Genomic DNA, 57,500 nt, shown 5'->3' with positions numbered 1-57,500 from the left:
TTTGTTATTTCTCAACCATTGAGTATATATGTTGATATTTGAAAAGTTTTCTTAGATCTCTAAGGTATTTTTCATCTTATCATACCCTTAATTATACATTTATTTTTCTTTGTGCGATTTCTTTCAATCGTCTTTCAAATTGTTTCTAAGATACACATTTGTTAAATTTTTAATATTTTTATTTGTTGTTTGTTTTTATCATGTAAAATACTATAACAATATATTTTATCTAATTATTTTTTTATTTTCTAACTTATTATCAATCATACTATGTAATTTTTTCACTATAATTATATAAATAACTTTTATCTACTACAATATAAAAATTTAATGTAATTGCCATGAATATGTTTTATCATCATCCAACATATATTGAAGTTCAAAAGATACAATATCTATGTCAAAATTTTATTATTAAGTTTATTATTTGTTTTTTGCGTCATTTTGATCAAGTGATGTATTACAACTTTTAGGTTAAAATACCTTTTTGGTCCCAATTTTTGTCAAGTTTTTTCAAATAAGTCCTAATTTTGGTTTTGTGTTCAAATAGGTCCCAATTTTCGTTAATTTTGTTCAATTGGGTCCTTTTTTGCTAATACCGTTTAAATCATTAACGGCCATGAACAGTGACTGTCATGTGTCACTTCGTGGTTTTTTTGAATTTTTTTATTTTTATTTTTATTAATTTTAATTTTTTTTTAAAAAATTAATATTTTTTAAATGTACACGTGTCAACCCAAGAGCGTGCCACGTGTCACTTCATGGTTTTTTTGAATTTTTTATTTCAATTTTTTTGAATTTTTTGAATTTTTTTGAATTTTTTTTAAATTTCCACGTGTCAACCCAATAGTGTGCCACGTGTCAAAGTCAATATTCTATATTCAATTTGGTCCCTATATTGTTATTTTTGTTCAATTAGGTCCCAATTTTTGTTAACATTAACCAATTTGGTCCCTATCGAAGATTAGACCAAATTTAATTTTTATATCAAAGTTACAATGATGTGAATTTTAATATATTATATAAAAATATTTAATAAAAAATGTGAATTTTAATATAAAAATTAAATTTGGTTTTAATTTGGAGAGGACCAAATTGATTAATGTTAACAAAAATTGGGACCTAATTGAACAAAAATAACAAATATAGGGACCAAATTGAATTTAGAACATTGACTTTGACACGTGGCACGCTATTGGGTTGACACGTGGACATTTAAAAAAAATTTTAAAAAATTTAAAAAAAAATTCAAAAAAACCACGAAGTGACACGTGGCACACTTCTGGGTTGACACGTGTACATTTAAAAAAATTTTAAAAAATAAAATAAAAAATAAAAAAAATAAAATAAAATTCAAAAAAACCACGAAGTGATACGTGGCAGACACTGTTCATGGCCGTTAATGATTTAAATAGTGTTAGCAAAAAAGGACCCAATTGAACAAAATTGACGAAAATTGGGACCTATTTGAACACAAAACCAAAATTAGGACTTATTTGAAAAACTTGACGAAAATTGGGACCAAAAATGTATTTTAACCTAACTTTTATTACTGTATAAAAAATAAATTCATTAGAATTGAAAAAATTGAAGTAAACAAACATTTAAAACATTTTTTAATTTGAATATTCTTTTTTCCTTTTATAGTTTTTTAAAATATTTTTAAATTTTATCAACTAGGTTTCACTAATGTTTGCAAATTTAATAAATGTTTTAGTTCTCATGAAATTTTATTTGGTATTCGAATCTAAAATGTAAACAATTATAATTTATTTCAAAGTATTTGATATCGAATAAACAATCATCCTAATATTGAATATTCAATAATATTATGTTTCTTTTACAGTAATTTTTTATTATTTTATAAAATTTAATTAAAATTAATATTGAAGTAGAACAAAAACGGTACGGGTATGTGTACAAGATTATACACGTTACCCGGTGGGAATGGGGATTGAACAAAAGTTTGATACCCGTTACATTTGGGTATGAAAATGTGTATGAATTTCTTTTACGAAGATGGGTATGGGATGACGAAACCCGTCTCTACTTTACTCCGTTGTCCTCCTGTACAGTTATGTGCACAACACATAAATAATGAGCATACATAAAAGTAATTATGTGCAATAATAATAATAATAATAATAATAATAATAATAATAATAAATTATTATTATTATTATTATTATTATTATTATTATTATTATTATTATTTCAAACAAGTTTGATAATGACAGATAATACTATTATGTTAAACATAAATTTAGATCAAACTCATCTGAATTAAGTTATTTGAATCATTATACAATTGTTATTTATTAAACCACTCCTAACTATTTAGTTTCACTTTCTAACATATTTTTTTCATGTAAGGTATTCTAAAAAATATAAAATAATAATAAATATATATTAATTATAAATATAGTCTTTATAATACTAAAAGTGATCTTAAGAGTTTGATTGAGATGCATGTAAACTTGTTATAAAGATTACACTTGGATTTTTTAGTTAAAGTATTAGTTATGAAAGTGAACAAACACATAAGTTTCACAAGTATTCCTCATCTAAAATAATACTTTATTTATTTATTTTTGTTAAATTACTTTGTAAGTTATGAATTATTTATCAAATTTTAGACATGTTTCCAAAATAATCATTATATCTTAAAATTTGATTTTTTTTATCCAATTGACATTACAAAAAGTTAACTACAGGCACTAAATCATGAAAAAAAATTAATTAGAACTTTATGTTTTTGAATGTGCAGTAGGTATAACAAAGTTCAAGCTACTAAAACATACTTCAATAGAGTTTGATTAAAAAATTGCAGAAATTATCTTGTGATTGGATTTACAAAAGTTCAATTAATTTACTTGAATTTGAAATTTAAAACAATAGAGATAGATATAAAACTAATTCATTACTCAATGTACAACTTCGTTCAAGTAATTTTATTGTATTTAAATATTATTTATACATATATATATATATATATATATATATATATATATATATTAATATTTGATAGTATTATATATTATTATACAACACATATATAATATAACTTATGTACTTATGTAATACAATAACTATTAACTATTATTAATATACATGTATAATATTACGTATTTTATAATAACTACTATTAATACATTATGTATAATAAGTAGTATAATAATATAAATCATTAATAGTAATAATTAATATTCATGTGTATATTATATATGTATTATATTATTAATTACTAATATATATATATATATATATATAATATAAAAATACTTTTAAAGTAATACAAATTATAATTAATATACTATTTTTAAAATAAACTTAATAAAATAGTCTCACTCTTTGCATAAATAATTAGTTTGAGGGCATATTGAAAAACAAAATAAATCCTTCATTCAAGATGAAAACATAACTGAATTTGGAACTTTCTACACAGTTAGAATTTCAGATATTTTAGAACAGAATAAAATAATATTTCTGATGTATATTACATAAAACATTATCTGATCTCTTTCACATGATTATCATATTTAATATATTTTTGACACTTTTTTATAAATAATTATAAAAAAAATTATACACACGCAAAACCATAAAAACGAAGCGCACTGACGCACTAGCAAAGTGGGTGTAATAACGCTCTTTAATATTAATATAATATAATATAATATAGTAACTTTAATGTTATTAAGATAGTAGTTAACAAGGTAAAGTCAATCTTACGTGAGTCTTCCAACGAATACATTGACTTTTTACAAATTAATTTTTTTGAAATATTATACAAAATAGTTAGCCAAATAAAATAATATTGAAAAAAATTAAAAAATATATAAAAATAATTATAAAAAAAATAGATTTATTCCTCTTCTTTTATAAGATAGGATCATCATCGGTTATATAAAAATTATTATTAAATCTAAATTAATTATTGTTGTAGACTTGCAAATAAATCAATGTAAAGTTTCAATTAATCTGTCGGCATTTTCACATTTAATCAAAATATAATCTCAATTAAAAGTGAGAACTTTTAAATTATCCACAGTAAATTTAACCAAAATACAGTCTCAATCAAATTTTACTATGTTTAATCATGTCTATTCTTTTATCTCCTCACTAAATAAAGAACTTAATCAAAGTAAAGTCTTTACTAATTTTAGCTAGAGTAATTAAATTTAATCAAAGTAAAGTCTCAATTATTAGTAAAAACTTATTTAATCACACGAAAGTTTCTAAATAAAATCAAAGTAAAGTCTCAATTAAATCTAAAAACCTTTTAACTCATATAGATTTAAACACTTCGTTATAATGTTCTCGTTGACGCGATCAAATTAATACTACTTATCTATAACAACTTTAGTATTGTTAAGAAAGTAGTCAACAAAATAGAAAGGGTAGAGTAATCCAAAGTCATCTTCCAATAAACTCGAGATTGATTTCTAACAAATTAGTTCGTATAAAAACTACATAAAAGGGGTTTGTCAAATAATAAAAGTAACAAAAGAAATAAAATAGGTGAAAGATAAAAAGATATAATACTATTTAGGGTTAATTATATTTTTAGTCTATGTACTATTATCCTATTTTGGAAATGGTCCCTCCTAGAAACCTTAAACCATTTTAGTCTTCATGCTTTCAAAACTCATGGTTTCAATCCCTATTTTTGAACGGCGTTAACTGTGTGACTTCGTGTCAAATAGGCTATAATTTGGCGACACATGTACATGAGGATGTTGACACATGTTAAATTAACTTATTTTATTGATTATTTATTTAATATATTTAATGTTAAAAATTAAATTTAACATGGGTTTTAAACATAGGAAGTGATCATTCAAACTTGCGTTTTAAATGAGAGAGGTGAGAGTGGTGTTTGAGAAAGTGGTGTTTCCAGATTTCGTTCTTTTGCATGGTGAAAATGAAGGACGAAGGCGATAGACGAGGACAAAACTCTACATTGGCGTTGTTTGCATCGTGAGCAGCGTGTGATTGTTGTCGTGGTCGAGATTAAAAGGCTCATATTGTAAGGAAATAAAGGTAAGGGCTTTCTTTCGTTTTTTTTTATTTAGGGTTTTGATGGGGTTGATTTAAGGGAACAATAATTTTGTGTTTCCATTTTTTGTGTTAGTGTTTTTTAGATTTATTGTTGAATTTTATGGGTTTATGGTTCTGTGTTCGTTGTTGCACAGATGGGTTTCTCAATCGTGTTCCATCACATGTGTAACATCCCGATAGAATATTACTTAAATTAAATAATTAAACAAGGCAAAATTAAAATACCTCATTTATTAAATAGTTCATTTCCCAAAAACACGGGAAATTTTTAAAACTTTAAAACATTAATAGTCTACATATTCTAAAATTCGTCTATACAACTTTAATATTAATATCCAAAACCATAAAAACCGTAATCAAATTACATGGAAATTAAATAAAAACAGTGATAAAATCCTCTCATACGTTGAGCCCACTCTCCGCCACTAAGCGTCTCCTGGCTCACCTGAAACATCATCTGCTCCCGGATAATAAATTACCCGATCATTGTCACACACAAACAGATAGGGTGAGCTATGCACATAAACATAAGTAAGTATGAAATAATTTTCCAGCCCATTCATAGATATTTATTGGTTTCCAAAAACACCCCACTCCCACACCCATAACCAATATGAGTTCATGCATATACTCTAAATCTGGGATTTCATGTGCTTCCACGACCCTCCTCGCTCGTGGTCTGACCTACAAGCCTATCCCGCTTATAGTCCTGCTTCACAGATTCCCTCGCTCGTCATCCGAACTCCTCGCTCGGACCCGGACACGCATACCCGCCTTTCCTACTATGAACTCCCTCGCTCATAGCATTCTCAAGTTGAGCATGAAATGAACTCCCTAGCTCATTCATCCCAACAAGAGTACCTCCAGTGAACTAACAGTTCACGTTCCGCATGCGGTCCACCCATCACGAACTCCTCGTTCGCGACCCATTCCAAGCACATCCCAGAATCCTATGGACTTAGTCCTTCAAGCCCAATCACCACAAACACATGCATATAACTTCCTATAAGTTAGGAAATACCAAGCAAACAGTCCAAACAGTGCATAAGAACATGTCTCCTCGCCATTCTCGCTTAAGCCATGCCCGTTCGCCCAAGCTAGAACATCGGTCTCGCTTAGGCTAAACTACCTCGCCTGAGCGAGTATGAACCAGTGACTGCTCCACAACATCTCGCTTAGGCGGACCCTGCTCGCCTGAGCGAGACTGCGTTCACTCAACACACAAAACTCCTCGCCTGGACGAGGATTCAACGCAACCAGCACCAATGTCTCATCGCGACTATTCTCGCCTAAGCGAGAGTATCAGTCGCTCAACACCTCAAAACCCCTCGCCTGGACGAGAAGTCGCGCTCAACACGCACAGGATTCATCGCGACCTCGCTTAGGCAAGCCTCTCTCGCCCAAGCGAGAGTACTGGTCGCTCAACCCTGACACAAGTCGCCTAGGCGAGAAACACGAACCACAACCTAAAAACGAGACTCTACAACTCTCGCTTAGGCGAGATGGACTCGTTTGGGCAAAACTTGCAGAGTTTCGCCTTTGTTCACGCACACAATTCACCAAAACCAATACCAAAACACCACTCAATCATTACCAACACAATGCAAGCAAACCTCATAATCATGCCTTATATCCAATTAAACTACCAAAACATAAGATTTAGGCTTCCACAACCATTCCATACCAAAAACCCTCATTCCTAAAACATATAATGCATAAAAGGGTTTTCCAACGTAAAACCACCCAGCCAATTCATTACTTTGATCACACATACACGAATTCACCAGACTCCCATTATAATTGAGAAGGCAAACACATAGAACCATCATACATATCATGAAATTTACAAGCACAAAAGACAACTCCCCTAACCTGTAATTCTGGAATGATTTTATTTATCTATGTCTTTTATCTTTGAATCATATAAAAGTAATGATTTTAAATCTATATGCATATTGATCATATGAGTTCAAGGGTTTTAAATCTAATTGAGACTTTACTTTGATTTTATTTAGAAACTTTCATGTGATTAAACGAGATTTTACCAATAATTGAGACTTTACTTTGGTTAAAGGTATTTACTCTAACGAAAATTAATTGAGACTTTACTTTGATTAATTAAGCTTTTTATTTGGTGAGGAGATAAAAGAATAGACATGATTAGGCATAGTAAATTTGATTGAGATTGTACTTTGGTTGAATTTACTGTGGATAATCTAAAAGTTCTCACTTTTAATTGAGACTGTACTTTGGTTAAAAGTGAGAACGCCAACAAATTAATTGAGACTTTACATTGATTAATTTGTAAACTATAACAATAATTAATTGAGCAATAATCTTTAGATAACCGATGATGAATCTATTTTGAAAAAGCAATGGAATCAATCTATTTTCTTTACTATTGTTTTTATTTCTTTTTATCTTTTAAATTTTATTTCTATCTTTGTTTATCTTAATCCCCTATATTTTTTATTTATTTGACTAACTCATTTGTATAGTTTTATAAGAACTAATTTGTTAAAAATCAATTTCGTGTTCGTTAGGAGACGACTTAGGGTTACTTTACCCTTTCTATTTTCTTGACTACTATCTTAGCAATACTGAAGTTGCTATAATTTATTAGTATTAATTTGATCGCGTCAACGACAGCATTATCAAATTTGGCGTTGTTGCCGGGGAACACGGTTAGAATTTGTATCATTTTAGTCCTTATTTTAATTTTTTTATTTCTTTTGATTTTATTTTTTTATTTTTTATCACTAACATTTTGTTCTCTCAATTTTTTTCCTAACATTTTTTTTTTGTTTAGTTATTTTATTTTATTTTCTTTAGTTTTTTTAAGCATAATTTTTGTTTGAGGATTTTTGTTGAGAAATTTGTGAAACTAATGGGAAACACTTTGGCTAAGGAAAGACAAGGTACTTAAGTTGTCCATTGAGACACACCTCTCTTTCCTGGAAGTCTACTCAACAAGCTTTCAACTTTTTTCTTTTCAGAAAACCTCTTTCAAAAATGCAAAATAATTTTTCATACGAAAGTAATCAACAATGTAGTTTTCAAATGGATTACAATCGCTATCCACAGCAACCACGTGATTTTCAGCAACAAATTGTCACACCTACTTCTGCACCTGATATAAGTGGGTTAACTTTACAACAATTTAATGATCTATATCCTAGATCATCTTTTTTGGGATATGAGCAACAACCATATTCTGAGTGTCCACCTCAGCAACCATATGTTCCAAATAGTTTTCAACAACAATATGTACCACCACAGCAAGTTGAAGCAACCAATGGACCATCCTACAGGGAAGTTATGATATTAATGGCTTAAGTTATAGAGAAATTAGAGTCCATGGATGAAAGGTTGCGAGTTGATCAAAGATTGAGAAATATTGAGCAAGAGTGGTACGAAAATAAGCAAATATTGTCTGATATGTTGAGGGATGCAAGTAAGAACAACTTCATAGAATTACTTGTAACTGTTAATACCACCCCTCAACCCCATCAGAGATTTCCTGAAAATCCAAATTTTACGAACTTCGTCATGAAATCAAAGATATGCTTCTGAAGTTGGCAATCAAAGCTGAACAAATGTCTGAAGATTTGAGTCAGCTAATGAATGATACAGTTAGAAAGGTCACTTTAGAAGATATGATGAATATGATGACTGAAATGATGAAGATGAATCAGACAGATCAGAAAGAGATGATGAATGCCGCCACACAAAGCTTGCAAAATCAGTCTGAAAAACCAATAGCGGAATCACATCACATTGATATATCTACTGATGGATATAATGATTGTCATAGTAATATGTCTACTGATAGACATATTAAGGATGTTGCTGAAGTTGATGAAGAAATTAAAGATTCTCACACAAACATATCTATTGATGGATATGTTGACGATGCTCAATGTGAATATAAAGTTGTACCCATTGATGAGGATATGAGTACAAATGATCATTTTCAAGAGCAAAGTTGTGAGGATAATACAATAGAGGAACCAAGTGCAGTTGAAGAGCCAACAATATTCGAAGATGCAGCTGAAGCATCTACTATTGCAACTGACTTGGTTAATGATGAAGCAGTAGAGTCAACAACACCAGGTGAAAATTTTTGCTCAGAAGATGAGATTATGAGGATTACTAATGATCCACTTAACCATTTGAATGCACCTGATGATGCTCAAGTTAAGTTGAAGCCACACACTCCACACATCAAGTTTGTTGATGTGAATGATGCAAATACGTTTTCAGTGGTTATCTTTGTTGACATGGCTGCAGAAAAAGAAGAAAGGTTGCTACAACAGGTAAAAAGCTTAGATTCAAATTCTTTTGTTGATAAAAAAGTTAATTTGCATGCATCTTTGTTTTTTTTTTCTGTTTTTAATTTTAAAAATATTAAAAATATTTCAAAATATGGGTTTTTGTTTTCTTTAATAAAATGGTACAAGCTGATTTGTACTTTGTAAAATTAAAGAAATAAATTTTGACATATGGCCAGATTGAGCCAAAAGTCATAAAATTTTTCGTTTCCTCCCCAAAATAAGTCCATCAAGGACATTTTTGTTTTGAAATAAGTGTGGGGGAGACAAACTGTAGGTAGGATTTTTCTTTTTGTTTTTCAATTTTTTTGTTTTTATTTTCATTTTAAAAGAAAAAAAAATTGTGATTTCTTTTTGAGAAAAATTGTGAAAGTATTAACTTTTTACTAAGTGAAACTTTTAAACAATGTCTTTCATAAGAAATCCACCAAAAATATTTCCTTGCTTTCAATAAACATATTGACATCGGATTTTGGGATTTGATTCAATAATTGGGATGATCATAATTATGGAAAAATAAAAGTCATGTTGATATGAGTGAATTGTTTCTATGATTTGCTAATTGAGTTGATTTGAGAATTTCTTAATTAAATCTTTGTGAAAGAGTTTGACCCTGTGAGTCTTGAGCCTTAATGTAAAGAATGAACTGCTATGTGTCATTCCTATTTTTTCTTGAGTGACTTGCTCATGTTTGTTTATACTCAAATGTTTAGCTTGACTCTTTTGTTTTACATCTTAGGTGAATATGCATGATTTGATATGACTGAGGCATTTTTTGTTTTTAGCTACTTGGCCAAATAAGCCCACCTTGATATTAATCCATTGGTATCCCTTTTAAGCTTTAAACCTCTTTTTCTTGTTTTAAGCCTATTGCATAACCTTGGAAAGAAAAAGACCATATTCTACCTTAGGAAGAAGGAAAGAGCTAATGGATTGTGTTCAAGAATGGTTGAGAAATAAAGTGTGTGGGTGAGTACCTCACCCACAAATTAATAAAAATGGAAAAAGGAAAAATTGTTGATGAAAAAGTGTTGAAATAATTGCTTTCTAAAAAAAGAGAAAGCAACAAAGCAATAAACGAAAAAGAGTTGTTTTTGAAATTATGCTCCATTATTCTTCCTACATTACTATTTCAAAAACCCAAGAGTCCTAAAACTTTTCCTACCTTTGCCTTGGCCCCATTATAACTTGTGAAAAGTCCTAATGATCTTGAATGCATATTTTTCTGAAAGTTTGTGAATATTAGATACTTGTTAACTATTATGAGTGTTTACTTGCATGAGTATTTTGAGTGAAAACACAAGCCAAAACACTCGAGCAAATTTGGTGATAAAATACACATTTAACGTGAGTGTTTTCTTTCATAATTGATTGTCTTGTGAATTCAAAGATTAACTCATGTGTGAAAATAGAATCTTTTTGTTTGTTTATGCATGGTAACTTAATTTCTAGAATATTGATTTGTCTCAAGTAAGGTTATTTCCTTTAATCCAGTGTTGATGTGAAATAAAATACCTCAGAACAAGTTTTAGAATTGCTCAATTTTGCCCCAGGAGTGCAAAAGGATAAGTGTGTGGTTATGATGAGTGTGTATTTTTGCACTCATTTAGTGTTTAATTCTGGGTATTTAATTGAATTTGTATGCTTAAAGAGTGATTTAATTGACAGTTCTGGTAATTAGGCTATTTGAGCTTATGTGATAAAAATGTCTTAAAAAGTGATATTTAGCTGCATAAATTATTCTTGGATATTTTAACGTTTGTTGATGCAGCTGAAATTAAGATTAAGCTCATTCAAGGTGAGAATATAAATTGATTGAAGTTACAATCCACCTTTAAATAAGGCTGAAATTAGCAAGTTCTGGAAAAATCACTTACCCCCAGTTTTTACTTGTACACTTCCTTCTTTCTAAATGGGTCCCAACAAAAACCTATTATGCACCCCTTAATATGTCTATTTGCATCCCTCCTACCACTTAAACACAACTCAATCAGATCATGCCATGTGGCAATCTTCCACTTATTAAATTAACCATCAGATAACGACACGTGTCATGACCTAGCAACTCAAAATTCAGCCAATAGCATGTTGCCACGTCATCACCTTCAACCTCCCAAACCCTAGCCTTCATCTCCATGTCGTCAGCCATGTCACGAACCACCACCGTGAGTCCCTGCAGAAAGAACCGCAAGCTAAATCGGAGTTGCGCAATGCCTCGCGCCACCGTGACCATCACAAATCTGCACCACGAACTGCAACGCACCATCTTCTCTCCACGCACCTGCAACAGCTGCAGCTGCACCTCCATCATCTTCAAGTTGCGCAAATCTGCAGCAGAGCCGCAACACCTCGCGCCACGTGAGCCGCCATCGTCACTGTCTGGACCTGCAACCACCATGGCAACCTTCACGAACCAGAAGCGGCTTACATCTCCATCTTATGCACGACCACGCCGTGAATGAAATGCAGCAGCAAACACCATCTTCATCACTTCAACGTTCCACCATTCAACCTCACATACAGGACCGTCACCGCGCCACCGTTCTCCACCACTGCGCGCATCTGAACCAGAAACGCAGTCCCTCTAGTAGCCACAACGAATCAGATCTTCACACACCACGCGCAGCTTCATCCCTGCCGGAAAACGCAAAACCAGCAATCACCAGATGCAGCGAAACGAAGCAGCCACCGTGACGCCAATACTGCACCGCTCACCATGACGCCGGAGGACCACCAAAAGCCTGCACGAGTAAGCCGTAAATGGAGAACGCATAAACCACCAGTGCAAAACCTTCGTCGGAGCAGAACCTCCATGCCTACGCCATTCACTACCACGAGCACCTACAACGCACAGCAGCAACAACGTTTCTGCAACCTCCTTCACGCAGCAGCACCCATCTTCAACCTTCATGTTTAGCCATTGACGCCGAAGTCCACCTGGAAGCATGGCAACCGTCATTCACAACCACAAGCATCTACGAACCCTAATTTAGAGAGAAGGAGAAGGCTGTCACGTGTCAGCGTCTCAATGGACACTGAAATGGTCATATTTGGTCAAATCTGGTCAAAAAGTCAAGACTGGTCAAAGGAGAGGGTTTAATTGCAAATATTGATATTTTTGGATATCTCTGCAAATTTGGACTATAGGATTAAAAATAGCTTATTAAGAAAATTAATGCAAATATTATTTGTTAATAATTTATTAGATATCTTAAATAATTTATTTATTTAATTATATCATAAATTATTACCAAACTATATTTGTAAATTAGTTTAGATCTCTCCAAATATCTTTGAATATTTATCTTTATCTTTATTTTTAAAGATATTTGAGAGGTTTTAACAACCAAAAAGTCTAGTCCAATTCTTATATAAAGAGACCAGGGAGAAGCAGAAGAACAAGTTCGGGACTTCGGAGTTTTGGAACCCTTAGGGGGCCTAATTTCGTTTCCTTTCTCTCTCTCCATTCTTATATTTTTATTCTGTATTCCATGAATTGCTAAATTTCTTAGGTTGATTCCATTGTAATTTCATTATGGATTCTGAGGTTAGAATGAAATAATTTCTTTGTTCTTTTTATTATTGTTGAGGTTTTTATTATCTATGTCTTTTATCTTTGAATCATATAAAAAGTATGATTTAAATCTATATGCATGTTGATCATATGAGTTCAAGGGTTTTTAAATCTAATTGAGACTTTACTTTGATTTTATTTAGAAACTTTCATGTGATTAACGAGTTTTTACCAATAATTGAGACTTTACTTTGGTTAAAGGTATTTACTCTAATGAAAATTAATTGAGACTTTACTTTGATTAATTAAGCTTTTTATTTGATGAGGAGATAAAAGAATAGACATGATTAGGCATAGTAAATTTGATTGAGACTGTACTTTGGTTGAATTTACTGTGGATAATCTAAAGTTCTCACTTTTAATTAAGACTGTGCTTGGTTAAAAGTGAGAACGCCAACAAATTAATTAAGACTTTACATTGATTAATTTGTAAAACTATAACAATAATTAATTGAGCAATAATCTTTAGATAACCGATGATGAATCTATTTTGAAAAACAATGGAATCAATCTATTTTCTTTACTATTGTTTTATTTCTTTTTAGCTTTTAAATTTTATTTCTATCTTTGTTTATCTTAATCCCTATATTTTTTATTTTATTTGACTAACTCATTTGTATAGTTTTATAAGAACTAATTTGTTAAAAATCAATTCCGTGTTCGTTGGGAGACGACTTAGGGTTACTTTACCCTTTCTATTTTCTTGACTACTATCTTAGCAATACTGAAGTTGCTATAGTTTAGTAGTATTAATTTGATCACGTCAACGACAACGTTATCACTTCCAAGGTGATGCACTCGGTCGAATGAATTTCTTCTCCAAGCAAATCCTCGATCTGCTTCTTCAACTCAGCTAATTCTGTCGACGCCATCCTGTATGGTGCCATTAAGACTGGACTTGCTCCAGGGATGAGATCAATAGTGAAATCCACATCCCTACTCAGTGGCAATTCTGGGATTTCATCTGGGAAGACATATGTGTATTCATCTACCACTGGAATGATACTAATCTTCTTTGTGGTGCTCTTCTTCTCCATCTGAACTACTATCATAAGCAAGTAGCTCAATCTTCAATCTCCTTCTCTGCCTGGTTCGATATATCAATTCCAGCCCTTCTACATTTGGAAATACCACTATGTGTTGCTCGCAATCGATCACCACGTGGTTACTGGCCAACCAATCCATACCTAGAATCACATCCACCCTTCCATTGGTAAGTAGATGAGATTCACCTTGAACCTGCCACCTCCATAGGGCACCCCACGCCACAGAAGTGGTGGATACCTCGCCAGAAGTTGGGGTCGCAACTATCAGCTCGAACCCCAACTATCGCATCACTGATTTGAGCCTCCTCACGCATTCATTAGACACGAATGAATGGGTGGCTCCTGAATCAAACAACACCACAATCTCATGATTAAATAAAAAGCAAGTAGACTACACCAGATTACTTGACTGAGTAGCCTTAGTGGTCATCAAAGCAAAAACATGCCCCAGTGCTCTAGGTCTCTCTGTTCCAGAGGCTGGTGATTTCCTCGGGGCACTAGTCTTCTTATCTGGGCATTGATTAGCAAAATTCCCGGGTTGATCACATATGAAACATTTGCAGCTGCTTCCCTATCTGCTGGGTAAACTCTTCAATTGTGGACAGTTCCTCTTCAAGTGCGTTCCCCCACATTGGAAACACTTAAAGTCTCCAGAGGTGGTAGAGGGACGGTTGTAAGGCTTCTTCATTTGTCTCGCCTCTGCGACATTCCTCTGATGTCGGACAACTGGACTAGGGCCCTTCTCTAGGTGCTCAACGCTCTTGGCCTGTTCCACCAAGACCGAGAATCTCCTTTCTCTCAAAGGTGTTACCACCTTCTTCAGTTCATGTTTGAGTCCCCGCTCAAACTTCAGGCACCTCCATTCCTCTTAAATGTCATGTGAATAGTATCTCGCCAGATGCTCAAATTTGTTCACAAACTCATGCACTGTCATCTCGCCCTGTTGTAGTGCGAGGAACTCAGCCTCCCTGTCCTGCCTGGCTGTGTCAGGGAAATACTTCTCCAGGAAACGAGTCCTGAAGTTAGTCCAGTCTACATGTTCCTCTCAGGTCTACATTTGTTGTTGCATTCCCGCCCACCAATACTCTGCATCCTCATTCAGCAAATATGTGGCACACAGTAGCTTCGGCTCATCTTCACAATTCATCACCTTGAAGATCTTCTCACATTTGCGGAGCCACGCATCCGCCTCATCGGGAGAGGATTTGCCAGTGAACTCAGTTGGCTTGTGACATAAGAAATCCTCCACAGTTGGCACCCTAATTGGTACAATCGTCGTTCTAGGATGCGCTGCTACAGGTGGCTGCATCGCATCCACCATCCGGTGAATAGCCTCCACGATGTCATCAACACCATTTCCGCTCCTTCTCCTCCTATTAGCAGCCATAGCCTAAATACGCCACATCTCAACTGTTAAAAATTAGTCATTTAGTCAAACAAAACCACTCACACCTCTTAAACTTTCAACACAAACACACAACAAACAACCACATCAATAAGCTCACTCCCCACTAGCCCAAAAATATTTAAAAATATTTTCAAAACTTTTCCTCTGATACCAATTGTAACATCCTGATAGGATATTACTTAAAATAAATAATTAAACAAGGCATAATTAAAATACCTCATTTATTAAATAGTCCATTTCCCAAAAACACGGGAAATTTTTAAAACTTTAAAACATTAATAGTCTACATATTCTAAACTTCGTCTGTACAACTTTAATATTAATATCCAAAACCATAAAAACCGTAATCAAATTACATGGAAATTAAATAAAAATAGTGATAAAATCCCCTCGTACGCTGAGCCCACTCTCCGCCACTAAGCGTCTCTTGGCTCACCTGAAACATCATCTGCTCCCGGATAACAAATTACCCGATCATCGCCACACACAAACAGATAGGGTGAACTATGCACATAAACATAAGTATGAAATAATTTTCCAGCCCATTCATAGATATTTATTGGTTTCCAAAAACACCCCACTCCCACACCCATAACCAATATGAGTTCATGCATATACTCTAAATCTGGGATTTCATGTGCTTCCACGACCCTCCTCGCTCGTGGTCTGACCTACAAGCCTATCCCGCTTATAGTCCTGCTTCACGGATTCCCTCGCTCGTCATCCGAACTCCTCGCTCGGACCCGGACACGCATACCCGCCTTTCCTACTATGAACTCCCTCGCTCATAGCATTCTCAAGTTGAGCATGAAATGAACTCCCTAGCTCATTCATCCCAACAAGAGTACCTCCAGTGAACTAACAGTTCACGTTCCGCATGCGGTCCACCCATCACGAACTCCTCGTTCGCGACCCATTCCAAGCACATCCCAGAATCCTATGGACTTAGTCCTTCAAGCCCAATCACCACAAACACATGCATATAACTTCCTATAAGTTAGGAAATACCAAGCAAATAGTCCAAACAGTGCATAAGAACATGTCTCCTCGCCATTCTCGCTTAAGCCATGCCCGTTCGCCCAAGCTAGAACATCGGTCTCGCTTAGGCTAAACTACCTCGCCTGAGCGAGTATCAACCAGCGACTGCTCCACAACATCTCGCTTAGGCGGACCCTGCTCGCCTGAGCGAGACTGCGTTCACTCAACACACAAAACTCCTCGCCTGGATGAGGATTCAACGCAACCAGCACCAATGTCTCATCGCGACCTTGCTTAGGCGAGCCATTCTCGCCTAAGCGAGAGTATCAGTCGCTCAACACCTTAAAACCCCTCACCTGGACGAGAAGTCGTGCTCAACGCGCACAGGATTCATCACGACCTCGCTTAGGCGAGCCTCTCTCGCCCAAGCGAGAGTACTGGTCACTCAACCCTGACACAAGTCGCCTAGGCGAGAAACGCGAACCACAACCCAAAAACGAGACTCTACAACTCTCGCTTAGGGAAGATGGACTCGCTTGGGCGAAACTTGTAGAGTTTCGTCTCTATTCACGCACACAATTCACCAAAACACCACTCAATCATTACCAACACAATGTAATGGCAAGCAAACCTCAGAATCATGCCTTATATCCAATTAAACTACTAAAACACTAGATTTAGGCTTCCACAACCATTCCATACCAAAAACCTTCATTCCCAAAACATATAATGCATAAAAGGGTTTTGCAACGTAAAACCACCCAACCAATTCATTACTTTGATCATATATACACGAATTCACCACACTCCCATTATAATTGGGAAAGTAAACACACAGAATCATCATACATATCATGAAATTTACAAGCACAAAGGACAGCTCCCCTAACCTGTAATTCTGGAATGACATTGAGAAAAAGGAGAAAGTTCTTGGTTCATCATACTTTGCTTTCAAAAGAATTAAAGTCTATTTCATATCTAAAAAGGTTTGAACCTGTGACCCTCTACTCATAAGGTCAAAGCACAACTATTATGCCAATTCATCTTTAGTGATAACTATTATAATTCTATAATTATAATATCACTCGTTATTCAAAACTATATTATCAAAAATACTAATAAATCAAATAATACACAACAGGCATATATAGGACTCGAACTCAAGTCCTCTCAAACAATCAAAGTACTCTCAACCACTTGAGCTAGTACTTTTCCACGTCACATCAAACAATATTTAATGCCATAAAGGCTCTTCTTACCCGCATTTATTAATTAATTAATTAATTTTCACAGGTCTTACAACATGGGCAAGTTTGAAAGATTTAGGGGAAGGGTGTTGCGTTACGAAGGTGGAGAAAAGCATGTAGTGTAAGGAGTGGATCCAGATATGTGGTCCTACTTTGAAGCATTGGGTATAGTCAAGAAGGATTTTAAGTATGATGGATAGGTCTATATGTGGTGGAAGCCTATGAAAGGGAGAATGGATAGAGATTTAAGGTCATTAACTGAAGATAGGCATGCTTTGGAGTTGGCAGAAATGCAAAAAACAAAAAAGAAGAGGTTGAGATATTTGTGGATCATTTGGTTAGTTCTACTCAAGTCATTGAACTTGTTGAAGGAGTGAATGAGGGGGCAAATGAATAAAGCAATAATGGTGGTGTTAATGAGAGAAATGAAGAAGGGGACAATGTTGGTGTTAATGTTAATGGGGCAAATGAAGAAGGGGACAATGCTGGTGTTGATATTGGTGCGACAAATGAAGAAGAGTGGGTGTTGATTTTGTTGTAGAAGGAGGAATACAGCAAGAGGGAGATGGTGATGTTGTTCAGTAGGTGTGGGTACTTTTAACACATACCAAAGTACTGATAATCATGAAATAGATCCCACCTATAGCATTGATGAGTTAGATGGTGATGTCGATATTGATGATGGTGAGGGTGTGAGGAGATGCCCAGTATTTTGGGGTGAAGAAATGTACAAAGAATTCAAATTCAAACTTGGAATGGAGTTTTTTTCCTTGAAACATTTCAAGCAAGCTCTGATGGAGCATTCAATATTGAATGGTAGAGATATTAAATTTATCAAGAATGATGATGTCCGAGTGAGGGCCATTTGCAAGAGGAAGTGTGGATTTCTAATTTTATGCAGCAAAGTTCGAGGAAGTCAGACTTTTCGAGTTAAGACCTTGTTTGATAGATATAATTGTGGTGGAATTTTTGGTAATAAAAATACAAACAAGGAATAGGTTTCCAAAATTGTAGTAGATAAGTTTAGAAATGTTGGAAGAATGATAGCAAATGAAATCATACAGCATTGGGATAACCCCCTGGAGGACTTGTAAAGCAAAGGAAATAGCCATGGACATTCTTGAGGGGGATGGGCAAAAGCAATACACATTGTTATATGATTATGTGGTAGAGCTCAGTAGAGTGTCTACTCAAACAACAGTCAAGATTAAAATTAACTAACCTCAACCCACATTGCAGCCACGGTTTGGGTCCTTTTATTTGTGTCTTGATGGGTGCAAGAAAGGGTTCGTCAATGGCTATAGACCATTTATAGGTGTAGATGGATGTCATCTGAAAACTAGTTATGAAGGCCAACTGTTAGTGGCGGTTGCAAGGGATCCAAATGATCAGTATTTTCCATTGGCATTTACTATTGTGGAGAATGAGTGCAAGGAGACTTGGAGGTGGTTTCTAACTTTATTATTGGAAGACATTGGAGATATTCAAACCAATCGTTAGGTATTTATTTCAGATCAGCAAAAGGCAAATTAAAATTAGTATAATTAATTTTGAATAATGAATTACGATTTGTTAATGACTAAGTCTTTGTGTACATTTGACAGGGACTGATGCAAGTATTTGATGAACCATTGCATGGAGTTGAGCATCGTTATTGTCTAAGACATTTATACAACAACTACAAGAAGAAATTTGGTGAAGGGATATTGATTCGAAATCTCATGATGGCAACTGCTAAAGCCACATACTATCAAGGTTGGGAGGAAAATATGGAGGAACTAAAGAAGATAAATCAAGAAGTTACTGAATGGTTACTTGCAATTCCACGTAAGTGTTGGTGTAAGTATGCCTTTAGTGCATATTCTAGGTGTGATGTCCTCATGAACAACTTATCAGAGTCATTTATAGCACCATATTGTTAGCTATGAATAAACCAATTATAGCAATGATGTTGTGGATTAGGACTTACTTGATGAGTAGGTTTGCACATCTAAGAGAAAAGTTAAGTGCATATACTGGTGTTATCATGCCTAAACCAAACAAAAGGCTAGATAGGAAAGTAGAAAAGAGTGGAAATTGGTTCGCTGTTTGGACTGGAGATGGTATGTTTGAAGTCACACAAGGATTCACAATGGAAAAATTCATAGTTGACCTTATAAACCACATTTGCAGTTGTTATGTTTTGGACTTAGTTTGAATACCCTGTAGACATGTCGTGGCTGCAATTAATTATAGAGTAGAACAACCCTCCGATTTTGGGCATGCATATTATAAAAGGGAGGCTTATCAAGCTTGTCATAGGTCACAAATTTCACCCATTAATGGCTAACAGTTATGGCCTAAAACAAAATGCACCCCAAATCCTACTCCCAATGTATAAGACTCCTCCTAGTAGGCCACTAAAATTAAGAAGGAGAGAACCTAATGAGGATGTGAGTCACTCTAGATTAGGGAAGAAGAATCTTATAATGAAATGTAGTAATTGTGGACAATTTAATCACAACCTCAGAGGTTGCAAGCAGGGAAAAACCAACAAGGTAAATATTGTTTATCATATTCACTTTATTTATGATATAATTACAATGTTGAAGCTAATGAATGCATGTTATTAACAGGGAAAACAGAAGAAAAAAAAGTTTGCAACAACTGCAAGTATTAGTGCATCATGATGGAAGACGAACTTGAGATTTGCTACCACCACCACAAGAAGGACAACTAATAGGAAGGGAGGAAGGTCATCCAAGCCCCCAAGCGGCGCGTCTATTTTAGGTTCTCAAGCAACCCACCCACTAGACAACCCATGTGAAGAATATTGGAAATTGTTGTAACATCTCGACCGAATATTACGGATTTAAATAAATAAAAATAAGGAAATAAATAATAAACTTCATTTAATGAAATACTTTTTCCAAAACGTGGGAAATTCAAAACTTTATTCAATTATAAAATAACTGAATCCAAACTTCATAAAACTTCAATACAATATCCAAGCATTATAATATAAAGGATTACAAATTATTTCAAAACATAATCAAATTCTGAATAAAAGTATAAAAGTTCTGATAAAAGCTTCTCTCGAGACTAGCCCCACTCCGGCTTTACGCATCACCAGATCCACCTACGACATCATTTGTTCACCTTACCGCGTATACGATCATCGCTAAACACAAGCAAATAGAGTGAGCTAACAGAATAAACATATAAATACAACTAGGGTTGGCAACAGGTCGGGTCGGGCACGGATAGTGCCTACCCGCAACCCGACCCGCCAAAAAAAAAATTGCCTGCTACCCGCCCGTTTACCCGCCGGGTATCCGCTTAAAAAATACCCGCGAATATTTTTAAAACCCATGGGTACCCATGGATACCCGATACCCGTAAATATTTAAAATATATATATTTTTTATAAATTGTTTAATATAAAATTATAAAAATAAAATATAAATTAAATTAACTTAAATTAAATTTGAATTATAATTAAATTTGACATAATAAAATATAGTGTTAATTTTAATTTTAATTAAATTTAACTTAATAAGATATAAATTCAATTTTAATTTTAATTTTTTTGCGGGTAACGGGTATCCGTAGGTACGGATAGTATAATACCCGTACTCGACCCGTTTATAAGCGAGTATTAAAATACCCGTTACCCGCTACCCGCGGATAATAAATACCCGCGGGTACTAACTATCCATCGCAGATTTTATCCACGGATATCCATGGGCACGGGTATTTTTGTCATCCCTATATACAACAGATATGTATATCACAACCACATCAAGGGAAAATCATCCTTTGATTCCATAACACATGGCCACTACCATGTTAACCGTGTTCTACGTCTTCTAGGGAGTACCTCAAGGTGTCTTGCTGCCACACCTACCGGCCACAACCGGTAAAGCACGTGCGGGAAACCATTCTATGGATCATACAGCGTAACGCCAGATGGAGTTCCCAATACGAATAACAGTCGTACGCCCCTAGACTATCAAACTCATCAATTATTACTGAGGAGGGCAATCTAACTGGACCCATCCGTACACACCACTACGTGCACACTCACACCAGCAACACTCGTTAATCTAAGCCACAACTCAAGAGTTCCTCGTGTTCATCCCCCATCCCGAGCCAGAACTCAAGAGATGTTATTCCGAGCCACAACTCAAGGAATACCACGTGCTTAACCCCTATCCCGAGCCACAACTCAAGGGATACGTTTTGAGCCACAACTCAAGAAACACTAACAAGTCGACCTTTAAGATATCCTAGAAGCCTTGTAAACCATGCACACCAAAGCAGCACAACACAAATCTACTACAGCAACTTTGCCTAGCGCAAATCACGAGGCATCAAGCGCAATAGGCTTTCAGGCTGCTTGGCAAGGGACGCGTACCGCCAGGCACCAAGCGCCTCTGCACACGCTGCCTCTGCAGGTAACGCCTGGAAGGACTACCTTCACTGCCAGGCGCCACACGTTCTCATTGCCTTTTGTATTCACAGTCGTCGCTTGGCGTTTCCCCTGTTGCTGCCAAGCACCACACCAGTACTCACGCAGTACTGGTTCTGGTTTAGGTTTAGGTGCAGTTGTTCGCATCCTTATACATTGAGTCGTTCAACCAATCCAATTGTCATGTCATAACTCAATAACAGTGCCACATTATGCTACTTCCATCACAATTACTAAGCCAAGCACCCTCACCTCAATCATATTATTATTCTTAGAATCCTTAACTTTAAGTTAATGTTAGGCCTCATACCACTGATATGAACTCCTCATCATAGTCATTTGGGAATACTACTGCTACCATATCATTTATTAGATTGTCCCCTCTTGTCTCAATACCTTGTCCCAACAAGCCTAAGTTTATCCATCTAAGCTCTTACATGCATATATTCATGAACTCCTACTTCTTATCTCACCAATCCACTACAATTCTTTCTCTGTATCACCTACTCATCCTCAAACATTACAATTCCACATTTCTTTAAGTCATGCTCATTCCAATACATCACAATAAACCATATTAATATTTACCATAAGTTTTCAGTTTAGGCCAATCCCTATAAAATTCCTAGTCACAAAATTACATCACCCATGACCCAAATTAGTTTCCCAACCGCCATTTCGCACCCAAAACATACAAACCTATAACCCTGGTATGGCGCCTGGCGGTAGCCAAGGTGCTACTAGGCGATTCCTATAGTTTCAGGAACCCCAAATTTTCTCCATTCACCTACGAACCATAACCCATTAACAACAACTCTGATTTCAATTCAATTCACGGCTCCATAGGATATGATTCCATCTTGTAGGATTACGACTCATCTCTAACACTTCTCATATCTCATTCATTCACATTTTCCATTTAGATTAGTGCCACTATAGAAATCTCCAATTCATCAACCCTAAGATAACCTTCATGCGATTTTCATCTCAATTTATCCCCCAATTCCATGAATTTTCAAGGAAATATGAATTCTAATCATTCATAACGATTAGAACGTGATTTCTCCCCTATTAGAATCCTCCCAGAACACGCAAAAAATAAAAATCAAACCAAAACAGCTCAGCGTCGCCTGGCGGGTGTTCATCACCGCCAGGCAGTTCAACAAAACCCTAGAAACTAGGTGAATCGGCCATGCGTTGCCTGGCGGTCGGGATCTTACCGCCAGGCGGTTCCTCTTCAGGAACCCAGAAACAACCCAAAATAGTATGAGTCGTCTGGCGGGTACTCGTAGCCCGCCAGGCGGTTTCTGGAAATCTTCCAGAAACATGATAATTGAACAGAATTAGCAAAGCTTGATAATATAATCATCATACATCTTGCAACAAATAATAATTCAAGTAAATACGCAGAGTCCAACTCTCCTAACCTGGATTTCCTTGCTAAACTTGAAGGTTCTTGGCTCCTTCTTTGATCAAAAATGGCTTCTCTTTCGTGATATTTAACCAATTCATGTTTCGTGATATTTTACATAATTTTATAATTATGTTATCACTCATCATGACCCAACACATTATTAAAATAATAATAATAATTTAAGTAACATATAAATGGCATACAATTAAGTACTCTCAACCAATTTGAGCTAGTACTTTTCCACATTACATCAATCAATATTTAATGTCATAAAGGCTCCCACTACCCGCATTTATTAATTAATTAATTATTTAATTAATTAAATTTCACGGGTCTTATAGTTGTGTTCTTTAGTTGTGGTCATAGGACATATTTTGATTTAAATGAATATTTTGGTTAGCTGTGATAAACTTTCCAATTGTTGTTGTTTTAACTTTACGAGACCGAAATAGATCACTTGGACAACCACTTTCTTAATGACTATATTATGGATATTGTTTTGAGTATTACATGTTATGCCTATTTCATATAGTAGTTACTACTTTATTTTGCTTGGTGATGCTTTTGCAAACCTGGTTTACAACAATTTTTTTTGCTTGCTTATCCACGTGATAAATGGAAACAGTGTTATGAGTGTAAACAATGCTTGTGACAGTAGCATTCACACTATTCATTAATTTGGTATTGCTCTTTATTGATGAAACAAAATAAGAAAACCAATTCTGCTAAAGTTAGAGTGTTGTCAATTAATTTGGTATTCAATGTAAAGGAAATTTATTAGTGACAATTCACAAATTATATACTTTTATATGTACCATATAATAAGTAACATCTTAACTGGAAAAAAAATAGTAGTAACATTAAGAAATATAACACTAAAATCATAAAATTCTTCTTAGCTTCCTACTTTTTGGTTCCACTGCTTCTCGATTTAAGTATACAAGGTCAACTCATAAAAATGCTTCAACTGCTTATTAGTCCTACTTCCAAACACAATATTATTTTTCCTTATTTTTTCTTATTGGTCCTACTTAATGCCTTTCTATTGGGTCACTTTCTATGAACAAGAGAAAAGAAAGGAACAGTGGGAAGAAACTTAATGTTGAACTTGCTTGAGAACATTAAGTTTATGCAAAAGAGTAATTTTAACATTCCATCTAATAAACTGATAATATCAAAACTTCATAATAGCCAAATGAACAATTTCCAACCACCTGCCAAATGAACAATTGGTAACAACCTTAGTCCTTATAATTTTTCTTTAGGAGAAATAAAACACAAAGTGTCACAATACAAGCTCAAGACAAAACAGAAAAAAATAAACAAAACAAAACGGCTTTGTTTCTCCCATTTTTCTCTTTGCCGTTAACTTTTTCTTTAGTTTGGCATTCTTCTGCACCAACTGCAGTACCATTCTCTCACTTCCACTAACATTTTCATTCTTTTCTTCTTCCATTTCTGACTTTCCTTCCACTTAAGGTTCCACCTCATCAGCCCATTGGAAGTAGTTACAATGTGTTTCGCTCCACAAAACAAAGTAACGAATTTACCAAAATTTTGACATCTCCAATAACAAAATAACGAATCTAAACACAACAAAAAACTAACACTTACTGCCTAATTTCAACAGCTCCAGAAAAATCTTCCATTATTTTTTATGGTGGTGGTTGCTTTAAGAAGTAGTAATCTTTTGCCACATCCACAAAGTTTTGTTCCAAATTGCAAAGATCCCAGTTGTGCAAACGACAACGATGACGACGCATCAGACTTTGATCCATTACTCCTTTTCATTGTTAAACCCTAAAACAAAACAAAAAATCTTAATCCATAAATGAACCTACCTTATATTGATGAACAACTTCTTACCACTTTGTTATTCTACGTATCAGTACTGGATTTGAATTTCTATTCCCTAAAATTAGAACACAAAGCTCTCCTCAAAACTTTTCCTCTTCGATGCATTCACAAAGCTCTTTGTCTACACCCTCCTATGTTTAAAACACATGTTAAATTTAATTTTTAACATTAAATATATTAAATTAATTAATTAAATAAATAATCAATAAAATAAATTAATTTAACATGTGTCAGCATCCTTAGGTACACATGTCGCTAGATTATGAGCCTACTTGGAACGTCGTTTGCCACGAAGTCACACAATTAACATCATTCAAAAATAGGGACTGAAACCATGAGTTTTGCAAGTATGAGGACCAAAATGGTTTAAGGTTTCCAGAAGGGACCATTTCCAAAATATGATAATTGTACAAGGACGAAAAACACAATTAACCCATATTACTTGTCTATAACAAGAGAAATTAATACTATTTATCTATAATAGTAATTTCAGTATTGTTAAGAAAGTAGTCAACAAAATAGAAATGGTAAAGTAACCCAAAGTTGTCTTCCAACGAACTCGGAATTGAATTCTAACTAATTAGTTCGTATGAAATTATACAAAAGGGGTTGGTCAAATAATAAAAGTAACAAGAGAAATAAACTTGGTGAAAGATAAAAAGATATAAAAATAATGTTAAAGAAAACAGATTGCTTCCACAGCTTTTTCAAAATAGATTCATCATTGATTTTCTGAATATTATTGCTCAATTAATTATTGTTGTAGATTTGCAAATTATTCAATATAAAGTCTCAATTAATTTGTCGGCGTTCTCATTTTTAACAAAGGTACAGTCTCAATCAAAAGTGAAAACTTTTAGACTATCCACAATGAATTCAATCAAAATACAGTTTCAATCAAATTTTACTATGTCTAGTTATGTTTATTGTTTTATCTTCTCACCAAATAAAAAGCTTAATTAGTCAAAATAAAGTCTTGACTAAATGTTGCTATAGTAATTACCTTTAACCAAAGTAAAATCTCAATTATTGGTAAACACTTATTTAATCACATGAAAGTTTCTAAATAAAATCAAAGTAAAGTCTTAATTAAATTTAAAAGTACATGGACTCATATGATCAACATACATATAGATTTAAAATCATTACTTGCTATTTGATTCAAGAAACAAAAAATAGAGATAAAGTAAAACCTCAAAAATAATAAAAAGAACAAAAAATTATTTCATTCTAACATCAGAATCCATAATAAATTACATAATAAATTACAGTGGAACCAACCCTTGAAACCTAACACTTCATGGAATAAAAATAAAATAGAAATAAGGAAAGAGAGAGTGCAAAGAGAAAACAAAATTAGGCCCCTAAATTCCGAAATTTCAGACTTGTATTTTCTGCTTTTCCTTGGTCTCTTTAAATAGGACTTGAGTTGAATTTTTCTATTGCTAAAATCTCTCAAATATCTTTTAAAATAAAGATAAAAATAAATATTATTTATCTCATGCTAAACATCACTGATTTCATTTGGATAGAAATTTGAACCAAATAAATTGATTAGATTATTGAGATGATTCAATCTAATAAATACTTTCAAATAAATGAAACAAGAATGATAATAATATTTTAATTTTAATATAATAATATATTATTAAAATATAATTTAGTCTTTTACGATACAACTTAAGATTTATACATTAAATTACAAAGTTCGATTAACATTATTTTCCATTCCAAGTCATCCCCTCCGGTAATAATTAGGATAAATATACACGTAACATATTCAATTATACTGAAGTTGTTTTAAATTTATAATTTCTTTTAGGTTAAAATATCTTTTTGTTTAATTTTTTATCAAGTTTTGTCAAATAAATCTTAATTTTGTTTTTATATTCAAATAATTCACTTCGTGGTTTTTTTAATTTTAAATGTCCACATATCAATCCAGTGTATCACATGACAAAGTCAATGTTTTATATTCAATTTAATCCCTATATTTATTATTTTTGTTCTATTTAGTCCCAATTTTTATTAACATGAACCACTAATATATTAAAATTTACATCATTATAACTTTGACATAAAAATTAAATTTGGTCACATTCAATAAAGATAAACTTGGTTAATTTTAAATAAAATTGAAACTAAATTGAACAAAAATAACAAATATAGAATCAAATTGAATATAAAATATTGAGTTGACACATGATACACTACTAAATTCACACATGAATACATTAAAAAATTAAAAAATCAAAAAAATCATGACAAAAAAAAAGTAATTAAAACCTAATTGAACACAAACAAAACTAAAAATTATTTCATAAAATTTCATAAAAAAATAATACCAAAAAGATATTTTAACCTTTCTTTTATTATATACTACGATAAAATTGTCAACTTTCACTTGGCACGCAAATGATGTAAATTATACGTGATTGTGACCGAAAAGTTATTCTCTTTGATCAAAGATTGTTATCATTCTTTTGCAGCTAACATTAATATTTGTATTCAAACCATATAGGAAAAGCCTTCTATTAAATTACTTTGGTTTTTCCACGAGAAAAAACTGTAATTACACTTTGGAAATAAACATCATAAATGAAGTTGAACATAAATAAATATCATGAAATGAAATTGGTACACGGCTACACAGGCAGCTGGAAAGTACTCACAGCATCATTTGCCTTGGGAATTTTGACGACTAAGATTTCAAAACAAAAATATAACAAAACTCATGAAGGTAACATTGGTACAAAAGCCTAGTGAATACTCAAAGGTAACCCTACTACGCAGTTTCTTTCTTCTTCTTGGGCATTCTATATCCTCCAACAACACAGGCATGGTCCCTCTCAAATGGCTCAAGGGTCACTTGCTCGAATGGTTTGAATTGATCTGCCTTCAACTTGTTCACTTCGCTTTCAAACACTGCCTCCGCAGGTACTGTAGAGTCTATGCAGTTAGCCTAAACATACACAAGATAAATGTAAGTGAGAACAATTAATCTACACAATAAAAATTCCCCCTTTCTATGTTTAGGGTTTGAAGCCTGAAAGTCCCAAGTTTAAATTTTGGAAACACCCTAAAAGGGTAAATGCCGATTCTATCTATCCCTGAAGATACCTTGATTGAAATAACAAAATGACCTCCTGCTTTGAGATAATACGAAGCATTCAACCCCAAAATCCTAGCCTGCAATGCTCACCAAAAATTAATAAACAAATATTATTTGACTGTAAGTTTCAAACAAAAGTATTAGTTACTTGATTGTTTTCAGAAGCTTTATCTTCAAATGGAATACATTTCCAGCAAATATAGAACAGAATCGCCACACTAAAATCATATCACTAAACGCAAATGAAAACTGATATACGTAGGGAAAATGAAAGAAACAGGAAATTTAAAAAAAAAAAATTGGTACTGAATAAGGAAAATGCAAACAAATGAATTCAGCAAAGCCGTTGTAGCTTAAAAAAAACTAGTAGTAAAAATATGAATGGAAACGACAGAAAACATATTGATGTGCATCAGAAACTCGGGTGTGCATCATCCATGCTGTCTTGAAGGGGAATCCGAGAAACTCATCATATGCACAGATTGTCTCGCAGATACTAATTGGACACAAACTTAATAATATAATATATATATATATATATATATATATATATATATATATATATTCAAATTAATTAAAAATGAAAAAATAATGGTACTAAGAATATAAAAAAATAGCGAACCAATATAAAAAAGAAAACATTGATTGGCATCAGAATCTCGGGCCTGCATCATCCAAGATGTCTTGAAGGGGAATCCGAGTAACTCATCATTTGCAAATAAAGTACCCAACAAACACAGAAGAAAAAAAACAAAAAATATCCAAATAGCAAACTGTACTATTTATTTACCAAGATAGCACAAGAATTCAATACCCGGAAAGCCAATTCTAGCTTGTCACCTCCTCACTCCAGAAAACTAGCAATAACGACATTTTAGTTTCTAGGAAAACAAATTCTAACCTAGATTTCTAAAAGGGTAAATGAACAAGTGATGAATCAAAATAAAACAAACAATAATATGCCACTGCTGATATTAAAACATCAATGTCTTGACATACTAGTACCTATATGCTGTAAATAAGACGATGGAGAGAAATTAAACACACCTGATCAGGCTGAGCAACATCAGAAAAAATGACATCAACCATTCCAACCAACATTCGGTATTTAGCAGGATGTCTAGCATCTTCAATAATGGGTATAACATTAGTACGTTTTTTTGCCATGTTGACCAAATCACGACCACTTCTATGAGAAAACTCTACTGCATAGACAACACCTGACTACATACAAGAACAACACAGCCCAAGTAAGCTATTACACTCCACAGATCCGATGTTATACATTTCTATAATATACTTACAGGGCCAACAACGTCAGACACGTGAGAAACAGTTGTCCCAGAAGCAGCTCCTAAGTAAAGGACTCTGGCTCCAGGTTTCTTCATGAACCAAATTCAAAATTAATTAAAAATACATAAAAAGCATATTTGAAGTACACCTAAACAGAGCAAGCTTGCTGCCAAGACAAACTTACAATCCAGATGTTGTCAACTCCACCAAGGATAGCAGCAGCCAACTTTGAACGAAAAGGATTCCAAATTCTATATTCGTCTTTTGAACCATCTTCATTCTGCAAAATAAAGTTATTACTTCATACATAACCTATGTAACCTTAATCTACTCAACGGATGAACAGGAAAAGCACCTGGACAGTAATCCTTTTCTCATTGTAAACAGCTTCGCCAGGAACAAGATTCTTAGTTACAAGTGCGTCTTCTTTACCCTTGGCAATGAAAATTCCTTCATGTCTATGCGGCTGAACTACGACTTTGCTCCCACCCTTCATTCCACCTCTGCCACCGCCACGGCCACCACCCCTGCCGCCTCCACGGCCACCACCACCTCTGCCTCCACCTCTGGCTTTGAAGGGCGTACCCCTGTCTCCACCTCTTCCCCCACCACCTCTTCCTCTTCCCCTGTCACCCCTACCACCCCTGAATCCACCACCAGAACCACCACGACCTGCAGAAATTCAAACAGTTGTCAGGAAAAAGAAAGGCATTACCATTACATTCTTCTACTAATAAAAGAAATCATCGAAACACAAGAAAATGGGCGAGCAAAACACAATCTCCAGCATAGAACATGGTGTCATCAAGTGCTAAAGCGAAATGCGTAAAATGATACAGGCATAACAGAAAAGTTACCTCTGGGAGGAGCCATCTTAGAGAGCAGAGAGTGTAAACGGCTACAAAGTGCTATGCAAAGCAACAAAACAAAATTGGTTTTGAGGAGGACTTTTATAACTAGGGTTTAAGAAGTAGGGTTTTCATTTTACACAGGAAATAAATAAAAAATATATTCCTTTATCTACTGCTCTAACCCTAGCGCATCACTTCCGCTCCACTAAGCCTGGCCGGCCCATTTTTCATACTCATCTGGGCTTAGTTGGGAACACTAATTTCATTGTTTTTAGACTATTGCTTCCTGCATCTCCTTCAAATTTCAACCTGCACCCATCAAATATATGAAATCTCAAAAGTAACCTTATGGGTATTTTAATCTAAATGTGCTTCTTCTTCTTCTCCAACTCACCCACTTCTCCAACCACGGAGCTTGCCACAAATAAATCCATCTTCGTGGGTATTGCCTGAACCCGTCCCCGTTTTGACGGAGAATTCTCGCATTGATTGGGTATGAGTATAGGAAATCCCGATTTTTTCAATTGGGTATGGGGATGTACATATCCCCGTCATAATACCCGTCCCCGTTTAAATTATTAAAATATTCCCAATTAATTAAATAACCATATATATATTATTTTTTATTTCTTCTAATTATTTTTTATTTCTTCTAATTATTTGGTTTGTCATGAAATTTATTTGCATTTCAAAATATATTTTTCATCTTATCATAACATTTATGTAATTATGTTAAAAAGATGTATGTCAATTAAAAAATTTTATGTCTCACATTTGAATATTTCTATTATTTTTTAATATTTTTATTTAATGTATATTTTTTTTACATAAGAATGTTTAATACTCTCAATTTAAGTATTTAATAGCACAAACTTTTCGTTTACTAGGTAATATAAAAAAAATCATTTACTTATTATTCTTATTATTAGTTTTTGTTTCATTTGAAGAACTCTTTTGTTTCATTGGAACAATTTTTGTTATTTCTCAACAAATAAGTATATATGTTGATATTTGATAAGTTTTCTTAGATCTCTAAGATATTTTTCAACTTATCATACCCTTAATTATACATTTGTTTTCCTTTTGTGTGATTTCTTTCAATAGTCTCTCAAATTGTTTGTAAACATTTGTTAATTTTTTTATATTTTTATTTCTTGTTTATTTTTATTATGTAGAATATTATTTCGATATATTTTATCTACTTATTTTTTATTTTCTAACTCATTATCAATCATACTGTAATTTTTTCACTATAATTGTATAAATAAATTTTATTTACTACAATATAAAAAATTTATGTAATTGTCATGAATATTTTTTTATCACCATCCAACATAATTGAAATTCAAAAGATACATGATTTATGTTAAAATTATATTATTATGATTATTATTTGTTCTTTGTATCATTTTGATCAAGTAATGTATTATAACTTTTATTAGTGTATGAAAAAAAGATTCATTAGAATTTAAAAGATTGAAGTAAACAAACATTTAAAATATATTTTAATTTGAATATTTATTTTCCTTTTATACTTTTTAAAAAATATTTTTTAATTTTATCAACTAGGTTTCATTAATGTTTGCAAATTTAATAAATGTGTTGGTTCTCATGAAATTTTATTTGGTATTATAATCTAAAATGTAAACAATTATAATTTATTTTAAACTTTTATTATGATTATTATTTGTTCTTTGTATCACTTTGATCAAATGATGTATTATAACTTTTATTAGTGTATAACAAAGAGATTCATTAGAATTTAAAAGATTGAAGTAAACAAATATTTAAAATATATTTTAATTTGAATATTTGTTTTTATTTTATATTTTTTTTAAAATATTTTTAAATCTTATCAACTATGTTTCATTAATATTTGCAAATTTAATAATTGTTTTGGTTTTCATGAAATTTTATTTGGTATTATAATATAAAATGTAAATAATTATAATTTATTTTAATTTTTTATTATGATTATTATTTGTTCTTTGTATCATTTTGATCAAATGATGTATTATAACTTTTATTAGTGTGTAAAAAAGAGATTTATTAGAATTTAAAAGATTGAAGTAAACAAACATTTAAAATATATTTTAATTTGAATATTTGTTTTTCTTTTATATTTTTTAAAAAATATTTTTAAATTTTATCAATTATGTTTCATTAATATTTGCAAATTTAATAATTATTTTGGTTCTCATGAAATTTTATTTGGTATTATAATATAAAATGTAAACAATTATAATTTATTTTAAAGTATTTGATATGAAGAAACAATCATCCTTCTAATATTGAATATTTGATAATATTATATTTCCTTTATCATAATTTTTATTATTATTTTATGAAAATTAATTAAAATTAATATTGAAGTAGTAATAAAATGTGTATGAGTATGCGTACGAGATTATAACCGGTGGGGATGGAGATGGGACAAAAGTTTGATACCCGTTAGGTCTGAGTATAGGAATGATGATGAATTTTTTTTATCGAGATGAGTATGGGATAGCGAAACCCGTGTCCACCCGTCCCGTTGACATCCCTAGCCACAACTGCTTCTATTGTGAGTAAATACACTCCCACCAGCTGTCCAAAAAAAAAATTACATTCTCACCATATATGTTTTTAGTTTTTTCAATCATTAGACTATTATTTCCTTTACATATAGGAAAAATGATATTTCGATTATTAACTTTTTTACGACTTCTCTTACTATCTGATTTGGCATTTTAGTTACACAAAAATAATATAGCAACAGCAGTCTTACGAAATTACGTACTAAGGCATTGAACGAAAAATGTATCAAATCTTTTTGTCCTTTTTGGTTATGTTGTTGTAGTAATATGAGAACAAATCAGATACAGTAACTCGTAATCATATCAAATAAAGAGAAAAACTGAATCCGTATTTAATAATTTTGTATGAAAAAATTTGATGCTATTTATTTGATAACATTTTAAAAAAAAATATTGATTAAAAAATGCAATAAACATTTCAAAAAAAAAAATATATATATATATATAGAGAGAGAGGAGAGTGTCACGGCTCTCCCAAAGATTTTTAATTTTTTTTTTAAATTATATATATATATATATATATATATATATATATTTTAAATTTTTATAAAAAATTAAATTATAGGTAGTATATTTTATAAATGGATGAAAATTAAATTGTTTGTGTTTCTATTTCTTTTATAAAACACAGTTAATGTTAATAGATAATAAAACATAAAATTAAATATATATATATATATATATAAAGAATAAAATTATTTATGTTTAGTTAATCTTTTGGTCGCTATTTTTATTCAAAAATGTCAAGTTAGTTCTCAATTTTTTTTTAGTCTTAATTTGGTCCCGACTTTTGAAAAAAGATGCAATTTGGTTATTCTTGTTAAATTTATTGAAGCAGATCAAGAAGTTTCATCAAGATTGACAGTGGGATTATGTTAATTATACCAACAAAAACAACCATTTTTATTTACAACTTCAATTTTAATGAAAAAATATTGATTCGTTTCAAGAAATAAATTTAATGAAAATGACAAAATTGTATCAGTTCTTCAAAATTCAGAACCAAATTGAAACTACAAAAAATTGGAGGACCAACTTAACATTTTTAAACTAAAACAATAACAAAAGAGTAATTAAATCAAATATTTATTAAGATATTTTTTATGACCTTTCTTGTTGTCTTGTTTGTTTTACACAAATTGCACTCATATCTCCCTCTCATGTTTTTTTTTGAAGAAAAAAATGAAGTTATGTATAAACTTATTATTTTTTTTCTTTCATTTCTCATTTGTCCTATTTCTTTTTTAAAGAAAAAATAAAAATTCTCTTTTATCTTACTTGATAATGAAATATTAATTTAATATTTAACATTATTTTTTTATCTCATAAGCCTTTGGTATATTATTTTTTATGAATATAGAAGAAAAAAAATAATGTATTATGTGTTTTTTTCATAATAATTAAATTCACACTATTAATTATTATTATATACTGTCAACATCCAATTTCGTTCGCCTTAATAAATATAATAGAATAAATAATAATAATAATATATTTAGAAAAAAGAAATAAACAAATAAAAAATAAGTAAGATTTTCTTTCGAATATTTTTCTTTTTCTAAATAATAATAATATAATAATAATAATAAATAAAAAGGAAAAATTGTTTTAATCTTTTATGTGTTTTCTTTTGATGCATTGTGTTTATTTTATCCCAAAATATTCTATCCACTCATACCACATTTTCTTGTAACTAACAACAGTCCAAAATTTTATATTCCCACCCCACTCTATGCTTTGCTCCAAATCAAGAAGTTAATGATGAGATTCTAATAATTAGAAGCAAAATCTGTTCTAATATTTAGAATCGTTTTTTCCGAGGATATTTGATTTTTGTGCTCTAATTTTTATGACACCTTTATTTTAGATAAAGAAAGTAGTAGTAATATGATTCTAAGCAATATCTATTTTACTAATTAGAATTAATTTTCCTAATCACTTTTGTTTTTGTGCTCTGTTTTGATCCCATCCTTGCCTTTTAAAATTCGTTATAATCAAGACCGACTTTATTATGAAATTACATTAGATTTATAATTTTATGTATATAAACCCATCAAGAAAAAGAATAAAGAACGATTATGGAGACCTTTCTCTTACCCTAAGCACACAATTTATTTTAACCCTCACATATAAAAAACTGACTCAACTTCGATCATCACCTCCACATGCTTCTTGGTGTTCCAACGCAACTATTTGTCTGCTCAAATAGGCATGCAAATCCAATCTTCTGTTCTGGTTCACAAAAATTAATTGTTGTTGTCTTATGCAGTCTATGTTGAGAATTGGTTATGATTTTGGTTGAATTTCTTCTTGGTGTGGAAAAAACATTATTGTCATGCATTTTGGGGTTCATTAGTTTTTCTAATTAATGCTTGTTGCACTAGGCTGCGAACGTTGTTGCATGAATAAGTGAGAGATCTCATGTTTTAAACATTCTATGTTTGCGTGAGTCCCATTTTTTAATACATTTTGGTTGGCCCATGATGTGGTTATAAGTTATAATATATATTTGTTTTGCACATGAAATCATAAGGTTGATCATGTGCCATCTTTTTTATATATTAGGTATTATTTTTAACTTTTTATTTAACCTTTTACAAATAATAAAATAATATGTTTAATCCTAAAAGTTATTTCCTAATCTTTTATTTATTTATTTCCTAATGCTTTTATAAATTATGGATATATAATAGTCACATTTTTTTTCTTTTTTGGGTATCCTATCTTATTTTGAAAGTTTTTTTAAAAAATAATAAATAAATAATTTAAGTACACTTTTAACTTTTACAAGGTATAAGTGCTCATGTGACTGCTCGCGTCATCTTAGTACTTAATACCTTCACTTTTCTATAAAATTAATAAAAAAATACAAAAATTTCAAATATTAAAAAAAAAAAGCGATATCAACGTCTTTGAACAAATTGTTTTCAAAAAGTTTTTCATAAAGAACTGTGTGACCTTGATTCTCCATTATGAACGGAGATACATAGGAGCAAGGAGTAATCCTTGTCGGGCCCAATTTTTTTTTTTTAATTTTCTCTTTTTTTTGTACTATTTTGGAAAATAAACATTTAAAGGTGATCACATCCATTTGTATTTTAATTAAAGCTATTGTCTTAGGATGAGCGTTGTAGGGTACTACCACCTTCTCTACATGCAACCAACTCCTGTAACCAAAATATGTTTTTGTAGACCTTACTCTTTTTTTTATGGTTTTCCATAGTTTCCTATAATAACTATGGTGGCGACTCCAAACCTCTTTTTTTAATATTTTATTTTTGGTTTGTCGTCTCATTGCGATTTTGGTTGCGACATATACAAACAATTTTTAAAACAAATTCATGATCATGAATAAAATTTTTCTGAGTTGGTTTTGAATAGATTTTTCAGGCAATTTTAAGTAATATAAATGTTTATGTTATTTCCGTAAGAATAAGACCTATTTTCTCCCATAAATTTTTCTGCAATATATTATATCCTGAAACATGTACCCATAAAACAATATTATAAGGTAAAATTAAGTAAACCTTTTTCAAGTCAAAATTAGCTTGTAGATAAATTAAAATAAACTTCTAGAGAAGTCAGAGGAAAATAATTAACTATTCAATTCCTATTTCAAAGGAAGACCTTAAATTTTTGTAATTTAAATTTAACATAATGTACATTTTGATTTTTTTTCTTCAGATTATTACATCTACAAGAGGATCAAGTAGAGGAACCAAAACGAATTAGTATAATGTATATTTATTTGTTTGGATATTTACATTGATATAAAATAAGAACTTTAATATTTTATATTTTCTTTTCTAGTTACATTTAGAGATTTATAACTTTCATAAAGATGAATATAGTTTAAATGAGATCTTTTTTTTTTTACTTTCACCTTTACACTATTTGTCTTTTTTCACATAAAATATTATTTGAATTTCTCACACATTTAGACCACGACATTTATTCGAAGGAGGAATCATCGTGAATCTCTTGATGTAGAACTCATAGTTGTAGATGATCATGTAGGTGAAGTTGATGTTGAAGTTGATGTTGTAGTTGATGTTGTCGTTGCAAATGAACCGATAGGGATTGGTGAGGGTCAAGAGGCTCAAGAAGGGTTTGTTGGAGGTTCATTAGATACCTTTTTGCTCAAGAACTACGTTGATCACGTGGCTTTGAAGATATGGGATGGGGAGTTTAGTAAATACAACTAAGTTTGATGTTATTTTGATGATAATTTTGCATTTTATATAGTATGATACATGCATTATGTGTAGGACCAAGGAGAATTGAAATTGGTATCTCATGGACGGAAGTTGAGTAAACTTGGTGTTCTTGATGGCTATATTGACGAGTATGTTTTGGTTTGTTTCCTTTATGCAAAATTAGTTATAAGATGACTTATAAGGAATTGTTATCGCATTTGTGGTGTTAGTTGGATGATGTTTTTGCATTACTTCATCTCCCTATTATGGGACAATTTTGTCTAGTTGTGACTTTGGAGTTTGCTGCTATTGTGTCAGTATTGGTGAACTTGTGGAAAGGTCAAATGCCATCTCAGAAATGAGGAAATGTCAAGGGGCACATGCTAGATTCAGCTAGTTGAGAGAGGTATATCAAAAGTTGTGCACTCTAGAATGTTGGGAATTCATTGCACAAGCCTTCTTGTTCATCTCGTGGGGTATCTATCTTTGCTAAATAGAGTTCCACTTTGGTCAATGTCTCCTACTTTAGGGATTTGACATCTTGTGGTGGGTATTCATGTGAAGTGGCTGCATTGACATATATGTATGAGCAACTTGGTAATGCATGCTTTTCCTAGGCAAAGCAATTTGGTGGTTATGCAACACTTTTATAGGTACTTTGTACATAAATTTCATTCATATTTAATTTAAAAGTTGTTGGTATGATATAATCTTGATTTTAAATCATTACAAAGTTGGATATATGAGCACTTCCTCAGGATGAAAATGATGAGAGGTTGTATAGTCATATGACAAGATGTTGCCTTAGGTTAGTCGTTATGTAATAAGGCAACAAATATGCCTAATCAGAGAAGTTAGGTGATAACTTCATTGTTTGACTTATGGTGGGTTCGTATGGAACCCATACGAGGTGCATCACATCACTCGTCTATTTCAGTCAATATCATTGTTCTCTATATTCATTAGGTTGGGTGGTTATGTGCATCGTCATTTGTCAAAGAGGGTGCTGCAACAATATGGATATCAGCAGACCATTCTGAGATCTGCTAATATAGTTGATGTTTATGATTTAGGTGTCATAGATGCACATTGGTTTTGATTAAAGAGATAATCACATTTCCTTGTGCTAGTTATACTTGGGTGCAAATTAAACTTGTATTTTATATACTTACCACCTCATTCACATCCTAATATGATGAAGGATTGACCCCAACCAAGGATGGAGGCACATGCTTAAGAAGACTAAGCATGTTTAAAAGGAAGTTCACTAATCCTTCATCCCTTTCATTTGTGTTGTTATTTTTTATTTCCTAAGTTGACTTAGTTGAATCAACTTTAGTTGACTTGTTGACCTTTGACTAGGTTTGACTTGTTGATTATAGTTGACTTGACTTAAGCCAACATGCTAATCTATGTTTATTTGCTTTGTAGGTTAATTAGGAGTAAAAAAACAATGCTAGGTGGCGCATGTTGATTGGGGAGCATAAATGATATGGAGGAGAGAGTAAAGTAAAGGCATAAAGCATAAAGAAAAAGGCATAAAGCAAGTGTACCTATGTACCTTTGGTCTCCTTTGTTTTTACCACACTATGGCCACTTTTTAGAGACATGAGACACATTCTTGGTCTCCTTTTGTGCTAGAACGAAATTAGCCTTGCACACACCATAGTTAGCTCTTTTGTCTCTCATTTTTGTAACCTTATTTGACCTAGTTTCTAGAAGCTAGGGTTAGGTTTTTGTAGAGACATCCTTAGGTATCTTTTATTTGCATAGAGGACCCTAAACTCTTCTATATAAGGGGTGCTCCTAGACATGTAAAAGGGTTGAACATTTTGAAGTAAAAACACTCTTGTGTCTCAACCATTTGTGAGAGTTTCCTCCCTAGGGAGTGAATACTTTTAAGCCTTATCTTGCATAGCAAGTGGCGGCACACATCCACTCATCTTCAAGGTTGCCATGGCTTTTAGCCTAGCCTTGTAGTGGCGTGCTTCTCACATTTTTTCCATTTCTTTCCTTTCCATTTTCTGTTTTCTTCTTCCTTTAATTGTTCTTGGTTTTCTATGGTTTATGTGCTTTCCATTTCCTTTTCATTTTGAATCAATCCATCATCTTCTTCTCTTGAGCTTTGTGAAAGGAACCTTCACATCTAGATAGCTTGCTATCTTAATATCCAGTGGGGATTTCACTTAGCTTTCTTAATCAACTCACACCATATTCAATAATCTTAAAAAGGAACAACATAATCCTTCATCATAATAACACAAATGTCTTTTGTCCACAATGTCCATTTTCTTTGTCAAATCTTAAAATGACAACAACAAAATAAAGACCAAAAGTTATACATTGCACCCACTCAAGTAGGTCTCCCGCGTACCAAAAATCTCATAAGTGGTAAACGATCTAGTGTAATCTCCTCTCATTAGTTCACCTCCACTCATAAACAATTCACATTCTTTCAATACAAGTTTTGATCAACTTCATTTGATACCCTACTCCAATAATAACATTCCATTTGTGGCATAAAAAATCCAACACCCAAAAAGTTAAAAAGAAAACATTCTTAAAATAAAAAATTCAATTATGCATAATTTCCACTACATAACTATGCAAGAAAAATAAATCATTCTGAAACCGCAAATCTAGACAACATTTACCAGGTTAGGTGTTTCACCATAGAGGATATTCTTTTATAATGAAGATTTCGCAATACATTTTCATTTTCTGGATGGCCCAACCCAGAATGTATTTATGGATCCAAAAATATATTACAAATTCTTTATTTTGGAAAAAAATTATTATATTATAGAATACCTAATTTGGACAATGTATTTCATAATTCCCTTTTCGATACACCGTCTCTACTGCATAATATACAATTCATAAGTCATTTTTCAGATCTGGAATCAGAATGAGTAATTCAAAAAGCATCATTCTATTCTGGAATGGGTACTCTGAAAATCATCATTCTATTATGGAGTATAAAATCCAGAATGTTATTTCGGATCCAAAAATAACTTTTAAATTGTATGTTCCCTATCCAGTAATATGTTTCACATCTTTCATTGCGAAAAAATGACAAAACCCTAAATAAACCTCTAAGCCCACCACCGAAACAATCATAATACAACAAAACTAAAGCAAACACCATACTTTTACACAACGGTGTCAACAATGAACACCTTGCAACTCCCTTTGTGAATGGTGAAGCTTCTAAACCTTCAAAGCTCATATAGTCAACGAAGATATTGATAAAGATGGAGGAGGGAAAAAACATGCATAAGAGAGAAGGTTGAGTGGGAAGAACAACAACTAGTTTGATGATATTAACTTGAAAGGATAGAATGGACATTTAAAAGGTTATGGAGTGTAGGGAGAAAAAATGGGTGGAGGAGTAAGAGCCCTTTAGTATTAGTGTTGGGGGCTTCTCCCTACACCCCCAAAACGTTTCTTCAGTACCCCTAACAATCAGACATTATTACCATTATATCCTTACCTAACTCGGTTGTTGGGGGTAATTAATAAGAGTTACCGCGATGAGTGTTTGAACTTTAAGACTGCACCTCCAAAATTTGTTAACTTTAACAATGCACCTCCAAACTTCTTCTTCCCGTTGATACTCCTCCTGGACCTCCAATTTTTTCTTCTGTTCCATTGTGCTATGTGCTATGAATAGCACGTTTATTCTCTGAAACATTGCTCATGAACGTAGTTCTGTTATATTCCATCTGTGGTCCGAAGCTGTAGTCCTTGAACCTCTCATTGTCTGGTCTCTCCTCCAACATCTTTGTTCTCTTTTCCAACATTGTGGTCCCCTCCCATCTTTCTGTTTGACACAAAAATGTTAGTGTTGCATTTATATTCCATTGTTATTTCATTGTTATTTTGAATGGTTGATAAATATGGTTGTTGTTGGTTGATAAATATGGTTCTCTGAAAATGTTCAAAATGGATGTCGACATCTGGTTCTATTTCTTCAACTGCGGATGTTGACATTTGGTTCATATTTTTCCTAGTTGTGGTTTTGAGTTCATGCACTACGAATGTCGACATCCGATTTACGTATATGAGTTGCGGATGTCGACTTCCGTTTCAAGTTGTTTGTTTTCTGGTTGGGGGCTTGTTTCAAATTTGAAGCAATACGAATGTTGACATCCGATTTACACGGATGAGTTGCGAATGTCGATATCCGTTAGTTGTGAATGTTTTTTAAACAAGTTTTATTTAATTTTGTGATGTTGTAGCATTTGATAAACCAAGTTAAGTTTTGATATACTTAAGATAAAATTTTAATAATGATTATATTTTTTTAATGTAATGAATCATGATTTTGTAAAAAAAAAATTAGAAAAGTTATGAATTACGAACCGGATGTGGACATCCGTTTTAGTAATGAAAACGAATCTCAATTTGGATGTCCACACCAACAAGGAATAATTTTTTTTATTCATATCATTGGCGACATCCGTAAGACATGTTTACGACTTGGTTGTGCAATAATGAATTTTTTTCCCATTCAAAATGGATCTCAATTTCTTTTCATTGAAATAATTTTAGAAAAGTTTATACATTATATATTATTTTAAATATATAAACATTTATTTACTAATATATATTTTTTATTTCCTATATTATATAACTGCATAATTATTTTTTGCATTATTATTTGTGAAATTGCTATTAACAAAACGGATGTGAACATTTGGTGTGTAAAAATTGTAAGCGAGATGTCCACATCAACAAGTCATGTTTCAAACACTCTTCTTTTATTTTTTGATGCACCCGTCACATAACTACAATAAAGTGGTTATTTTTTTCTTTAAGATAAAGTTTTAATCATGACTATATTTTTATAATTTAATTAATTATTAGTTTTTTAAAAGAAATTTAAGAAAAGTGTTTAAATACCTGAAACGGATGTGGACATCCGGTATAATGTTGGAAACAAATGTCAATTTGAAAATCGGATGTCCACATTCGTAAGTCATTACAAGATTTTTCTCATTTAAATAATTTATTTTCCTTTCGATTTTTAATATTTTAAATATAAAAATATTTGTTTATTAATTTAGTTTTTTATTTTGTATATACATATGTAATTATGTAGTTATAAGTAAATAATTTTATTTTTCACATTATTATACTTAAAATGGATAACTAGAAACGGATATGGACATCCGATATAGTGTTGGAAACGAATGTCAATTTGAAAACCGGATGTTCACATCCGCAAGTCATTACAATTTTTTTCATTTAAATAATTTATTTTTCTTTTGATATTTAATATTTTATATATAAAATATTTGTTTATTAATTTAGTTTTTTATGTTGTATATACATATGTAATTATAAGTAAATATTTTTTTTTACATTATTATACTTAAAATTGATAACTAGAAGCGGATGTGGACATTTGGTACAGTGTTGGAGGTACTTGGTAATATTCCTGCACCCTCGCATCATACCCTTTCATCCTAAAATATAGTAGCCTTCATCCTTTAATGGGTTTTTGATAAAGCAATCATTTTTGCCACTACATTTGGAAAACAGCTAGTTTCCATGGAATGGTTGGTAAGTTTTCATATCAACACCATTTGTGCTTTTGGTGTTCCAAAGCACCAATCTCGTTTTCTTCCTTCATCAACGCTGCATCTGAGGAGTAATTGAGTGTGTGGAATTGGAATTGGGGTTGAGGAGAAGAAAAAGAGGAAGCAGTGTTTCATTATGGTTGCATCTTTTGGGGGCTCCAAAGTGGGCCATTTTGAGAACATACTCCGCAACGCTTGAACTGGATGTCGACATTCGGTTTGGCCAAATTTAGAGAAAAAAAATGACATCCGTAAACAACACAAAACAAAACGAAATAAATGTCAACATCTGCTGTTGAAGCACCTGAATCGAATGTCGACATCTAGTTTGGCCAATTTCAGCGAAAAAAAGTGACATTCGTAAACAACACAAAACAAAACAAAATGGATGTTGACATCCGCTATTGAAGCGTCTAAACTGGATGTCGACATCCGATTTGACCAATTTTAGAGAAAAATAAAAAGTGACATCCATAAAGACAAAAAAAAAAAAACGAAACGGATGTCGACATCCGTTGTTGAAGCCTCTAAACCGGATGTCGACATTCAGTTGGACCAGTTTTAGCGAAAAAATTAAATTAACGAAAGTGGTAGTCGCAGTTTACAATAACATATTCAAACATTTACAATTAACAAATTAATAAAGAATTTAACTAACCATATGATTAATTAGGGGAAGAATGACTTAACTGCTTGAAAAAAGGTGAAATACACAAATGGTGGAGAAGGTGAAGCACACAAATGGTGGAGAAGAGGACTGCGAATCTCGAGTTGGAAACTACAGTTGGGTGAATAGAAGAGAAGGGTCTAGGTCAACTGAGATTCAAAATATTGCGGGTGCAGAAGGTGGAGGTGGACTACTGCTAGAGAGAGAGAGAGAAAAGTTACTCTTTAATGTCTATTTTTACTACAAGGGCAAAACATAAATTAAAAATTTATTTGGGGTACTGAAGAAACGTTTAGGGGTGCAGGAAGAAGCCCCATTAGTGTTTCTTTCAAGGCCTTCAAATCATGACATATTTTTGGTCAATAATGCTTTCAACGTAAGGTTCTCTTATATTTCTTTTAGCACTTCCATAATTTCTTTTCTATACCTTCAAAAAAGTCTAAATTATCTATAGGTTAGAAACATTTTAAGTTACATAATTTAATATTTTATTCTGTATTGTGCAATATAAAACTTAAAAATGTATTACAGATTGCAAAATCTAGAAATGTAATATAAATTATATAATTCATAATATATTTTTGGATCGAGGAATTTGAAATACATTTTTGAGTTTCTGGTTTCACAATCCAAAATAGATTTATGGATTATGCTATACAAAATATTTCCAACATAATTCATAAATTGTATATAATCCAAAATAGATTTATGGATTATTATGCTATACAAAATATTTCCAAAATAATTCATAAATTGTACTATCTGAAAATGTAGTACGGAGAAAATATTATAGATTATACAATTTATAACATATTTTAGAATATATAATACAATATATGTTTCCAAATTGCATAATCTAAAAATTCATTTTTGATTAAACGACTCCACAATGTACATTCTGGATAAAGTAATTCAAAATTTGATACATGAGTTTGTGATTATATAATTTGCATTATATTACTGAATTACGAGATCTGAAATTTCTTAATTATAAAATAAAAAAATCTGGAAATGTATTTTGAATTTGAAAACATTGTAGAATGTATAATCTGGAATATGTTTAATATTTCGAATACTTCCATTCCATAGAGGTGCAAAAAGAAGGTTTAAGGGTGAAAAAGTAATTACGTAGGTCTTACTGGGCCATATAATTGACCATCTGCTAAATTTTAATTTTGAACTGCAGATGAGTTTCAAAGTTAACGGAGAAAAATGAGTTTTAAAACTCTAGTTTCCTATTTTGGTGACCTAACAGCATTGTAATTATGATAGTGTTAGCTAGATTCGATGCATGTTATTTTCTTTTTTCGGTAAATTTGTCAGATTCAATGTTCGTAACATAACATGTAATGAATTTCAACGCCTTTTAATTCAAACATTTGACATCACACTCACTAGTTAAATCATAATTTGTTAAGGTTCATTTAACCAAATTTTTTCCGTGTTCCCATTTTATTTGACCCGTGTAACTTTTAATATTGTATGTTAATTTGACGTCAAGCATGGATTTGTTTATAATTAGTTCCCAAATCAAACACAGTATCACAGTATAATCACATTTTAAAATTGTTGACCGAACCCCTTTCAAAATATAATCATTTGAAGATTTACTATTTACTCACACTTGTTTAAAACGAGATTTCGTCACTACACAATTTTTGGAATAAAGAAAACTACTAAAGGATTCATAAACTTTTTTCTGTTTATTTTCCGATTTCATTATAGGTGTTTTCTTGCTATAAAATAGATCATATAAGGATACTAAATGTTCTATAAGCAACCCTGATTAAAAAGCTTCAAACACAAATAACGTGTGCCTCATCAACACTGTGACTGCCAATTTTTTTCGCTGCAGGTATGCTTGGATAATTCTTTTAATAAATATTTAAAAATAACAGCTTTTATATAAGCTAAAAATATTTTATTTTATGTAAGTTAAAACGTATCTTTGAAAAAACAATAATTTTTTTAAAATTAATTTATTCACATGTTAATTTTTTTTTCTCATCTGAATATGGTTATTGTATCCTAAAAAATCGTATATCTCTACTATGCAGTACTCCCTTTTCTTTTCATCTTTGTTTCTTGAGGGAATATGATTAATGAATGAAATAAATATATTATTTAATAAAAAAATCCTGTTGATATTTTGGATTGATATTAATAAACCATAAATAAATTAATTAATTGTACTTTACATGAACTGATACGATAGATTTTTTTATTTATAAGTAAAGAAAAATATTTATTAATCCATTGCCATAAATACCGATATATATATATATATATATATATATATATATATATATATATATATATATATATATAGATAGATAGATAGATAAATAAAGAGATAAATAGAGAGATAGATATAGATATAAACAAACAGTTTAATAATTCTTCCAAAGAATAATTCGTTATACTTATGACAAATTAAACAAAGTTAAAACTCATTTAAAGAGTACATTTACTTATCATGTCTTGAAGATGCCATGATGTTGAGGATGAGGAGTTAATATGATTTTATTTTATTTTTTAATTTATATTGTATGTTTTAATTAAGATGTTAAATAGTTATATAAAAAGATAAAAAGCCATAAGAAAGGGATTCATTTATATTGTCATAGTGACAAATAAAAATGCATATAGTAGATAGTAGAAAGGAAAGGTAGTATTAATGGAAGTTAATTACTAGTGAATCAAATACTACTTAATGAAAATTAATGTGGAATTTGAAAGACTTACACAATTTAGCCTATAAAATGACATACTTGTAATGTAATGGAAGAGATATGAATTCTGAAAATAAATAAATAAAGAGTTTTCTTTTTGTGAGAAATTATTGACTTTTAAGTTATACAAATCTATATTTGGTCTTATTAGGGTAACATGTTGATCAAATTCATGCTTTATCACCCACTTTCTCATCTTATTTTGAATGTGCATGACTCAATCTGGGTAATAGTGGACAGGTTGACAAAGTGTGCTCATTTCCTTTCTATTAATCAGAAGTGGTCATTGGACAGATTGACCGAGTTATATGTGCGGGAAGTGGTCAGGTTGCACGGTGTGCCTGCTAGTATAGTGTCAGATAGAGACCCGAGATTCACATCTCGCTTTTGGTAGTCTCTACAGGCAACATTGGGGACTCAGTTGAGGATGAGTTCTGCATACCATCCGCAGATTGATGGGCAGTCAGAGCGTATCATTCAGTCCTTGGAGGATCTCTTGAGGGCTTGTGTGCTGGATCATATGGGTAGTTGGAGTGAGATGCTTCCATTAGTGGAGTTCACATACAACAATAGCTATCACACCAGCATCGGTATGGCCCCATATGAGGCGTTGTATGGGCGGCGGTGTAGGACGCCGTTGTGTTGGAATCAAGATGGGGAATCGTTGGTGTTGGGTCCCGAGTTTCTACAGCAGACTTCTGAGAAGGTCAGGGGGATTCAGGAGAGAATGAGGGCCACACAGAGTAGACAGAAGTTATATGCCGATAAGAGGAGGCGACCTCTAGAATTTGAAGCTGGGGATCATGTATTCCTCAAAGTGACCCTGACGGTAGGTATTGGGAGGGCCATCAAATCAAGGAAGTTAACTCCAAGGTTTGTTGGGCCTTATCAGATCTTAAGGAGCATTGGCACTGCAGCTTATGAGATTGCTCTGCCACCACACCTGGCAAATCTGCATAATGTGTTTCACGTTTCCCAGTTGAGGAAATACATTGCAGATCCATTGCACGTTCTGGAGTCAGATGATATTCAGATTCGGGAGGATTTGACGGTGAGCATTAGACCAGTGTGAATTCTAGACTCTCAAGTGAAACATCTGCGAGGAAAGGAAATCAGGACCGTGAAAGTGCTGTGGGATAAGACTACTCAAGAAATGACCTGGGAGATGGAGGATCGCATGAGGCAGTCCTATCCGCACTTATTTCCTGGTAAGTCTTATGTTCGAGGACAAAAATCTTTAAAGGTGAGGGTAATGTAAGAACCGGGAAAATTAAATAGTTATTTAATTAATTATTTAATTAGGACGGGTAATAGGAACATTTAAAGCAATTAATGTGAGGAACTATGACGTGGAAAAGTACTAGTTCAAGTGGTTGAGAGTACTTTATTGTGTGTGAGGACTTGGGTTTGAGTCCTATTTGTGCCACTTGGATGTTATTTAAATTATGCGTTTTTGTGTATTTATATATTGAATGCGTGGTGTGATGATAAATTCCTAAAATTGTAGGAGTTATCATGAAATCAAGATTGGTTGAATGGTTTGGCATTGGTTTGGTATATGCATGAGTGTGGGTTCAAACCTTGTTGAGAACTAAATAGTTTCTTTTTGTTAAATTTTCTTTTGAGCATGAATATGAAAGGGTTGGGAAACCTAGCAGATATTGGAGAGGCAATGTAGGGGGTTGAAAAATAATGGGTCATAACCATTGAATAGCCTTAATCATATTTTTATTTAATAAAAATTCGTTTTAGTAAATTAAGGAATAGTTAGGGCACATTAAGCTTGTGAGAGAAGAGAGAAGGAGAGGAAAAATCAGTCTGCAAAAGGTGCAAACAGTTCTGAGAGTGAGGAGGGACAATTCTGGTGCGTGAAAGAGGCCAGGGAGAGAAGAGTTGGAGTGGTTCTTTTAGCAAAGGGAAAAAGGTGTGCAAGGAGAGTGGGAATCTCAAGTTGGAGCGCGAATTTCAGGTTAGGGGAGTTGCTTACTGTGTTTTTAATTCGTGATCGATTAGTTATGTAATGTCTTGTATAAATGCATGAGTTCCTTCTCTTTCTGACGCTGTTTCCACGAAAATTCTGGGTTCTCGCCCAGAAACCGCCTGGCGGGCATGAAGGTGCCGCCAGGCGGCACATCAGTGTGACCCAAATTCTGGGTTCTGCCATGGGGCGCCTGGCTGTGAGTTGTAATCCGCCAGGCGGATCCTGAGGTTTGACGTTGTTTTGATGTTTCGATGAATTTCAGAAATAGGTTGATGTCCCATTTTGTATTAGTTTTAATTATATGATTGTCTCTGATTGAATCTTGATGCTTTTGTGAAAATTTCTGGGAATCTGCCCAGAAACCGCTTGGCGGGCATGCATGTGCACCAGGCAACACGTCAGTGTTGGCCAGCTCTGGGCGATCTTGCTTGAGTTGCTTGGCGGTGGGTGGTATCCCGCAGGCGGTTCATGATGTTTGTGGTTGTTAGTGTTGTTTTCTTGGATTTTCTACGCGTGTGGGTTTCTGTCGGGAATGATTAACTGATTGGGGTTATCTATTATATGTGGATGTTTTTTTGTTAAGAACGATCATAGCTTCGATTATGGGTATAACCCTTAAGGTTATTTACGTAAGGGTAGAATTCAGATTCAGGATATGTTTCGTTGGTGATGTAACCTTGTATTGGTATGGTGTTCAGGATGGGATTAGTATCATAAATTTTAATATGATTGGTTAATAGATTACTGGAATAAAGAGGAGTGTGATTGGAATGGGGGTGTAAGCAGAAATTGGTGCAGAGCGGCATGAACCTGATATGCCGCCTGGCGGCTCCGCGTTGGCCGCCAGGCGGTGACGAGTGGCAGACCCCAAATCGGGTACTGTGTGGTGAGTATCTACGAGAGAGGGATAGCGAGAGCTCTGGTAAATTGCAGAGTTTGGTGCAGTGGGACGAGGGAAATTATGGAGTAGGTGGTTGAGAGGAAAGGGAACTTAAGTGAAAGAAAAATGAGAAGGATGGGAAGGGAATTACGCTATATATGATGTATGAAATGAGAGAAGTGGAATTGAAATGTATTGATATCCATTAGAGATTTGAGAACGTAGTTGATTGGCATAGAATATCAACATAGGTGAGTCCCTATTTTGTTATGAGACTTAGACAATAGATATTGGGGTTAATTTCCATCTTTGATTGGAGTAACGTCTAAATGGATGAATTGAGTTATTATGTTTTTGGATTGAAGTTTGGGAATTAATAGAATTGAATAAGATTTGGATAGGAAGTGATGTAAAGTTCTGGTAATGGTGAGTGTGAGAGGCCTTTGGTAGTGATCAAGGTATGAGAAAGACCTAATAGGGTGCCAAAAAACCCAATAGTTCAGAACTTCTGGTGTGGCGCCTGGCGGCCTATTGGTACCGCCAGGCGATAGGATCAGTAATAAGGGTCTCTGAAAATGCATAGCGCCTGGCGGCAGGGGTGTGCTCCGCCAGGTGGTGATTGAAATACAGTAGCGCTGGAAGAGCGCTGGCGCCTGGCGGTGGGCAGTTACCGCCAGGCGGTCTGAGCCTGTTTCGCCAGGCCGGTGCTGACTAATGCGCCAGGCGGCTGTGCATCAGGTTACGAGTGGTGTGTGTTGTTCTTTTACTGACAATGATGTTTTGCTTGCATCGGGAGATGCTGTGCCATGAGCGGGTATGTTCATATCCAGTTACTCTCACGTGGGGATACGAGCGAGGTAGGTTCGTATGTTCCGTGCTCACGGTGAGAGATGCCACGTGCGGGGAGGTACGGGGCTGGTAGATCACATGTGTTGGACTACGGGTGGCAGGTCCGTAGAGCAGGACTACGAGCGGGGAGGTTCTAAGAGTAGGACTATGAGCGGGGAGGTTCGTAGACGCAGGACCACGAGCGGGCAGGTTCGTGTGAGCATCATGTTCCCCGAGTCCAAGGCTAACCATTTGTGTGATTTGAAGGCTATAAAGCCTTGGGGTTAAGGTCTTGGCCAAGAACTATGTATAATGAATAAGATGGGTGTATGCTTTATTTTGCATGTTGTATATCTGTTATTTTATTTTCTTAGCTCACCCTTTCTGTTTGTGTATGGCGATGATCGTGTGATTCGTTACACGGGAGTAGATGTTGAAACAGGTGGAGCTGAGAATGTCCAGCCGACGGAGTGTGGGCTAGTTATGGGGATTAGAGCTAGGGATTTTCTCTGTGTATTTACTATGTTTTATTATGTACATAAATTTTGGAAACTTGTAACAGTTTAATGTTTATGTTATGAGTTTCAGCGCGTTCTTTTAATGAAATTAAATTCTCCCGCGTTGGGATTATTATTCAGATGACTTTAGATTTAATTTATTTCTTTCATTTATTTATTTTAAGTAATATTCCTTAAGGATGTTACACATAGGTTTCTACACAAAATTATTGCAAATCTAACTTAATTTCTAGAAAACTTATAAAATAGCAAAAGACTCTAAATCCAAAAGATCATATGCTAATATTGAAACCTTGAAAGGTATAATCTAATGCAATTGGAATCAACCAAAAAAATTGTAGGGCACATCACAAAGTCTTAACTCTTTTTACATACATCACAAAGTTGATAAGTGTGATAGTTACTTATTTTTCATGCATTGATGTTCTTTCCATGAAAACATTTACGATTTAAACGTTTTCTTTCAAGATAAAAGTGACTACCCTTTTGTTGGATTATTTTGTAAAGAAATGGAAGTTTGAAGAAGATCTAAGGACGCCTTTCCATAACCCTCTCGCATAGCCAACAAATCTTTCACTTAGCAAGAAAAATTCCCTTTTCTCCTATGACTCCCATCCCTCCCACTGAGAAGATCAAACACTCACCAGGGAGTAGATTGTTTGCCAAGTGAGTAGATAAAGTTTATTCTAACATAAAAGCAACATTTTGCCATCAAGAGGTTAGGCTTGCCCAATAAGAGGACACTTTTTAGAAGTTTTTTTAAAAGTTGAGTTATGAACAAAAATAAAGAGTTTTTAGGGAGGGAAAAAGAAAAGAAACCAATGACGACCAGAGGTGCAAGTAGAGCTCAAAAACACTATCATCTTCATTCTTACCACACCTTTTTTTATTTGTTGTGCTCCACATTTGTAGGATTAGCTAACTACCCTTTCCATTGGGGTTGGATGTAATGCATCTCAACTTGATGTAGATTTCTCTTTGCAATATATATTTCATTCATGACTCAAGTTCTTTCCCTATGTTCATGTGCATGATTGATAATCTATGTTATTTTGTAATCTAAACATTGAAAAATGCTTTAGACCTTAGATAAGGATTGAACAACTTAGAGGTTTGATTTTATACATAAAATATATCTCTTATTCATTCTAAACATCTATTCTTAATGCAAATCTTGCACTAACAACGTTAACTATGTGCCACAAGCTAATTGTATTACTAATGGAAATGACCTAATTGCAACAAATTTCCCAAAATAAGGACCTAATTGAGACAAATGAAAAAAGGAGACTTACTTGAGATTTCCCTACGAAAATGGGGACCAATGGAATGATTTAACCTAATTATTAAGATGATCCATAAGAGCTTTAATTGGCTTTCAACTCTGAAAGTCAACATTTTAAGAGTAGATGCAGAGTTATTAGGGTGGATAAATTAAGTATTGAAACTAAAAAATCTTTCAAACTTCCACACTCTTTCTTTTCCTTTTTGTTAAAAACTCCCATGAAAGTTCATTCAATATGGTAAAAAATATGGAGGCCTATTATTAAGAAGTTTGAGAAGAGATTGACAATTTGGAAATGTCAACAGTTATCTTTAATGGGGATGTTATGCCTTACCAACCTAATCTTACCATTTTATCTCAATTTTTTTATGTCAATCTACAATATCCCTATTGGTGTAGCTAAGGAAATTAAGAGCATCAAACATGATTCCTATGGTCAACTAAAGGGGGAGAGAGGAACATAACATGGATTAGGTGGAAGGATGTATGTTGTCCCAAAAATCACAAGGCTAAGAATGAAATATTTTACGTTATTTAATGAAGTTGCATGTTATTTGGGCTTAGTACAAGTTCCAACAATTATATTCATTGTAGGCAAAGTAATGGAGACTAAGTATGATAGTTGGAAAGATCTATAAAAGAGAGTGCATTAAAACAAGTGAAAATTATTAAAGTGGAGGGATATCAAGAAGTGTACGGTTAAGGTGGTTGATGCAAATGGTTTTTGAATGTGTGAGATGGAATACAAGGGATCAAAGCAACATAAAGTTTGACATCATAAATGGGAAGCAAATTTGTGTTCCAATAATGCCTACTTGAGGTTACTCCTGAGTTTTAAACAAAACAAATTACATTTTGAATTTTTTTGGTATCATGGATTCAAAATAAATGGGAATGGAACCTAACATGGAGAAGGATGTGATTTATTAGGGAAATGGCTATGATTAGTACTCTTAAGGGTGGGTTGGAAAATATACAATTGAGAGGAATGAAATAAAGAAGTAGAATGTGTACAAAGAAGCTAGAGGATAGTAAAGTTTGGTGTCCACATAAAGCTTTACATGACATTACATACAAAACACATAAATAGGATATTTGGGTGTAACTATGAAAAACTTCCATTCTAAGGTTATCACTCATCCAAAGGAAGTTGAATGTATTGTCACCCAATGATGTCAATTTATCTATTTGCTTGGATGTAGATGAAATCATGGCACACACTTTTCTTAGTTGTCATAAGATAGATGTAGTGTGGAAACCATGTTATGCTTGGTCAAATAAAGTGTCTTCTTTTTCTAATAATGTGAATGAAAAAAACAGAAATTTGGTATGTCATATGGTGTTTAACTTTTTGGTTTGTATGGTGTAAAAGGAATAAGATAATATTAAAAAATGAAGGATTTTTTGGAAAATGTATTGATACAAATTATTTATACAAATTGGCATTGGAGACTAGTTCCTTTTTCTAATATCGAGCAAGTACCCAAGATTATGTTTGAATGCATATTGAAGACGTTAAGGTATATGAAAATTTTAGTTTAAGCTTTGGTAGCTAGTCATAAATTATGATAGAAGGAAAATACTTGAATCAAGGTTTCCAGCTAAGTTGTTGTATGTGGTGTTGTATGATCTATTTAGTGTAATGCTTATACTTTTGTATAATAATGTTGAATGGTAATTCCTATTAATCTTCCATGATGTGGTTGTAGAATATTATAATAAATAGGTCTAGAGGTCAATTGATGTTAATGAGGTGGTAATAGTTGCAATAGGAAGTAGTTGTGGTTAAATATCAACTTAGTTGCAATAGACTATATTTTGCTTATGTAATGCAAGGAGTAAGTTTTAGGAGGATTAAAATGCATTATCTAGCTTATGGGAATTGTGGGGCAAATTAACATTTGTGTTAACTTATTGGAAAAGTGTGGATTACTTATGTTTCAACATCCTAACAAGCTCTCTTATGATTCCACTGAAAGCTTCTATTGCAAAAGTGACAAGGAATGATGTTAGTGAATTCTCTTGTCTCAATGACTAGTGCAAAAATCACTTTTTCTAACCACTTTTTATACCGATTATAATCCACCAGTTATAATAAATGACACGATGACTGAACTATAATAAGATAACACTTTCTATAGTGGTTGTACTTTTAAACGGTATAGAAAATGGGTGTAGTGACATTTTTGTAATAAAGAAGAAAATTTTCTATATCGGTGTTAGTTATAACCGATGTAGAAAGTGAGCACGGTGACATTTTGTAACTGTAAGACCTGATAAAAATAAGTAGTTAATTAAATAATTATTTAATAAATGCGGGTAGTAGGAACCTTTAAGGCATTTAATTCAAAGTGTGGAAAAGTACTAGCTCAAATGGTTGAGAGTACTTAATTGTATGAAAGGACTTGGGTTCGAGTCCTATGTATGTTACTTTAACTTGTGCATTATTTTAATGATATATTTGAATTTGAGTCGTGATAATGTAATCCTAAAATTATAAGAATGATCACGAAACATGTATTGGTTGAATTAGTTGTGCACTTGTTTTATGATTGAGTGGTTGTGTGTTCAATCCTTGCTAAGAACGAATTAAACATTCTTTTGCCAAATTTTCTTTTGGCATGGATGAGAAGGGTCAGAAAACCCTAGCTATTAGAGGGAGTAACCAGAAGGCCTGGAAAACCATTAAGTTAATGAGGATTAATGGTTAATAAACCTTACCATTCATTATTTTCGTTTTTTTAATTAAAGTAATTAAAATAGAAGTAAAGAAGAGAGAAGAAGAGGAAAATAGGCTGGAAAGGTGCAGAGAGTGTTGGTAAGAAGTTCTGGTTTGTGAAGAAAACAAGGAATATGAGATTTTGGTGGTTCTTATAGGCAAAGGGAAGAAGGTGTGGAAAGGAAGAGTAAGGATTTCGTTTTGAGCACAAATTGTCCAGGTTAGGGGAGTTCCTTGCATGTAGATATATAATCTGTGATTATTTCGAGTACACTGTATGAATTTGATGCCTTTGCATGAGTAAAATCCCTTTGTTTACGTTGTATTCTTAGGTTTCTGGGCTTTTCCCAGAAACCGCCTGGCAGCCCAACCCCTGCCGCCAGGTGACTCATCATATTCTTGACTGTGCTCATGTTTCTGAGATGAACCGCCTGGCGGCGATGAATATCCGCCAGGCAGCGTGGCGCTGTCCGTGGTTCTGTCTGTGTATTGGTTGGTGCAGAAGTCATTGCGACTTTTGAATGTTTTATTTGGGAAATAGTATTGTGTGTTGATTGTTATAACATGTATATGTAATTGGGGTATGATAGTGCTTGGAGGAAATCAGGTATGATTACCAATGAGTAAAATCTTGATTGTTGGAAGGGAAAAGGGATGAATTGATCTTTATAGACCATTGAGTATATGGCGCGTAAAGAATAATGCTAGGTGAGTGGTTTGACAAATTTTATGCGAATTGGTGTGATTGGGTGTAATTGGGTCATGTACCAAATTAGGAGAAGTTGCGGATTCCTAACAGGTGCAGAATTCTGGGTTGGTGTTCAGATACTAATGCACCCCCTGGCGGCACCCTGCTTGCCGCCAGGCGAAAACTAGTTTAGAGGTGGATTTGTGTCATTAAATGGTTAGGTGTGAAAGAGGTTATTGGAATGAATTGGACAAGAGAAATGGATCAACGAGAAGAGTTACTATATAGGAATTCATGGTGATGAAGGCAATTGGGAAGATAGTATGGTGTGCTAAGGTGGAAGAGGTTGTGAATGAGTATGGACTGACTTGGTGGTTTAAGATGTGGATTCAAGGAGAAAGGGATTCAGGGTGAGTAAATGAGAGAAGTTTGGAAAATTTAGGTGCCTTTAGTGTGAGGAATGGTTTTGGTAATTGAGTGAAAGGTTTTGTTACCATTGTAGGTGATAGATTACTAAGGACTCGACATGAAGAAATGAGAGTATGTTATTGCCTAGAAGTTAGTTTAAAAGTGTAGGGTTATTTGTGGGTGCTAAAAACCAGTAGAATTGCGCTACTAATATAGCGCCTAGCGGCTCGGGTGTGTGCGCCAGGCGGTGAGGGCAGCAAGAAGGTCCCTGCAACGAGTGGCGCCTGGCGGCAGGGTGGATCTCGCCAGGATGAAGACCTTAGAATAGTGGTTAGAATGGAGCCTAGCGCTTGGCGGTGAGGAAGTTCCGCTAGGCGGTCTGTGCAGGTTTCGCCTGGCGGCGCTTAGGTTGTGCAGTTGATAATGCTGCAGATAGTGGCTTGTGTGGGTTGCTTTTATGCAGTGATGTGATACTTGGATCAAGGGATGTCGTACCATGAGCGGGTAGGTTCATGGATGGTGGTGAACATGTGATGATATGAGTGGGAGGTTCGTAGAGGCAGGACCACGAGCGGGCAAGTTCGTGTGAGCATCATAAATCCTAAGTCCAAGGCTAACTACCTGTGTGTTATGAAGGCTGAAAAGTTTTGGGTATTAAGGTCTTGGCCAAGAACTAACTAAGATTAATCAGATGGGTGAATTGTTTTATTATGTTAATTGACATGTTATTTGATTTATTTTATGAGCTCACCCTTTTTGTGTGTGTTTGGCGATGATCATGTATTCTTTACATGGGAGCAGATGATGCTACAGGTGATGCTGCTGACGCTTGAGACGAAGAGAGGGGCTAGCTTGGGATGTCGGGCTAGGGATTTTTATTATGTTTTATTTTACTTTTGTATTGGATTTTTTGGGAATTGTAATAATTTTATTACTACTATTTCATAGTTTTGGCGCGTTGAATAATAGTTTAAATTTTCCCGCGTTTTGGGAATAATAAATTACGACTTTTGAATTTCTATTCTTCTTTATTTATTTTATTTAAGTAATTTCCTTAGGGATGTTACAGTAACAAAGTAGACAACTTTCTATATCAGTTCTAGTAATAATCGGTATAGAAAGTAGTTTCTTTCTTTTTATTTGTAAGCACACGAATAGAGGATTCTCAAAGCGTTCTCTCTCGTTTAAGGTTTCTTCTTCTCCATCCTTCACCTATGTGTGAGCCTCCCAAGCGAAACACCCATGTCCATTATCATTGTTCATCTTCTCCAGGCCAAGGTTGTCGTTATTGCAACACCCATAGTTGAGACCACCTCCCGATGATATCATTGGTGCAACCAACGGAACGCCGACGACGAAAACTCTTCGTGAGATCACTTTTCCTTGCGAGTCACATGTGTTATCTTTATTTATTTTATGAAATTAATTATTTACCCAAAAAAGTAGTGACGATGACAAAGTAACGACAAGAAGGGAAGAGTCACATAAGAAATAATAACGTGTTCGAAATCTCACGTTTTGCATTCACTCAAATTTTGTGTCAAAATCATGGAAAATGTAAAATCTCTCTGGACTCATGTTTTTTTGTAGTGGTCCTTTCTATATTTATGTTGTTGTTCTTGAAAGTTGCAATCTGTGAACCCAAAACCCTTATTCCTTATTAAAATAAAAGATAAAGAAGAAATGGTAACACTTGTGCTTGGACGTGAGTGATGGGAATGAGATGGAGAAAAATGGAGGGGAAGATGCATATGTGTGAAATACTTTTTGCATCGATTTTGGGCTTAATTGATATAAAAAGTGACATTTTCTATA

At 33.2% G+C, this 57,500-nt stretch overlaps 1 protein-coding gene and 2 non-coding genes across 3 annotated transcripts; all 3 read right to left on the bottom strand.

Moving 5' to 3' along the window:
- Positions 1-27,905: 27,905 nt before the first annotated feature.
- Positions 27,906-30,760, bottom strand: LOC114196193 (mediator of RNA polymerase II transcription subunit 36a-like). Its single transcript, XM_028086756.1, has 7 exons — positions 30,629-30,760; positions 30,127-30,443; positions 29,956-30,051; positions 29,783-29,860; positions 29,526-29,702; positions 28,487-28,555; positions 27,906-28,328 (listed from the first exon to the last, which is right to left on the bottom strand). The coding sequence occupies exons 1-7, from the start codon at positions 30,642-30,644 to the stop codon at positions 28,152-28,154; spliced, it is 930 nt and encodes a 309-aa protein (XP_027942557.1). The 5' UTR covers positions 30,645-30,760; the 3' UTR covers positions 27,906-28,151.
- On the bottom strand, positions 28,887-28,957 carry LOC114164932. The gene has a single exon (XR_003599666.1). It is a non-coding gene; the product is annotated as a small nucleolar RNA snoR60 (small nucleolar RNA).
- On the bottom strand, positions 29,126-29,196 carry LOC114164931. The gene has a single exon (XR_003599665.1). It is a non-coding gene; the product is annotated as a small nucleolar RNA snoR60 (small nucleolar RNA).
- Positions 30,761-57,500: the final 26,740 nt, after the last annotated feature.

This window comes from Vigna unguiculata, chromosome 9, assembly GCF_004118075.2.
Source record: "Vigna unguiculata cultivar IT97K-499-35 chromosome 9, ASM411807v1, whole genome shotgun sequence".
Classification (NCBI taxonomy): Eukaryota; Viridiplantae; Streptophyta; class Magnoliopsida; order Fabales; family Fabaceae; genus Vigna; species Vigna unguiculata.
The sequence above is the reverse complement of the archived record's forward strand: the minus strand, read 5'-3'. Positions and strand labels throughout refer to the sequence as shown.

Coding starts and splice junctions, on each gene's coding strand:
- LOC114196193 (XM_028086756.1), bottom strand. Junction 30,052..30,126: donor AGAAAAGGATTACTGTCCAG/GTGCTTTTCCTG, acceptor TTTATTTTGCAG/AATGAAGATGGTTCAAAAGA. Junction 28,329..28,486: donor ATTTTGTTATTTCAATCAAG/GTATCTTCAGGG, acceptor GTGTATGTTTAG/GCTAACTGCATAGACTCTAC.